The sequence below is a fragment of the Drosophila sulfurigaster genome, chromosome 3, assembly GCF_023558435.1.
Source record: "Drosophila sulfurigaster albostrigata strain 15112-1811.04 chromosome 3, ASM2355843v2, whole genome shotgun sequence".
Lineage (NCBI taxonomy): Eukaryota > Metazoa > Arthropoda > Insecta > Diptera > Drosophilidae > Drosophila > Drosophila sulfurigaster.
In genome coordinates this window covers 36,808,697-36,880,785 of record NC_084883.1, presented here as the reverse complement: position 1 = coordinate 36,880,785, position 72,089 = coordinate 36,808,697, and the positions used below count along the sequence as shown (strand labels likewise).

At 35.1% G+C, this 72,089-nt stretch overlaps 3 protein-coding genes across 3 annotated transcripts; 1 reads left to right on the top strand and 2 right to left on the bottom strand.

Moving 5' to 3' along the window:
• Window positions 1–24,423: 24,423 nt before the first annotated feature.
• LOC133842585 (muscle M-line assembly protein unc-89) lies at window positions 24,424–27,970 on the top strand. Its single transcript, XM_062275742.1, has one exon. It carries the CDS (start codon window positions 24,750–24,752, stop codon window positions 27,735–27,737), a length of 2,988 nt encoding a protein of 995 aa, XP_062131726.1. The 5' UTR covers window positions 24,424–24,749; the 3' UTR covers window positions 27,738–27,970.
• A 2,594-nt stretch (window positions 27,971–30,564) lies between these two features.
• Window positions 30,565–38,824, bottom strand: LOC133842267 (rho GTPase-activating protein gacZ). Its single transcript, XM_062275304.1, has 3 exons — window positions 38,453–38,824; window positions 38,089–38,389; window positions 30,565–31,956 (listed from the first exon to the last, which is right to left on the bottom strand). Exons 1-3 carry the CDS (start codon window positions 38,613–38,615, stop codon window positions 30,966–30,968), a joined length of 1,455 nt encoding a protein of 484 aa, XP_062131288.1. The 5' UTR covers window positions 38,616–38,824; the 3' UTR covers window positions 30,565–30,965.
• A 3,078-nt stretch (window positions 38,825–41,902) lies between these two features.
• On the bottom strand, window positions 41,903–42,672 carry LOC133844919 (accessory gland protein Acp29AB-like). The gene is made up of 2 exons (XM_062279214.1): window positions 42,541–42,672; window positions 41,903–42,479 (listed from the first exon to the last, which is right to left on the bottom strand). The coding sequence occupies exons 1-2, from the start codon at window positions 42,598–42,600 to the stop codon at window positions 41,949–41,951; spliced, it is 591 nt and encodes a 196-aa protein (XP_062135198.1). The 5' UTR covers window positions 42,601–42,672; the 3' UTR covers window positions 41,903–41,948.
• Window positions 42,673–72,089: the final 29,417 nt, after the last annotated feature.

Genomic DNA, 72,089 nt, shown 5'->3' with positions numbered 1-72,089 from the left:
GATATAGATATATATACCATATATACCATATATACCATATATACCATATATACCATATATACCATATATACCATATATACCATATATACCATATATACCATATATACCCATATATACCATATATACCATATATACCATATATACCATATATACCATATATACCATATATACCATATATACCATATATATACCGCCATACCATATATACCATATATACCATATATACCATATATACCATATATACCATATATACCATATATACCATATATACCATATATACCATATATACCATATATACCATATATACCATATATACCATATAACATATAACATATATAATCCATTTATACCATATATACCAAATATACCACATACATCATATTAATCATTCGCCCAGTTACCAATTTGTTGGTCATACTTCCTTCTGGATTTTCTTTCGTCTAGAATTTGGGCTTATACCAAACCCCATTTCCAGTCACTGTTGTTGCCTGTCCCCTGTCGCCATCGCATTATTCAACGCGTGCATAGGACATTAGGCTGGGCGTTTCTAGAATGCTGGGGGACACTCCCCAGCTTCCGGTTGTTGGCATCGGCCTCAGATGTTGCTGGTGATGCGGCTGTCAAACAGTTGGGCAATCACTCAGTCAATTTGGCTTTTTGGCTTACAATTTTACTATGTGCACTGCAGTTTTTCTTTTCATTTCATTTTTTCGTTTGTTGGTGCCTTGTTTTTGTTTTGGTTTTTGGGATTCGTTTTTCGGGGGGCTGGCTAATATGTCTGTGGTTTGATTTATGGACAGGCGGTGGTCGGAGCCACTCCACGCCATTAGCTGCCAACAAATCCAAATCCGTAGTATATTGACTGAATGTCAAACTGTGCATCAATTTGACTATCCAATTATCTGCGTTCTTTATTCTCTCTCACTCTCTCTCTCTCCTTCTCGCTCTTTCTCTGTGTCGTTCAATCTGTGTCTCTGTCATTTTATGACCTAATTTTGCATGCAAAGACCTTGCTAGATAGATTAGGCGTAAACAATTACGAATTGTGTCTGGCTTTTGCCAGTATACAAATAAACAAGATTTTTAAATGCATTTCTCTCTGTATGTAAACAACAATATTCATGAATATAATTCACGAATGCGCTTGCAAACATTCACAATAATTTTATTTGAAAAATGTAAATTCCAAAAATTGTAATTGTGCAACGCATCAAACTGTGAGCTCTGAAAGAATTTCGTGTGATTTTAGCAGATTTTACTATGAGTTATGCTTGCCACCAGGCAAAGTGTCATTCTATTTGATTTATACAGATAAATAGTGACTTTTAGTTGAATTTGCGTAAACTAGAAATTGACATTTTGCCAATTGATCGCTGCTATGTTTGGACATATAAAGTTGTTTTACACTTATTGTTAAATAGACGTGAAATATTGATTAAAAGAATAAGAGAAATTTTAAAGTAACATATGAACAAAAATAATAGTTTTATATTTCCTGGTAAATACACATCAAATATAAAATATAATATATGATAGACTAAATTCTAAAGTTAAAGTACGCCTTTTAAAATATTGTTGAACATATTAAACAAATTCCACTCTTTAAGCCCAATCATACCTTTAAGTGCAATAATAATTCAGTTGTCGGCTCCCCGCTAATCCTGATTTGTATTCACAATCAAAGCTGGACATATTTGAGCTTGAGTGGAAATCTTCTTCTTTTTTCTGGCCTCAACCCTTAAGCTATGCTTAACGAAATTTTAGATTCATAAACCTTAACAATGTGCGCCGTTACCCGCCATTAATATTTATTTATGCGCCAATCATTTACAACATGCGCGGCCAATAGGCTTGAACATGAACTTCAACTCCCACTTCAAGACAAACAACCCCCTTTTTAGGAAGGAAGGATGAGGTGAAGATGTTGGCGAGACCTTCGAATTCCACGCCATTTGTCTAATAAAGTGCATAAATTTAAATTATGCAAAAACCACAAGTTGCCCACTTCTAATGCCCGCTACAAATTGCTCTTGAGAATGTTGTATAACAAATGATCGGAACATAAATCAACAAATAACCAAATAAATGACACACAAATATCATTTTTATGGGAGACAAAAACTGAAAGCAAAACTTGCTGTTAAGTTTTCCACGACAACGACAACGACGTCGACGTCGTCGACGACGAGATAAAAACCCATTAGATTTTCTAATAAATAGCGGCATTAACTAAACATAATGAGCACTTAAGCGCGCACTTCCGGACCCCAGAAATCGCCCCGCCCACAACAACGCAAAAAATTGTGGGCAACTGGGCAGAAGGAGAGACAAAGAGAGAGAGAGACGACAGATTCGGCGACTATGCCATTAAATTCAAACTTCCTGTGTGTTGCTCTGGCTGTGTCGCAATGTGTGTTTATGTGTGTGTGTTTGTGTATTTTGTGTGTTCTGTGGCAAGACTTTGTCTCACAGCTGCTTTAAGTGTTGCCTAATTTACTACAACAAACTGAAAGCTATTTGGGAGCAAGGCCAAGGACGAATCTTAAATACACTTTTATTATAATGGTTAAACGGAAAGAGAAACTCATTTAATTGCACTTTTTAAGCGATTTGGCAATCAACACAGCAGTGTTATATTCAAAGCATATTAAACTACTTTGGTAATGTGCTTTTACAGTTTACTTATAAATAAATAGAGCTCGCAAAAGCTTTTATACAATTTACATCTTTTTTAGAATATATAGTGTCATTGCTATAATTGTATTATTATAGTAATATATTATTTTATCAATGAATCATAAATAATGAATGAAAGACTAACAACAAGAAAGCTTTAAGCATGCTAAAGATCTCAAAGCTCAAATCACATACATTAAAGCGTTTGAAACTGTTGTAAGCTTTGGATTCAATTTTAAATGTTATAGTTAAGATGAAACACTTATTGACTTAAAAAACTGCCCCATAATCTTTAATTATTTACAAGAAATCATTACAATCTTTTCAGTCCTACACATTTATTAAGCTTAAACACCCTTAAGCAAAGGGTAGAGCAGCTGGAAGGCAGATAAAGACAGAGTGCTGAGCGAATGCTAAGCAAAAAGTGTCGCTTAAGGTTGAGTTTTGGTTTCGGTTTCGGTGTCGGTTCGCCTTCTGCTTCCTTTTGTGGCTGCCTCGGATATTAAGGACATTAAATCCACATTATTCATTTCGTTGTTGCTGCTGCTCCTGCTTCGTACAACAGACAACAGACAACACAGACATGAGACAACGGACAATGGACGACGGACAGCGGACAACGGACAACAGACAATGACAATCGGCAAGCGTTGCGTTGCGTTGCGTTCTGCGCTTATTAAAGCCATTTGGGCAATTCACGTGACCGTTGCGTTGCGTTGCGTTACGTATACGCCCCGTTGGCCATTGTGCGATCATCGTAAAATGAGTAATTGCCAGCATGTTTCAACGCATTCACATTAATGAGCCCAATGTGTGTGCGTGTGTGTGTGTGAATGTGTGTGTTCACTGCCCATTTTGATATGTGCAGCATTTTTATGTTTAATCATTTTTCGGCGTCTTTTTTATTACCTTTTACATCAAGTTTTGGCTCATTTTCTCTTCGCCTGTCCGAGCATTTGGTCAAATAACAACAAGCAGAACAACAATAACTACAATAACAACCACAACAACAAAACAAAAACAACAAACAATTGCAAATTACAAAATCGTGACTAGCGTAAATTTGGCCGTTTTGCGGCCATAAATTTGCCATTTGCTGAAAGTTCTCATCCTCCTTCCTCATAACATTTGCAGGACAGTCAGACAGACTCAGACTCCGATTTCGGCTCCACCGCAGACTCCTTGGCCCAGTTGCTCAAGTAGTCGGTAAATTGTTAAGCGGTTATTAGTTTAAATAGCCCAAAAAGTTGTTGCAGCATTGTTTGGCTTAAATAGCCGCCAATTTGTTATATGTGCAATCATTTATATGATGAAGCAACTATTTGCTGTCGAACATAAAAAAGGGGGAAACTGAAGAAAATAATAGTAATAACAGTAATACAAGTCCTTGAGAAATTTATTAAGTATATTTCAAGAAAAGAAAATCAAAGCATTAAAATTTATATTTAATCAATTTAAATGTGTGAGATTGAGTCTAGTTTTTTTCTCAATTAAATTAAATTGAGAAACTGCAGCAAATTGTAAAGAGTAATAAAAATCTTTAAGATATTATTAAAATATATTTTTAGAAAATTAAAAAATATGAAGGAATTTAAATTCGAAATTTAACAAAAATTCAAATTCAAATTAAAACTAGGTGATTTAATATTGTTTTTTTCTTCAAACAGTAATAAAAATCTTTGCGAAATAGATAAAATACATTTTATTTAAATTTAAATTTGAATGAGATTCTAAAAATGAAAAATCATCATTGAATAGTTGTATGTAATTGTTGTTTTTTTCTTTATTTAAGGTAAACTATTTTTTTTAAGTATGTAATTGTTGTTCTTTTCTTAAGGTAAAATATTTTTTTGATGTAAATTTGAAAAACTGCATTTCTTTTAAGGAAATCAGCCAAAGCTGAGCTGGCAGCAATCACATCTAACTCGGCTCTCACTTTTTCACTCCACAACTGCCAAAAAGTTTTACTTTCCCACAGACAACAAGAGAGAGAAAGAGCAAAATAGAAAAGCTGAAATAGAAATCGAACTAGACAAAGGGATACAATTTGAGTTGCTAAATAAACAAAACAAATGCGCAGAAAAAAACAAAATAGAAAACGAAATAAAAAATAGACAAGCACACTAGTACATCTAAATAGATATATGTGTATATATACTTGTATATGCATGTTCTGGCAAACTTTTAAGACAACATTTGGCTAGAGCTGGGCGAAAAAAAATATAAAACAAAAAAAGAAAAACGGAAAGGTGAGAAAAGCAACGAGAAAATGAAATCGAAACCGGAAATCGACAAGGCGACAGACAGCAAAGCAGAGCAGAGACAGGCAGACAGAAGCTACACAGGTTGCAACTGATGCTGCCGATGTTGCTGATGTTGTTGCTGTGGCTGCTGATGTTGTTGCTGTCGTTGCTGTTGAGTCTGCTTCCCGCTCAGCTTGACACTCGTGGCCCTCTTTGTTTGTATGTTTTGCACACTTGAATTGCTGCTCATTCAACATTCATTCACATGGCAAAGGATACAGATCCAGGCAGTCAGCCAGCCACAGACAGAGAGACAGACATCCAGCTGGTAGTCACGTCAGCGACTTCGTCTAGGACTGCTGACTGTGGCTGCGACTGCGGCACACCTCGTGTCGATATTCAAATATTTTCCGTTGACAGATTTCACAATTTTCCACTTTCATACCTTTTTTTTTCACTGCCCTGGCTGTTGCCTGTTGTTGGCTCATGGCCATGGGTAGAAAACACACTGAAAATTCCTTTTACTTATTGTTCATTCATTCCACCGCAGCTTCTTTATGTCTCTTTCTCTCTCTTTCTCGTTCTCTCTCTGTCTGTTTGTCTTACGATTTGACTAAAAGCGCCCATTGGGCACATTTTGGGTTCTCTCTGCATTTTGGTAGCTGGCTTAGAACAATTGATGTGTAAAACTTTGATTAGGTTTGTGAAGTGTGGCCTAAAAGTAGGCAGCAAATTTTTCGACTGTTTTTTCCTCCGGAAAATGCGCACAATTGTAACCATAAGACATTGATTTTTCCTCTTTGTTCTTCTTGCATGAGATGCTTCAATGAGATGAAATTACATTATATTTTTTGTTCTAAAGAAAAGGATGTGATTCCCAAATATGAGGCTGAGTATAAAGAGTGGGAAGTTGAGGGTATTGAAATAAAGTCTTCCAAAAAATATGAAGTATTCTCTAAAAGGTTCAATTCAATGTAAATTTTTAAATTGAATTTGCATTTTAATGTGTACTCAAGCAGCATTTTAATTGAATAATGAATTACGAAGCACATCTATTATATTTAAAGCTCTCTGCCACACACTTAGTGCAAAGTCTCGCATCGCATAAAATGTCCTTTTGTGCGTTTGTTGTCGATAAAATTACTTAAATTGCTGCCATTAATTGTGCCACATGCATTCGCCACAGAACAGAGATTTACTCATTTAACTATCAATTCATTTGGTAATATTGCTAAATGCTGACCATTAATATCATTTCTCTGTGCTGCATTTTTATTTTCACAATTCTTGCGCTGTATTTTGTGTGTGTGTGTGTGTGTGTGTGTGAGGCCAATAAAGCACATCAACAAATAATTAATTATGAACACAGCATTTAAATGTATTGTACATGAGAAAACAGAAGTTGAATTCAATGTTTTTTAATGAGTAGAGCAAAAAGTTGTGAAGCAAGATAGACATTTAACATAATTATGTGCCAGGATGTCTGTCAACATTTTTCTTCATTAAGTGGCAATAAAAAAAAGGTTCAACAGAGAAAAATAAAACAATTGACAAAATGTGTGTAAATGTTGTTGAAGTGTATATTTTGAAATGATTTACATGTCAGTCAGTCTATCTGTCCATCTGTCAGTTTGTCAGTCTGTCCATTCGAAGCACTGACAGTTGCCTTTTTTCCAATAGTTGGATTTTTGCTCTGTTTTTAATTACTTGACGGAAATTCGAAATACGCAACGTGGAACTCGAGGCGAACACTCATAATTAATTTATTATTATGCAGCCCGTTAATGTGCAGCGTATTAACGTTAATTTACAACAATACACACAACACATCAATATTTATATCTATCCATGTTTTATATACACATATTTACAGCATCTGCAGCTGCATCTGCATCTGCTCACTGTGGCTTCGCTTGACAGTTTTTCAATTATCAACTCAAACTATTTAATTGTTTCCAACATTCAGCCGCATTTCTACTCGCGAATCAACCCAATTTTAATTTATTTTAAGGAATTCCCTATGGCTTCAAGTATAAATTAATAATTAATGCAGCAGTTATTACATCATTTATATTTAACGATTAATAGACAAGAAATGTTGTACATATAATATAATTTAACAAGGTTGCAACACTGTTAAATACTCACTAGATACTTTGAAGACAAGCAAATCAGTGCAGTATTATTTTTAAAATATACCGAAATATATACTAAAAACTCTTAAATATACTAAAGGCTATATTTGGTATATTGAATAGTTCTACATCACAATTTAACATAGACTACAAAATATATCAGATAGTATATTTGAAGAATGCTGTTTTTATTTTAATCATAACTGCTACCAGTTATATAGCGGATATCTTACACCCCAAAATTCTTATCCATAGCTTTCTTACTTGTTTGAAGTAAAAGCATTTCTATCTTCACTCCACATCAGCTATTAGCTAACGCTTTTATAACTAAAATAAGATATGTATCTGTCATGCTTTTTTTATAATGACTTAAAATATTCATAATTTACCTATGCTTTGAAGTGCATATACTGAGTAGTGAATAATTGGTATAGAAACCTTATTCCTATTAGATATATTGAAAATATACATATTGTATAATTTTTATACAATAAGTTAAACAAAGTTGTTTTTAATATATATTGAGCCCATTTATGTTTAAGTTTTAAGTGAAGCATTTCTATGTTCACTCCATTGTCAGATTCTGTCAGCTAATTATCTTTCAAATATTGTAATGATTAAAAATAATGATTAGTTACTTATTATTTTTATAGTTGTAGTGGATATGCAAGTCTTAATAGTCAATAGTTAGTCAATGAAACATTTGATTAAAATATGAACAGTATCTTTACTTCGTTGCAGCTTACATCTTAAATTATATACATATGTATCTTCATTATATTATGGTTTATAATGTAAGGTAATAACAAATGTATTCAATCATGAATGAATGTTAAGAATATATATACGATAACTATATACTACTTATCTTCAACCCAACTACATTCAATCCCCAAGTCAGCATTTGCATCATCACTCTACTGAACTGTCATGCATTGCGGTTATCAAGTAACTCTTTTACACCTTAAATGACACATCTGACTGCTACAGTTGCTGCTGCTGCTGCATTGCTCAACTCGGATGGCATCTTTTAGCCTGGCATAACATATCCATAGCCTGTTTGTCCAATTTCCCGCACCTTTGCAATATTTTCTAATTTGCTGCATCGCTCACCGGGTGAAACTCCTCCCCATGTCTCTTCTTCCCTCCCGTTTCGAACGACTGCTTTACATATTTGCCGCACATTCTGAAAATATTTTTGTTTTTACTCGCTTCTAAAACCAACAAAATAAAAAAAAACAAAATATACAGAGAAAAAAAGTGGAAAAAATACAGCAACATGAGGAATGTTTGAAATTCCACGCAAAAGTATGCAACGAGAAACATTTTTTTGGCTAGACATTTGCGTAGCACGAGGAAGATGAAGTTTGGTGAAGTAGTCGAGAAGGGGCGGTTACGGAGAGGGGGAGAGGATTGGTTGCGGGGCATTTGGCAAAGTCAACGTCAACATGCGGCGAATGGCAGACGGAAGTTGTACGCAAAGACAATGACTAAGCACACGAGACAGACGGAAAGCCAGAGCGACAGACAGACAGACGCATGGGTAACCACACACACACAGAAAGAGACAGAGAAGAAGACCCAAAGAATAAGAGAAAGAGAGAGAGATAGAGAGAGGAGGCAAAGAGTGAGAACTGAATGCCAACAATATGCATACAATGCAAAGCCACAGATAAAGTTTCGTTTTTCACTTTATTTTTTGTTTTTTCTTTTCCCTTTCTTTTTTTTTTGTCGTATTTTCTATTTCTCAATTTTTTTGTTGCTCCTAAAATAAAAGTTTCCTTGACAAACCGTTGTGCAAATGCAACTACAATGTAAGCACACACACTTACACACACACACTCACACACATGCTCTGTCAGTGCAAATAAAAACATTCTTTACGTATTTTGATGAACATTTAAATTACAAAGGCAGTGAAGATGTAATTTGCCTCAATTCTTGACTTGCACATTTAATTACAAAATCAAATTTTTGTTTAATTTTCTTTGAATCATTAAAAGTCAAAAATATATTCCGCAGTGAGTGAAATTAATATTATTAAAAGCTGACCCATCTAATTAATTTTATTCTATATATTAAATAAGTTTACATACATTCAACAGCTGGAAATATGAATATTCAAAGTATTTTCACCAATGAATGATCATTAATTACAACACATATTTAATTCTTAATTTATGGAGACCTCCTTTATATAAATTTAAGTGCCATAACAATTTTAGTGGAGAATAAAAGAGACCTTATCAAATATTTCTTAACTTAAAGATATTTGAAAGTTTATATATAATCAATAATATAAAAAGACTAAATATTTGCAGCAATAAAAAATGCAATCATAGCTTACATTTAACTACATAAGTATAAAATTAAACAAGCTGCAATCTTGTAGTTGCAGTTGAATAAAGGTTTAGATTCAAATAATTTTTAGTAAAATTGATAAACATATTTTTAGCAACAAATGGAATGGAATAAATGGAATCCTGGTTAGTGCTTCAAATTAATTCCTAATTTATAGACATATACGATTGCTAAAAGTTTATATAAATTTAAATAACTTGGCTTTTCTTTAGCTAATCGTATTTGCTTACTGATAATGCCAACCAGGCAACACAATAAGCCCGTCAATCTCAACAGGAGCCACCCAGGCAGTATTCCCCATTCCCAGATGTCTTTATGCATAGGAAGGAGTAGATAAATTTTGTGGGCGTGTACAGTTCAATTAACTTTTGGCCCAATACCACACATACACATAAACTACACACTCATACACACACAGAGAATAACAACAATAGAAAGGCAAAACAAGAAGTAAAAATAAAATTTAAGTTTGTAAAACAGTTTAAACTTTTGGCTTGCCAGCGAAATTTTTAGACAATGCTCCCACACACAAAGGCGAACGATAGAAAGAGAAGGCAAATCGAATGGAAAAAAAGAGACAGAGCAAGAGTAGTTTTCCTTATTTTGTTGTTGTTGTTGTTGTTGTTGTTGTGCCGAATACTCGGCATTGACATGCAATGTGGGCAGATACCAAAAAGCTGAAGCAGAGAAGTTGGAGTAAATGCAGCCCTGGCCAAAAAACACAAATTGTGAAAGCCATGCACTATAATTTGTGTACGCCGTGTAGACGTGTACTTACTGCACTCACTGTATGATCTAGTTGTACTTGCAGTTGTTGTTCTAGTTGTTGTTGTTCTTGTTTTCGGTATTGATAAAAGGCGCGTTTAAATAAATTGCAGGTTGAGAAAAACATGCTTAGAATAAAAGCTGAAATAGATGCTTGTAATTCATTTTATATTCAAACAAAGTGCTCATTTTTTATATGTTGATAATTTTAACTATTTATTGACTCTTTATTTAAAATTGAGCAAAAGTACTTTCAATAAAAATTGAAACTTTTAAGATTTACTTAACCATAAAGTGCGTTGAAATTTAAATAGATAAATTGCCTTATTTTGAAACATTAGTTCAAATAAAATTCTTACTTAAAAAGTATCTAAAGTGAGTATATACATACAAGTAATAACATTATTATTATTAAAATATAATTTACATGTTGAAAAACTTAACAATTTTTTTGCTCATTAGTTAAACATAACCCGAACACGTTAAAATAAAATTTTTTTATGTTTTTAAAATTTATTGAAATTTACTTTTTATTGAACGAAACATTTACTTACTTATTAATTATTTTCTCAAAATCTAAGTATAAAAAAATTTCTTTAATATATCATACATACAACAAAATATTTATTTATGTATATATTAAAAAATATTACTATTTGTTTACTCTATTTAAACTTTAAAAGATTAACTTCGCTATGCCTTATATTGAACTAATTATTTATTCATAGTATGTTGAAAAATTTAAATGTTTATTTGCTAATTATTTTAATACATATTAGAAAAGCGGCATAAATTAAATTGCAGCTTAAAAAAATTATTCAACTATAGCTTATATGCAACTATACATTTACCTTTTATGAAGCTTGTATATTTAACTTTTTTATATGTTATTCAATTATAAGTAAAGCGTTTAAATAAAATTAAAGCGAAATAATTTATTTAATTTAACTAATTTTATTTGATATATATTTATGCTCATTATATTGCCTTTAAGATCGAGTCGAAGGCCACAGCAGCCAGTTCTTCATACAGTATAAACCAATTTAGCATTTAATACTAGTTTATATATGTATATTAAAAATATATATTAAATGGAAATTGTCTTTAAGTAATTTCATGAAAAATAACTCTTTATATGTGCGTTGCCTTTTTCTATTCTATTTTATTTTATTTTATACCCCTTTGTATTTGTCATGTAACTAGATGACATAACACTGATTGACCTGTAACCCCTTGAACCTGGCACCTGGAGTCAATCAATTAACCCGACTCAAAAGTGGGCGTGTCTTGTCCGTTGTTTGCGCAAAGTGCGATTTTGATTGATATTTGACATTTATGCGGCACGATTGCGTTTGCTCTGCTCTGCTCCTTCTCCTTCTCCATCTTTTGTTATTGTTGTTTATTTGCGCACATTCGAAAGACTAACAACCGACATGGATACTCACACAAACAAACACACACACACACCTTTGAGTGTGTGTGTGCGATACTCGTATATAGAAAAGTTCTTCTATGAGCGTGCTCTCGACGTCAACAAACAATTTTCGACATTTCAACATTCATTAATCAAAACGGAAATTATGGGGAGGTACTTTCCACACTCACTCACTCACTCACATATGCCAAGGCATGCCAAGGATGTGCATATGCGAGTGTGTGTGTGTGTGTGTGTGAGTGTGCGAAAAACACAAAACAACTGAGCACAACACCAGAAACAATAACAACAATAATGGCAATAGCAACACGATAGCAACAAATAACAAGCAGCAGTAGCAGCAGCAAATTAAAGGACTTCTCTCTCGTTTGGCGATTGCGATTGTGTGCGCTGAAGTGTGCAGCTGAGCAAATTTCGTAGCATACTTTTCGGGGATGCCATTTAATTTTAAGCAGCACACAAAATTTGCAGCAAATTAAAGCAAATAATGAAGAAGAAAGCATACGGGATATATACATGATTAAATCAACCGTTTATTTACATAATACAAAGAATATATTTAAGAGCAACTTTTGCGAAATGTATAATATTTTGTATTTATTTATTTAAATGTTGGCTAAATTAAGTTAAATATTAAGTTGTTCAATATTTAAGAAATGCATTTAAATGTATAATTTACTTAACTTTAAAGAAAAATTTAATTAATCTTAGAATTTATTACTCTATTTCATAGGCAGTCAGCACATTTGGAGATCATACAGCATAAGAATGGAAATCCTTTACTTATTTCTTGAATTACTTTATACTTTATTGTACTTTAGTTATAAACAATGTTATATTATTGTCATTATTTTGGTTTTTTTTATAACATATTATCAATATTTAAAATTTTTCTGAATATATCAGAATTTACATCTAAGGCATAAAGAATTACTTTTATCTTTAAAGCATTCCATGAAATGTGATACTTTTCTACACGCTATAATAACTTCAATATTTATGATTTATTTTAGAAATACTTTTGAATGGCAAACGTCTACAGCAAGAGGGTCTTATTTGCTTTGTCTGTCAATATGCTATTTTTTGCACGATATGATATATTTTGAATGTACTATTTGAGTATACCAAATAAAGAACAATACGATAAAGTAAGAAAGATTTTATTAGGAAATACTTCAGTTGGAATAATTGAAATTATCGTAATGTAATACGCTCACCAAACTAAATTTATTCAATGCTCTATTCAATTTTGATCAATTCGCAAACTCTAACTGAAAACAGTCGAAGAGTTTTCACTTCTATTTCGACAGTTGCTAAAGTGCATTTCAGCGTCCACCTAATTGAAGCTATTAACTAACTTCAGCAACGACCAAAAGCGAGTTGCTGTCTTTCGCAGAATATTTGATGGAAATGTGCGCAGACAAATTCAAACCATTTTCGACGGCATGCGGCGGAAATAAATTGTTATTGTATTTACCAAGAATTTATTAATTAAACACACTTTTCGTCCAAATATTTTGTGCGTGGCGTATCAAGCGAAAAACGCACATCAGAGAAAAGCAAAAAAAACAGAAACAAATGAAAACGCAAAAGAGCGTGAGTGGAAGGCATTGACAGACTAAAATTAAATTTGCAGCCTGAAAATATGCAGCAGCAGTTGAAACAGGAGCAGCAGAAACAGCGAGCAATATTTGAGTATTTTCGTTTTTATTAAAAACTGTGTGCGGAACAAACTGATAGATAGATGGACAGAGGCCTATGCCAGCGAGTTGGCCACACTCTGGCCAGCTGTTCAACTGGGCCATAATGTTGGCCAAATCGGCACAGCAGTAAATATGAACTGGCCAGTCGACAGTCGACGGCGCGAGGCACGAACCATGAGCCACGAACCGACGGGTTTTATGCCGCACAATTGAAATCGTCGACAGACGCACTTTTCCACCTCACTCACCCTCTACTCTCTCTCTCTTCTACTCAACTCTCTGCTATGCCATTAATAATACGCTTACGCGCTTTTGTGCGGAACACCGCAACCCGTGCCACTCGCTAAGCCCCCCTCCAGGCACTCTCCCCGCTCCGCTCCGCCTCGCTCCGATCTGCCAGCGGACCATATAAATGCGCCAAAGTGAGTGCAGCTCTCAAAGCGAAGCCTACTGCAAGCTGCAAGCTGCCCAAAGGCCGCTGCCATTTTTTGCTGCTTGTCACACATTTGCCACCAACACACACACACGTCTGTGTGCTGCTATATACTATATATGCATGTGCATGGGAAATATTGACACACGATATGTCGCAATATGCGCTTTTTTTCTACTTCTTTTTTTCTGGCCGCCGTAAGATGCATGCAAAGTGCGTTCATAAGAACAATTCGATAAAGGCAACGAGTGCGCACTCTTATGTGCTAAAGACCTTGATAGATGGCAAAAGTAAAGCAGCTTTTAGCCCCCCCGGCAGCATTAAAATCATGGACACTGTGAGCTGCTTAGTACTTATAGAGTTTTGGCATTGAACTCGATGTTAAAGTTGCTTAAACTCAAACTGAAAAAATGAGTGAAAGAGTAGTGAACAAAAGTAGTGAAACAGTAGTGAACATTATGACGCAAACAAGAGGTATTTTTTATACCCGCTACCCATAGGGTAGAAGGGTATTATAACTTTGTGCCGGCAGGAAATGTATGTAACAGGTAGAAGGAGGCATCTCCGACCCTATAAAGTATATATATTCTTGATCAGCGTCAACAGCCGAGACGATATAGCCATGTCCGTCTGTCCGTCTGTCCGTCTGTGTGTCTGTCCGTCCGTCCGTATGAACACCTAGATCTCAGAGACTCTCAGAGATAAGAGATAGAGCTATAATTTTTTTTCGACAGCATTTGTTATGTTTGCACGCAGATCAAGTTTGTTTCAAATTTTTGCCACGCCCACTTCCGCCCCCGCAAATCAAAAAAATCGAATAACAAGCATAATTTTAAAGCTAGAGCTACGAATTTTGGTATATACAATAAGTACTGTAGTAGTTATGATTCCTGAAAATTTGGTTGCGATCAGATAAAAATTGTGGAAGTTATTAAAGAAATACTTTTGTATGGGCAAAAACGCCTACTTACTAGGGGTCTGAGTTGCTTTGTCCGACAATCTGGCACATTGTGCCGTTTATAGTATATTTTGAATGGTGTACTATATCGATATACCAAACATACCATTTGGTATATTTTTAGTATTTTTTTTAGTATTTTCGGTATATTTTGAAAATGATACCGCAATATTTTGCCTTTATTAAAAATGGGTAGCGGGTATCTCACAGTCGAGCACACTCGACTGTAACTTTCTTACTTGTTTTAGTCTACAAATATTAACCCTCTAATAGTTGTGATTTAGTAATTCTCAAATATCAAATATTATATGTCTATTGCAAACTGATAAATATAATTCAAGTGACTTAAAAGCCACTTGCTATCCTATAAAAAGGTAAAGAAATTTCAACTAAATAAATTTAATTCGCAAATGTTATTGATTATTTTATTTGATTTCATATTTGATGAATTATGCATAATTCAATAAATATGTCAGCTTCTTACTTATGACAGAAGTAAATGAAGAATGAAAAGACGCGTGTCTCAGAACACAGTCATTAAAAAAAGCAATTCATTCATAAGTAGAACTTTAATATAGTTACTTTTAACGTTTCATATATGGAAATTCATCTAACATAAGGTTTTAAAGTTTGGTTTCTAATATAAGCCTTGCAAAATCTTAGTTTTCTTAAGTTGTCATACTGGTTGTATTACTAATTTACTACTACTAAATTAACTTTAAATATACAAAGTCTTAAACAAAAGGAAAATAAATAAATAAAACTAAAATAATGAAATTGTCACCTAAGGAATAATTGACAATTGCATAACTTTATTTATTATTTTATTATTATTATTTTAATTAACTGCAATATTAAACATATTCAATAAAATCTTTTATCAAAATTCCAAAAAATAAACTTATTAATATTTATGAACATGACTCAGCTTGCTTAAAAATAAATATTCGAAATATGACCTTTTTGTCCTTATACAATCTAACTTACAAATTATGTATTTTAAACTAATTGCTTTTATTATACTTTTTATTATTTAAATTTTCCAATATGATTAACAGTTTTTTATGCTTTCAGTCAAGTTTTAAAGCTGATCTTATTATATAATCTAAGGAATATAATACTATTTATTTTTTCATGTTATTATTCCCTTCAATTAACAAGCTAAAAGTCCCCAATTTGTTCAACTTTATTTTTGTAAGCTCTCCCACCAAATTTTTATAATCCGTCGATTGAATAAAGTTGAATTCAGCTAAATTTAGCTGGCACTTTAAGCATTTTAGATAAATGTTTAGCGAGCAGCTCGCCAGCCCCATGAGGCTCATTCATAATATTGAACATGTTTGAAGCACCCTTCAAAATGCTGGCACAATCCAACCAATTTAGCTTGGATGCTTCTATTTGTGAAAGTTTGCGTGCCAAACGCCACAAATCGATTTAAGCGAAAAAAAAACAGAAAACAGAAAACAACACACAAAAACAAAACTTTGGAAAATGTGAAAAATTACTAGGCATAAAAAAAAAACAGGAGAAAAATTGACAACAAGAAAAACGAAAACAACAAATTGGAACATTTTTGAGGCGATGTATTTCGATTTGTAACAATTATTGGTCGTTACGAGGCGCAAAACAAGCTGCCCAATTTCCTTACCCAAACACACAGTTCAGTTGAGTTTCCCCTTCACTCTCCTCCCTCCTCATTTCACAACAATTATTGCACATTTTTGTGGCATACTTTGCGGCGGCTTGCAAGCACGAAGCTCCCAAACCAAACCAAACCAAACCACACGCTAATGCTTTTGAAATAATAACAATAAATATTATTGACATGCAAAAATGCCACAAAATGTCAGGAAATATTTATTATACCCCCAACCACGTAACGTTGCTGCCAAGAACGTTCACTGTATCGAAATTTTAGTTAATATTTGTACTCGATTATTTTTATTTCTCTATACACATTTATTTCATTCTTTGGTGACGGTCGTAATTACCGTTAATTGATTTGCAGCTGCTGCAATTATGTGAATATTTCAAATGACATTTTGTGGGCGTGGTTGGCGTGTGGTGACCCAAAAAAAGCACAAAACACCAAAAAGAAAAACCAACCAGCAAATGGCAAAACTACAGTTTGTCAACACTTAAAAGTTCGTTTGAATATTTCGCCTTTTTCGTGTATGTTAATACCCCTTAAATACTGGAAATGAGATTGAATGCAACGTATAGTTAAGCACTATAAAGGTGAATAACAATTTATATTGTTCTATTTACATTTTAAAAGGATTAATTGTGGTGGACTAAATGGAATAGGTGACAACAACTGGGAATAAAGTATAACTTTAATCGCATAACGAAACACAATTCATTACTTCACTTTATGCCATAAGCTATTAAATATAATTGGTCTATTATATATGTATTAAATATATATAAATCTAAAGAATACAAGTAGAATATTAGAAGGATAATATAGTGTCATAAATTATATAAATCTTATTTTATTCCCCACAAGAATCAAGAAAGAAAAAATCACTTTCTGCGATCTATTTAAAATCAACAGTATGAAATTCATACTCAAAGAACTTTTCTAAACAGCAAACTTTGTACTTCTAGAATACTTTCAGTATTTATAAAATTTGTTTATATATATTACCCTACAGGGTATCTCCCATTCGATCACTCACATCCCTCGTCGCCTGTTCAGCATGTTAATTGATATTCTCGCTGACATTTTTATGGCTTTTCGTTTTTAGTTTTCGCTCGCAACATTTTTGGCCTAAATTGTTGCAGTTTATTTATTTAAATTTATTAGCATCGGTTATTTGGGCTGTCGGCTTAAGCGGACGCCATTTAAAATTCAATAAAATGCAAAGCGTAAGCAATGAAAATATTCGCCAAACAGTCCGAAAATGTCCTCTCAATGGGCCACCAGCCAGGTCAATTGGCTGGCTGCTTTACTTTCTGTGTTAATGTTGCAGCCAGATGTTGTCACTGGCTTTTAATAATATGCAATGAGTTTGTTTTAATGCATTTTAACTGCGACGTAACCAGGCGAATTTTATGTATAGAAATTTAAATTTTGTAATTAAATCGAGTGCGGAGTAATTTAAAATTTATGTATTACAAATTTAAAATATATTTTTTTATTAATAGATAAAGATTTTTATTTTAAAAATGAATTTGTTGCGTAGTAATTTATTCATTTTTTATAATACATCAATTTATAATATATAATACATTAACATTTTAAAATGAATTTTTTGAGGAGTAGCTTTTTGCATTTAAAGAATATATTTAGTACTCATACATATTTCAAAATATTCATCTAATCAAAAGCAACTTTTTATAAAAAAAGAAGAGAACTTAAAATATTACCACAGTACTCAAATTAATTGTAGTTAAGTTATCTTTTTTTAAATATAAATATTAACTTTCATTTAAAAAAAGTTCCAGACTTCTTTACTTATTAAATAGCTATCATTATTTATTGACAATATAACATACCTAGAAGAGAACTTGATAATACTTTTCCTTGTAATCAAATTATAATTGTGTTTTGAGTTTCTAAAAATAAAATGTTATTCTAGCAAATATCGTTAATAATTTTTCTACAAGAACTTAAAATATACAAACGATTTTAAATATTATCATTGTCGTCAAATTAATAGTAATTGTTTTTCAGTTTTTAAATAAAAACTTATTAATAAATTTTTATTATTTAGAGTAGATAATATTTGTAGAGGAGAACCTGACAATAATTATAATTGTATTCAAAATGCAATTAAGTTTAGATTTTCTGAAATAAGAATGTTAACTCTAATTAAAAAATAGTATACACTTCTTAACCTAGCTAATATATTTTATTATTTTTAGATAAAATAGTTACTCCTTAAACTTTTTTACCTAAGGTCAGCAGCTGCTTCTGAACAAATTACAAAGTTCTTAAATTCTTCAAACTTTAAGATGTTGCAAGTAAAAGTATGCATATCAATAGCTTTGGCTTGTCGTGCATCTATTTACATTTCTTTTGTTCCATTTTGCAGCAGCACACCCACTTCGCATAATGCCGGCAAATTCCCAGAAGCAATTTCTCATCTTATTCTAGTTTTTTTTTTTTTGCTTCCCCCTTTTTTTCAATTTTTAACCCACAAGACAGACAAAAGCAGCTGCAGTTTTGTAGTTGTAATTGTTGTTGTTATTGTTGTTGTTGCTTATTGTGTTGGTCGGTTGCATCTTGTTCCATCATTTTTGTTTTCCATCTTGTGCCACACTTCAAGCGCTTTTCCACTTGAGCAGCGAGCTTTTCTTTGGTTGCACTTAAGCGGCGCTTCAATTCACACTTCACCTGAAGAGGACGCCCAGGTGGCCCAGCTGCAGGTGTAACTGCAGCCAACCCATTCTCAGAATCTCTTCTCTGCCATAAATGACAATCGAAGGCTACGCACACACACTAACACACAAACAAAACAAAACGGAAACAATTCGCAGCGGATTTTGCTAGCGCTAAACCGCAATTAAAAAATGCACCCAAAAGTAGGCAACAGTTTTTTTTGCACTCTCATTTTTTCTCTGCATTTCCTCTTTGTGTTTCAGTTTTGCAGTTTCTCTTTCTGTGTGTTGCTGTGTGTTTTGTTGTTGTTTTTTTTTTTTAATTTTTGTTTTTTATTTCATCTGCTTTTGGCCGTTGGCATTTTTAAGTGTATTTGTGTTTAATTAAAATACTTTTCGCACTTTGGCTTTGTTGATTGCATATTTTGCCAGAATTTTTCCCTTGCTTTCTATTTGTCTGATTGACTGACTGACTAACTGACTCACTGACTCACTGACTTACTGACTGAGTGACTCCCTGACTGGCACTGTTGAAAGTTTTCCTCTGGCGTTTTGCCTTTTTATTTGCCATGTTCTATGCGAAACTCTGTTGAAAATGATTTGCATTCTTTTGCTGTTTACTGAAAGTATTTTAATATAGTTTATGGTATCTCTCTCGTTTAACTGTTGAGCGCTGCCTTTTCCTCTTCCTCAGGTATTTTCATTATTAGACGATTTTCCATTCCCCCTGCTTTTTTTTTTGTTTGTTTGGTTGCAGTTGCACTTTCTATTGAGATATGCAAGTAATCGACGCAGCAACTTTCTGTGGCAAGTTTAATTCATTTCGAATTTCAATTCAACTTTTCATAGTACAGTTTCATATTTATACATTTAACTTTGTATTGCGAAATAGAACGGTAAATTAAATAATTTACACTACGATAAGCACATTGAAAAGTTTCTTGTAGTATTTTTAAATACCAAATTAAATGAAACAGTTTTTAACTAATGCAGCTCTCAATTGTTGTTGGCATTGTTTCTATAGTTTTCACTGTAGGGGATTCTACAATGCAAATTTTTCTTTTTCGAAATTAAAAACTTTTTTCTAAAAAACTTTTTCATCCAACTAATGAAAGTATTTTATTATTATGTTTCACGTGCTTAGAAAATAATATAATTTTAATGGACTACTTTCCAAAGCTTATAATAGCGCAGCTCAAAGTCTTGTTTTTATAATTTATACAATTCCTTATATTTTTTAATTTAAAAAAATATAAAATACATTGTTGTTTACAATGATTTAATCTTAAGTTTTGCATTGCCATTAAATTCTACTTTCCCAAAACTTTCCTCTGTCACTGACAAAGTTGTAAACAAAACTACTTTGGGCAATGAAACACCACAAAAATTCCCGCGAATTAAAATGAGAATACTCCAAACTCCAAACATTACTGAATGACTTTTTAATGTTATTTCTTGGGTATGGTAAATAACTCCTTTGCATAGTTTAAAAATAACAAAAAAGTATAGCATACTTTTCGACGCTTATTTGATTTATAAGTAACTTCTTTAATTCAACTATAACAACTCTTATGCTTACGATATTTGTGTTTTAGTTGTGTTTAATAAAAACTGTATACTTAATTATAGCATAAATCTGCACTTACCCAGAATGTCCATTTCGTTTTAGGTTGCTACAAACATTTCGCAGCTAGTCGCATTAAATATTTATATATTTGCATTTTTTATATATTCCGCACTTGTTTGAATATTAATTTATGACGTTTTTATTTGAAGCTGTCACACACACAAACACACACGTATTTTAATCATTTTTTCGATCATTTTATATTTATTTATTTATGTGTATATTGTTGTTGATTTTTATATTGTGACATCGCTTAGACTATTGATTTATTAATTTGAATTTTAGGGGATTGGAAATGTCATATTTTTGCTATAGAACCTCTCGACTATAAATTCGCTTTATAGATAACATTTAAATGCAGAAATTTGCATGTTTAATAAAAGGAAAATAAAGTTTGACCCAACTGGAAAGTTTGCGAATTGCTCTACAAAGAATTTCTGCAAACACTTTAATAAATTTCCATTTTGATAGCACGCTTCAACTGAACTAAAGTGCTTCAACAAAATGTGCTCTACAAAATGCATAAAAAAATGCATATGCTTGTCATAAGCAGAAACAGGAAAGAGAGGACGAAGGCAAAGCAAAGCACAGCTGATGACAAAGAGGAAGGTGCCAACAACAGTTAATTGCTCTACGAAACAGAGACAGAGGAAAACAGCCAAAAAAAAAAGAAAATGAAAACAACAACTTACCCGCCCAACAAGCACAACATCGAAAAAAACCATTAACGAGACATTTTCGCACACGTTGTTTAATTGTTGTGAATCGCATTAGATCAAAACACACTTAATAGTAGATTTACTCTTTGAATGCTTTGCGCTTACGGGCAGCTGCAAATAATATTCAAGTGACGTTGTCGTAGGTTCGCGCACCGAGAAAACGATGTTCGAACTTTGCGCTTAAATCGTTCGTTTGCAACTGAAGCGACAACTGCACACTGCTCGACAAATTCGCTGCACTCGTCGGGGCAGCAGCGACAGCCGCAGCAGCAGCAGCAGCAGCCAAAGCAGCAGCAGCAGCAGCAGGAGCCAAAGGCTTCCAATGCGAAGGCGAACGAAGACTTCAGCGAGTGGGCAGCCCCAAAAGCAAACAAAACAGAGATACGGCGACGATGACGACGATGGCAATGGCAATGGCGTGCGTTATCGTCGCCGGCAAACGTTTCTGCCGTTTCATTCGTGTGATTTCAGTTGTCCCATTCCCAAATTGTTTCACACACACGAGCTGCGAATGCTCATGATGAAGTTCCAAACAGCAGCTGAAGATGTTGTCATTAGCACGAAATGGTAAAAAATGAAAAGAATATTTATTTTAAATTTATAATATTCCCATCTAATATGCTATTTCACTTATTGTATATTTCAAATATATAATTAATAGTTTGTTATGTTCTTGCACAGCGAGAGAGTGAGAGAGCTGAAATGAGAGCTCGCAAAGTGCATTCTCTCACTCTCTCTCTCGTATTTTTATGGCGCTCTGCATGCTGTTGCACACTGGAATGCCTGGAATGTTTGGAATACCATTCGTGCAACTTGCGGCAGCTGCAAAAACACAGAGTTAACATAAAGTTTACAGCACGTGAAAAGATAAAACTAAAGCTCGAATATGTATAGCTATTAATGACACTAAAAAACTTTATTTAAAATTCATATTATATACAACATTTTAAATAGTTTGTTACTTAATAATATTACCAACTTTATTTACATTTTTACAAATAACAACAATATGTTAAAGCCGCTTCCAGTTGTTGCTCTTAAGTAAACAAATGTGCGCTCTTAAATGAAGCTGCCATAAAAGACATTCCAGTGTTTCAACATGCCAAAACGTTTCCGCCGAAGCTGCCATAAAACTTTCCACAGCACCTACTACACATGTCTGTCTCTCTCTCTCTCTCTCAGTCTCTCACTCTCTCTCTGTAGCAATCTCTCGGGTGCTGTTTGGTGCTCTCATTTAAGTGCTATGCTCCACATTTCAAAGCCACAAACTGTTGACAGCTGACATTTTGAAGATGTCTCCACACGAGGCGATTTACGACCACGACGAAGTGCGAAAGCCAAAAGACGACGACGAATAACAATAACAACAACAACATGCGAATGCCTTATAAAGATGAACCTGCCCCAAGAAAAATATAGGGAGAGAGAGAGAGCAAACGGCAAAGTCAGACCGGCCGGCATGGCCATAAATTATGAAGCTGCCGCTGGAAGGAAACTCGTTTGCTGGCATTTTGAAAGTGTAACGTGCTTTTGCAGTGCGCGCCTAAAAGTATGCAACATAAAACCGCACAACAGCTGCTGTCGCTGCTTGCAAACTGAAACTGCTGCTGTTAACGTTAATCAGCTTTCCATTTTGAAATCCTCAACCTGCAACTAGACACGCAACAGCATACCAATCCTCTTCCCCCCTTTCTCCCTTCCTCATATAGTTTTCATGTTCATCCGCTTACAAAGCACGGCTTTTGTTCCATTCCATTTCATGGCATTTCGCGGCCTACAAGCTTCCCTCTCTCTCACTCTCCGCCAAATCAATTGCTTGCAACATGACTAAATCTTTTGGATACACGAAATTTGTTTAGTGTGTTCTGCTTTGGCGCCCTGCGGCTCGCGTGAAGCGCGTTCGCTGCCAGTTTTTAGGGGCAGCAGAGGGAAGAGGAGGGACAGGAGGCGAGTTATACCCGATGGACCGCGCATTGATTACAACTACTACCAGTTTTTCAGCTTGTTGCACATTTTGGCGTGTTCCGTTGCATGCTGCATGTGGCTGCCGTTGCATCCGTGGCGCATCCATAGAGCAGCAAAAGATGCAGCGTGAAAACACACAACACACTTTATGCTAAAGACGAACTTATTAAATATGCATTTGAACATTAAAGTAAATAATATGAATAATTCAAAATTAATGCAAAAGCATATTAATTCACATCTACTAATGGCAATGAATAATATGAATTATTCAAATTGCATTCATAAAGTGCACTCAGCATATTTTATGAATATGAAATAAACCTACTCTGGTAAGCTTCATCGGCCTGTTATAAGATTGTATTAACACAAGGTCAATCAACATACACATAAAAAACATATGCTAATCTTAATAAGAAATTCTTGAATTATTTTGAAATGTCATGTTGAACTCCGAAGATGAATTCCTAAATCATAATCAATAATCAAACTTCCAAATTCTTTTTCTATACTTTATAGTAATGAATTGACCCCAGTCGAAAAATGTTAGAATCCTGTTCATTGCCTTGATATTTTAAAATAAATCTAAGGAAATTATTTTCAAGTTTATTTTAATATTTGGTTGTTCTAATTTTTAAGCCAAGGCCTTTTTTCAATATACAGAATAATTCATGTCAAAGTAGTGTGCCAAAGCTTAGGTCAAATCATAAAAGAAACACAATTACAAAACTCGCTTTACTTAGATTGATGATTCCTATTTTCTAATTAATTAATTAATAGAATTAATTTAATTAATTAAATTTTAATTAATTTTTAGAATAGTAAACAAAAACAAAATTTTTTAATATAGGAAGCTTTTGATCTTACAATTTTAATCTCAAAATCATGATTAAAGAATAAGGTTTCAATTTAAGAAATATTTTCGGTTGATATGTTATTAATTTAAATTAATTTTTTTAAGATCCAAAAGTTTTTATTCTCAATAACTTTTAACTTAAATAAACTTTTAACAAAAATAAATTTTACCTTGACATTAGAATCATTTTTATAAAAAAAATTACAAAAAAAATTGCGTTCAAAAATTTGGTAACAAGAGGAATGAATTCACTCATTCACTTTATCACATTTTTGGCTGGACTTTATTTACTGTGTCTTGTCCAGATGATCTACGAATTAATAAGCCGTTGGTGCAGTTAACAAAAAAAAAAGAAAAAAATCAACAAAGTTTCTCCTTTTGTTCAAGGCTTGCTAGAATGAATTTCAAGCTCCACTCACATTTTTTTTCGGAAACAATCAAAATTTTGTTGCTAAATGGGAAAATTTGAAACACAAATCGAGACCAGACAAAAAAACGGCAACAACAACTGAAGCTCCCGTCAAATAAAAAACAAGGAATAATTATAATGAATGGGGATAAGAGGTGCACTTGCTCGGTCCGGAGTATTTTGGCGGACAGCGAAGAGGAGAATAACATCGAAGGAAACGGCGATGGCAATCAACATGAACAACGACAACAGGAAGAGGATGATGCATACCAGAAATGCTACAAGGAGCGACGCTACACGTGGCTGGAGCAAGGACGTGTGCTCAGTCGCCGGCTCACCGACTACGAATGCCAGCTCGAGGACGATGTGCAGCGTCTGCAGGATGCGCTCTTCAGCATCTCCTCGCACTATGCCAAGATACAGTTTCGCCTGAGGCAAATCGCCTGTGCCTCGGGGGATGAGCGCATGTGTTTGCTGCGCGAGCTGCAAAGGATAACGTGCCAAGGACTCGATGCGAGCAAGGATAACGATGAGCTGCCCACGCTGATGAGCGATGTGAGCAGCTTGGGAAATGTGCGAGTACGTCAACGACAAATCATCAAGGTGCTGCGCAGTCGCCTCACAGATCTCACAGAATTCACCGATACGCGCTTTGCCATCGAGTCCGAGAGCAGCTACAATCTGCGCAAGTATGAACCGTACTCTGAGGAAGACTCGGAAGAGGAGACTTCATCAACGGAGGAAGAAGAAGAAGACTCGGAGGATGAAGTGTTGCATGGCAAATACTGCGGTTGCATTGTGTGTCGGGAACAACGTGCAACCTGCGGTCGCCCATGCTGCGCACAACGCGGCTATTTAGCTGAGACTTGGCCCGATGAGGAGACGAGTAGCGACGAAGACGAAGAATGGAACTGCGATTGCGTCAAATCAAAGTCTAGTAGCAAAAAACGGAAGGCAAAGAAGAGCAAAAAATCAAAGACGAAGAAGAAACAACGCAAAAGTCCCAGTCAATATTATAGTTTAAAGAGTTTCCCGGAGAACTCCACTACAGCAAAATCCCGCAGTCAAATACCCCAGCGAAATGGTTACTCGAATTCAACTAAAAGTGTTAAACAAAAGGGTTTGATCATGGGTTCTATGCTGGTCAGCAAATCGCCGCGTTTCTCTTTAAAACCGGGAAGTTCCTTGCATGCCGGCTTAGCAATGTCCCTTGAGCAAATGGGCAGCAGATTGACAATGGAAAGCGGTCGGAAATCGCCTCCACAGATGCTTAGCGAGAGCACCAGGCAATCTTTAGTAGGACAACTCGTCAACAAGTTCGGACGTCGCAGCAGTCGAAAACCAGAAGACACAGGAAAACGCGGCAGCTATGGCGAGGAATTAACCAACATCATGGAAGTGGATCAACCATTGCCGCAGCAACGTATGCCCGATCCCTATCAACAAAAGCGCCGGAAAAGTCGCATATTTATGCTACACAAGCATCAAAAAGAAGATTTGCCACGTAAATCGGAGAGTAGGCCAAGTCGCAGATCTGCCACAATTGAAGAGTTTAAAGCTTTGTATGACAAACAACGCGCAAATGGATCGCCAGGTCGGAATCAAGAGGAATCCACGAGAGCGAAAAGAATGAGCAGCGCAAGTTCTGGCAAACAAACGCCACGTAAATCGATCGTAAATGTGGAAAGAAGAGAAGATCAACAAGAGGAAAGAAGAGCGAGTAGATTCAGTGGTAGAAGTCAAGATTCAAATCAAGTGATGGTACAACCCATTGAAACCGAAAAGTCAACGGATATCAAGGAGAAAAAGTGGCAAAAACATGACAAAGAGGAAGATTACTTTGATGATGACTGTGCAGAGATTCGACACTTTCTACGCTGCTCTAGAAAGAGGCCACCTTTCGAGTCAGACACTTCTTCGGAGAAAGCAAAGAAAATTCAAGAATATCGCCCCATCAAGATAAAGCATCTCAAATGCAGCCCGAACTGTATGGGAAGTTGTGCCAAGCGCGGCGAGTGCGTCAAAGTTCTCGAGTGCGAAAGGAAACCTCTAAATACTTTCGCGAAAGTCAAGGAAAACATTAGGGAATGGGGTGCTTTGGGTTACTCCAAGCTACAGCAACCTCAGAGAATAGTTAAAGAGCCAAAAGCGTCGAAACTGCAATGCAAAGACTTGAAGAAACAGAAAGTTCAAATTGAATGTGAATTCGCAGGCAATAAAGAAGCGAGTTCAGCTGGTTCTCTCTTTGGATACCATAAAGATGGGACTAAAAGACTTCTGGAATGCGAAACTCCTGCTCAATCACCTTGTTCCAAACTTTCGTTGGTTGAAAACCCCAAAGATATAAAAGAAGACAACAAGAATTACTCTTTAAATCCACTGGGAATTCAATATTCTCAATATCCCTATAAGAAAGAATTCAAAACACTTAAAAAGCTTCCCCCCAAAACATCTCCGAAACCGCAAAGAAGTTCCTCTGAGCAAACTCTTAGAACTTTCCCTCAGCAACCTCCCAGAAGCTCCTCTCAGCAGCCTCCAAGAAGCTCCTCTCAGCAATCTCCCAGAAGCTTCTCTCAGCAATCTCCCAGAAGCTCCTTTCAGCAGCCTCCAAGAAGCTCCACTCAACAACCTCCCGTAAGTTCCTCTCAACATCCTCAAGGAAGTACATCAAGGCGACCTTCACCAACCCCAAAAAGTGCAAATTGCTACATTTTTCAACCTTGTAAAAATCTTTTAACACCACCTGAAGCAACTCCTTCTCGTAAATCCAGTTCCAATTGCTTGAAGAAAACCTATCCAGTCACTTCTTTCAAAGCTCAAAAAAACAACTCTTCCAAGCAGAAGCCAAACTGCAATTGCTCTGGAACTTCAGCTTGTTATTGCTTTAAATCGCAAACGGATCTTTTTAGATTAATGGGTCCCACTTCTCATCATTCGATGACCGAACCATCTCTCGTCTATCCTCATGCCATTGGTAAACCAAGAAAATTAACGAAATGCGAAAAAGGTCGGAATTGTTCAAAGAAATCAAACCAGCCAAAAACTTTCATCATTGAGTCCCCCCAAACAACGAGTTTTAATCAGTCGGAGAACGACAATCAGTCTAAATACTCTACTGCAAATTGAAGAAGTCGTCAATTCGTAATCCCAACTTAATCTAGTATACTTTATAAAAAGAAACAGTGACATCGCCAGTGATTTTATAGAGTGTCTTAGTTTAGTTTGCGATTCGAAATTTCGATGAATTAGCTTCAAATGTATTTAAGCAGTGATTTATATATTTATAATTCTTTGTGTCTTAAATGTTTAGATTACTATATATTAATAATAAAGTTGGAATTTGGTCGATAAGAAAAGTTATTGATTTAATTATTCCATTGAAAGACATTCCCTAATAGGATATGTGTACTTTATCTCTTCGTGAAATTTTTAAGTAAATACTCTAATTGTGGAATATTGAACTGTAAGTTTATTGGTTAAAGTTAACAGATAAACTAAAACAAATCAAAAACTAAATCACCTTCATATTTTAATATTTATACTCCAAATCATTAAATAAAGATTTTAATAAATCTTACAAATTAAATTCTGAATTAAATTCGTTTTAAGGAATTTCAAGTCGTTGTGCTAATTTTATGGAAATAACTCGTTTGTACTGTTATATAGATTAGTATCTATTTATTTTAAGTATAATACGAACTGCCAACATATGTTTAGTTTTCAAACAAATCTATAATATAGATTTAGAAGAGATTGACTTGAATGGAACCCCTTATGTTCTGAAAGTAATATTTATATTAGACTTATTAAATTTCATAACATTTGTAGTTAATCTCGCATTGTATTTTTTAAGCCCACTCAGTTGCCTACTTATGTTTATAGAGAGGATTAAAATGAATGCTAGAGCAGTCATAACAACCTTACCTGTGATATTTCCCGCATTCAGAAGTGTTTCCTGCGTTTTAAAACCAAAATATTAAATTGTTTGTACAGAACATCAACCAAATCAAAGTCTTTCCCATGGCAACCAAATATAATATAGTTTTTTGCTCTCTCTGCTTTTATTAGCGCTCTGCGCATACAAAAGGAAACGACGCTTCCTTTGGCAGGGAATTCATCATAAAAACCAACAGAAAAAATGTGCTATCGAATATTGACTCAAAAAGCAAACCGAATTCTCTACCCTCAGTAGATGGCCATGGTCATTGAACCCAGAGTTCACAGCATCCCTTAACCGGATCGGATCGGATCGCTGCCAACAAAGTCTACCAAGGCTAACAGACAATAAGAGCCGTGAGCTGTAAATAAGGGAACCAGTTTGAGTCGTGACCGTGGCAATGCTTTTTGGCAATTTTCCGCGCATGTGCGACGCATTTTTGCAGCGCCCTCTCTCTCTCTCTCTCGCTTTAGGTAGAGGCATAAACCAGACCAGCAGACTGTGTGCCATACCGTGTTTAGGGCTCAGATCGTATGGACCGCATTTTGAGGGTTGTTTTTGTATATCTTGGCAGCAGTCTCTTTGTTGTTCTCTGCGCCTTTCAATTCATTCATGGTTCACGATGATGATGATGATGTTTGAGTGCAGGCTCCTAAGTTGGTCTATATCATTTTTGGCATGCCCACATCTGGTCGTCTCCCTCTCTCACTCTCTCTTCGCCTATCCTTCTCTCTCTCTTGTCCCATGGCGCATGCGCTGCTTGGGCTTATCTATTGTCTCATTGTCGACTGGTTTTTATGACGCCTTCTGTATCTGCGTCTTCAGCTTCGGGGTTTTTACTCTGCCTCACATCTGGCCAAATGTGTGTGAGTTTGTCATGGTCCAAGCGGGATGACTATGAGGAGGAGAAGGAGGAGGAGGGGTACAAGCAGCCTCTACATGTGTGTGCGGCATGCTAATGGTCTGTTGCCATGTTCTTTGAGTGATATATATTGTGTGTGTGGAGGAACCTTTTCAAATATCGCATTCAGATAAATGCTGTTTGTAGTGTGAAAGATGGTAAACAAGATAATGCCAATTGCTGCTATGCAGGCAAAACAGATTTTGGTAATGGGAAAAGATAAGCTACGACAGATTAATGATCTTTCGAATGTCAATCAAATGATCTATAAAAATGAATATATAAAATAGATTAACATGAAGGTTGAATTCAAAATACAAATTCAACTACATAAAAGATAAGTAAATTACCGATTAATAAGATAGCAATAAAAGTAAAAGTAAAAAAAATGTAATATGAAAATCTAGGGACCAAGAAGATTTTATCTGAACGTGTTATAAGAAATGATTAATAAGCGATCCATAGAGATAGATATAATTTACATAAAAATAAATGATCATTTAACTCCCAATAGGATGGATTACTTAAGAAGATTACCAGAAGAAAAAGAAGAATCATCGAAATTTTCAGAAATGGAAAACAAATATTGGGATGACAAAATTGCTATTTCTTGCAAGTACAAAAAAATATATATAGTAATATTTAAAAACATTTTTAAAATAACCCGCCAACTCTTAAATTATAATCTCCGTTCATGTAAAATAAATGTATTTTTTATTTAACGCTTCTTTCGTAAATATATTTACAACGCTTTGCAAACGATGATAAAAGTGTAAAAGTAAAACGTTAGAGGATTAAAGAATATGATTATGTGTGTGATAATGATAATGATAATGGTATTCCAGCTATAAATATTGACGTAAATGAAGTTTGTAATGTGTAATATTAATATATTTAATATGTATTTGCCACATTTAAATTAAACTTAGACGATAACAATGCGATTCGCTCTGGCATTGGCAAGAATTCAAATGGTTGCGACTTTGTACCGAATAAAAGTAAGAGTATCTTCAAGAAGAATATTAAAACAAATAATAAAAATAAAAAATAATAAATGTTTTTTTTTTGCATTCGTTTGTTGTGATGAGAGAGTAAGGTAAGTATTACTTGAATAGTTTTTGTTTTTGTTTGCGACTTAGAACTAAATTAACGTTTATAATAAACTAAATCTCATACTTTGCTAACTTTCTTTGTCTTTTCTTTGTTTTGTGTGTCTTTCTTTCTTTGTGTGTGTTGCTCTCTTTGCTTGGTTTTTGTTTCGTATTCCTTTTTTTTGGGTATAGCTATATAGATTGATCCATAGGGGAACTAGTTATAGAACTTTCTTTGTTAAATCATTTATTTTTTGGCATGGCACAAATTTGGCATTGAAAATTTGAAATGGCAAATAGAATAATTCGTGAAAAATTGATGGCAAGAAAAATGTTGTGTTTTGTGCTTTGAGCAGAAGCTGCATTAATCCATAATGCACAATGCTTGGCTATATTTAAGACTAAGATTCCCCAAACCCTGACAACTATTTGGTTGCCTCACATTGCTGCATTTGCACCACCAGCAACATGATGCGGTTCATCAGATTGTCTGCCTCCGAGTCTTCCATGCTGTTCAGCTTCGCCGAGATGAAGCCACAGAACTTCGAGTTAAGAACCTCGCGCACCGTCTGCGGCGGTGGCAACTCGAGTCCGCCCACAGCGGCAGCAGCTGCAGCGGCCGCTGCGGCATTCTGTTGCTGCCGCAGATGACGATGCTGCTGCAGCATTTGATCTTCGTAATCATCGGCATCGAGGTCGCCATCCTCCTGGTCATCCGTTTCGCCAAGGCGACGACGCTTACGCAACGTTGTCGCTCCTCCGTTCTCGACGATGCTGCGCGGCGAATTCGAGCCGAGGATGATGGGATACGGAAAGTCAGCGTCGATCACCTCCAGCTCTTCGACCTCATCGGACACGGATACGTTGCCATTGTCGTCGTCGCCGCTGCGCAATGAGCTGGCATCCATGTCATCGTAGCTCTGCTGATGTGAAGCCAGCCCAGCTCCGCTATCGTTGCGTGTCGAGCTCACTCGACTGTCGTTCTGCGCCTGCGCTTGCGCCTGCTGATGGGCGGGCAACGGTTGTGCTGCCACGCCCACTCCGCTGCCACTGCCACTGCCATTGCTGCTGGCGCTGCTGCTGCTGCCAGCATTGTTGCCTCCTCCTCCTCCTCCTCCGCCAGTGGACAAGTCCAGCTCCGGCTTTACATAGTAATCGCAGTAGAAATCATCGTTGCTCATATTCATCCCTGAGCACTTGGAAAGATTCAGCACCGTGCTGGAGGAATCGTTGAACGAGGAGTTCAGCTTCAGAGCTGTGGCTGCAGCGACTTTGCTCGCACTCAGCAAACTGTGTGTGTTGTTGTTGTTGTTATTATTGTTGTTGTTATTGTTGTTGTTGTTATTGTTGTTGTTGTTGTTGTGCAAGTGCTGGGCGAAGGCGCTCAGACTGAGATCACTGGCATGGGAAGCGCCCCTGGAAAGCAAAAGAAAGCAAAGTTTATTATTTATTTACTTCAAGAAATTTTTTATTGCTAAAATATTAAATACTTGTACTTAATGGGACTGCAATTAAATAATTGGTTGTCAATTGGAATACCAAATTAATAGAACAGCAAAAGAGAATGTTAGAAGTGAACGTTAAATTACTAAAATAAGAAATACACTCTAAATTTGGATAATCTTTTCAATAAAATTTAAAGAAAAATAATAAAATAATCACTATATAATTTAGATATTGTAAATATTGTAAATACTAGATTTAAATATAGCATAAGGTAACATTAAGAATTAATCGATTAAACATCTATCGATAGTTAGAAGCCCGATCGATAGGTGTATCGGTCGAGCACGAGACGAAAGTGCGATCACTATGTAGAGAACGATGAAAAAAAGAACAAGTTGTGAAATAAAACCGAAATTAAAAAATATAAAAATCTAATAATTACAATATAAAATTTTTAGTTAGTTGATTATTATGAAACGAGCCTTCACAATTCATTGAAAACCAAGGAACGTAATAATAATTTTTAAAATGAAGAATATGAAATCTAACTTAGTTTTTCTTTTATACTTTAATTTGGAATCTGCACTACCTAAATGTTTAAAGGCAAATACACAAATCACATTTCAGCATATTATCATAGGTTGTAAGTTGTTGCGAGTAATTGAAGAACATATATTACACATATAACGGTGGCTACTCAAATCTATATAAAACCCTAAAGTATGGATATACTATATAATATTATTTGAATGACGTAAAATATCTTCCGTAATTAAGCTAAATTCAACGAAAACATACGTACAGTAGAGTAGGTACCAACCAAGATAAGATAGATTAAATATTATATTATAGTATGAAAGTATTTACATTTGTGTATGTATATAATAATTTGAGAAATGCATAAATTGTTTCATCAGTATATGAATCTCTAGTTAAAAAACTTAATAAATTCCAGAACTAATATGATAAACTCATTCCAATATATAAGGTGGTTTAGGTCAACACAAGAAAAACTAAAAATAATTTATGCCTTGAGGGAAACTAATTTCCAGAACTGGAAAGTTCTGTGTTTAAAATTGAATAAAGCTTGAATAGAATTTTAAACTAAGTACTAAACATGTAAAAACTAAAGCCTAGATCAATTTGAATGACAATATCATGTACTTTGTTTCCCCTCTTTACCAGACTTCTAAAAATAGCCAGCGAAACGAAAATGGAGTCAAAGCAACCCCCAAAACGTGCTCAGAGAATGAAAAACCCCAAATACAGCGAAATGCGTTACAAACTACCAAAAATCCGAAAATTGTTCTCGGTTTTCGGTTTTCCTACGAGACTGAGCTCGATTTCCTGCAGCTCTTGGTTGCTACAAAAATGCAGCTACTCAAATTTCAAGCGCATTTTCCACAGCTGCTGCATGGCCTCAAACTGAAGACGTGGCTATATTTAGATGGGAGTCTCGATCAGAAGAAGAAGAAGATGTGTATATATTTTCCCCCAGCAGCAGGTAGTTGACAATTGGAACTGTAAAACGATATGCGAAGCGAAACGTTTTTCACATTTTCCATTCTTACAAACCAACAACAGAATAATCACGGCCAAATGCGTTTTCACATGTTCCAGAAAACCAAATCGCTTTATTTGCTTGCGGTCGTTTTCGTTTTGGGTTTTTTGGTTTTTTTCTATGCCACTTTTTTCGCCCCGACATGGGACTCGTTATCAGTGTTTGCTTCCGCCTTGGGACCAAGTCAGGCCAGAGCTAATAACGGACAGTTTGCATTTCTATTTAATTGCGTGCTGCTTCTTCGTTCCTAGGAATTATTCAGTTCTTTGCGTTTATCAGCTCAAACATTTGCGGCTGCCGTTTGGTCAAGTTTCCGCTCTTGGCTGACTTCGCTTGATAAGCCACATTATGGCAGACACAGTCAGCCATCGATTGGCCTTTTAAACTCGGAGAGTCTACAGATGATTCCACATATCAGTAGGAATAATCTTGATAAAGTCAAGTATTCCAGCTGATAAGTAAAAGAATCGCAACTGGGACAAAGTCAAAAGGAAGCAACTAGAGATTTGAAAATAGAGAAAATAATTTTAGGAATACTCTAGAAACTAGGAACAACAGATATTATATATTAATTTTCTCCAACTAGAAGTAGAACTAATTTTAATGAATTCTCAAAATATTTGTTCTATTTTAAAGTTCTATGATAATAACCAACTCGTATACCAAGCATCTTTTTAGCAATGATCTATCTTCATAATTTGAGGAATATCCCATAAAGTCCCAATAAATGTTTTTTAAGATGTGTGTAACTCTTTAGATAGTTACAAAATCAAGAATATTATAAATTGAGATTATCATCAGTTTCTCTATCCACTTCAATATTTGGAACTTCAAACATTTCCCTAATAAACATTATTTCCGCATACTACCTCTATAAGAAATCTTTTCACCAACCCCAAAATAAGAAAAGAATTAATAACAATATAGCGAAAGTTCCGCTTTAATTAAGAACTTAAATCAATTTGCAACATCAGAAGCAATCAATCAATGAGTCAATCAAATAATCAGCCACTCAATCTCCACATCAGCAAACACCTTCAGAGCTGTAAAAAATTTCTCAGGGGTCACCCTTACTTTATAATATGCGTGTAAATGAGAATAAATAAAATCGTCAATTGCTTAATCGTGGCAAATATGAGATATTTTTTAATAACATATTACGATATTACGCAAATTGGGTATACGCCCAGTAATTTCTGGGGCCGCAAGTGACGCATCCATATGCATATATGTATGTACATATTTTCGTATATAGAAGTCACAATCTCTCCAAGACGATCCCGCTTCCAACAGCTGAGATTTTGTGGGGCGCGGTTGGTCAAGCAGTCTATCAAAGTGGGGTGTGCTGGGGGACAGTGGACAGCGGGAGAGGGGTAGGAAGTGCCCCGCAAAACAACAATTTCATAAATTTTTCAGCTCATTTGCTTATTAAATCATAAGCGTGACACAGAACGCAGAAAGCAGTAAGAGAGTGAAAACATTGTGGTGAACGTGGGGACGCACGGGGCAGAGGCAATGGTCACCAGAGAGCCAGAGAGAGAGAGAGAGCAACCCCGTTGGCTGTTTGCGCATATTTTTAACCCTGATCCGTCGTTCCGTTGGCAGCGTCGTTTTCAATTGCTCACTCATACGCATACGCAAACGCACACTCACACACACGCGCAGAGCATCATCACACACACATACATGCGCACATTTTTAATCTACGCTTCTTTTCTAAACTTGGTCCACTCGCTGCCGCCGCCGCAATCTCATCGCGAGTTCATTTTGTCCCGCTGATTGTCATTTTCATATTTCGCTTCATCGCTGTCGCTCTCTCTCCCTCTCTCTCTCTCATTCTCCCTTTCTCTCTCTCGCCTCGTTCGCTGCCATCGTTCAGTTCGTTTCGTTAATTCTCGCTCTGCCAGCTGCGCAGTTGGCAGCGCAGTCAGGCTAAAGCATTTTTGTTTTTTTGCTGTTGTTGGTCTTTGCAGCTTCCCTCTCGTTTCTGCTTTTGGTTCAAGTGGCGAGCAACAGCAGCATCAACAACAACAACAACAATCGCGTTGTATAATTTTCGCTCTGGACGAGATCTGTTTTTATGGCTCAAGCCGCGTTCCCGGGCCGGGCCCGTTCAGTTGTGTCTGTTATCAGCTCAAAATAATAAAAATTTAAATATGTGTGTGTGTATGTGTGTGTGTGAGTGCGGGCATGTGTGTGGACTCTGCTGAGACTCAGCAGCACTGTGTGTTGTTGCCTCAGCTCTTGTTGCCGATGTTGTCGATGTGGGTACAGTCAATTGAAAGGAAATGGCCTTATTTCATATATAAATATATGTACATAAAGTACAGACATTGTAGGGGCAGCAGAAGGGGGGCGAAGTAAGGGGTGCTTGAGGGGGGAGCCCGCAACATCGCAGCATCCACACAAAAAAACTGACGCGGCCCATTAGCCCCATGAGCCTGGTCATTTCTTTGTTCGAATTGGTTTTTTCCGTCCAACGGTTTCGAGACTCGAACTCGAGTGTACTCATAGCGAATACACTCACATTCATATGTATTCACATTCGGACATGTGTGTGCATGCATGTGCATGTCGGTGCCTGCGTATTGGGCAGATGTTTTTACAGGGGCTTAGCTGAGATTTGTCTGGTTCTCAATTCCCATTTCTCAGTTCGGGGTTCTTTCGTCATGCAAATTGCAGAGCGATGCAACAACAACGATAAGGTGCACAGAGGAGCACAATACCGTAGACACAAATGTCAAAACAGCTCAACAACAATTTAACTTTTTGCTTTTCTTATAAAATATATCGAAAACCCTAACTTAAAGATTTAAAAATCGAGTTAATTGTGTTCTCAGAAATCACAATTTAAGATTTTCAAAATATAATTGCAGAAATTTAAAGTATTTGTTAACTAACAATCGAATTCCTCATCTTTATTAAGTAATATAATTTAAATCTTATCTTTATAAAAACCATTGAAGTGAACTGTTAGAATACACTTTATTGAATTCCTGAAAACGAATCACTTCAAGATGATCAGCGTTGTGACTCACATCCATCATATTCTATGCAAATGGCGGGGAATACACAATAGACAGTCTGCTTGATAAGGTTTTCAACAGCATTATTGAGTCTAGTCTTATCGGATAGAAGACAGATGCGTACTCAGTAACCCTAAGTATCGACTAACTCGACTCAGTTCATAATTACCACAATTTATGACTCAGTTAACGTCTTATCTAGTGATTCACAGTCAGTCCTTTTTACTTTCGCTGCAGTCTTCGAAAACCCACAAAATGAATCGACTTTTCATTTGACTGAACAAACAATGCGGTAACCTAAACCAATACCATATACGAGTACTTGTTGAATATATAGCTACAATAAGAATAATTTTAATTTCAAAACATAATCGATTGAGTCATCATCACACAACATGGCAAAGGAAACGTTCTTCTAGCACAGTTTAGAAATTCTAAAAAAAATATACAAGAATTGCTCTTTGCACTCGATTCTCTTTCTTTGCCAACGGAAATAAACTCGAGTTCAACTCGTGGATCGGGCGTGACAATGCGTAAAGCTTAGGCTGATATTGGATGAAAACCCAAGCAACAAAAATAATACCTTAACCAAAAAAAAAAAAAAACAAACAAAACGAATAGCAAAAAACCAACAAGTCAAAGCAAAGAAGCGTTATTCACGCTTTAAGTCCGATCTTTTGCCCCCGCATTCACCCCATACGCTTCTGTTTCTGTAGCTGATTCCAATTCCGTTTGCTTTTGTTATTGTCGCTCTTATCGCACTTACTCCACTTGTAATATTAGTCAAGAGCCTTCCGAACATGCTAAAGACAATAAAATCGCCGATGATTCGATCGGTTGGTCGGTCAATAATAACCAAATTCAGGTGGGTGTAAGCTGAGCTCCTGATAAGACCCATGTATGTACATACAGAACATGAATATGTTTTATACAATGTATTGCGAGCAAGGTTTTCATATGATTTCTAGGTTATTCCAAAGAAGCTCAAGTTTTTGCGGTACACAACTCAGACATTAAAATTAGACTGAGCCTCAAAATTAAAGAGAATTACAATATGACGCATTAAAATAATATATACATATGTCTAATAATAAAATATGTATCATCAAAAGTAATTGAGTATGTACTGCAGAAAATTATAAACCCCAATTTCTAGAATTATTCAAATTCAATGTAACCCTACAGTTTTAAGTTACTTCTTGCTATATTAAAAAAAATCTTTACCAAAAGAAAATTGGAAATAAGTTAAAAAAAATTACAGAAAAAGTGATCAATAAGAAAAGTTAAGCCTGTATAAAAAATGTGTACAATTTTTAAAATAAAGTCGAAAATACTTATTATAATATGTGTGACTAATCAACAATCAAAACAAGATGATAAGAAATCTTTGGTTTTTCAATTCTTGAAAATAAAACTGAAAATATGCTTAACTGAAAAACAAGTTAAGATTAGCCTACAAATAATTGTATTTTTAGCGAGCAACCTAATGGGGTGGAGATATTTGGTGGTACTCACTTTCTCTCCCTGATGACATCGCGTAGAAAATCCATGGCCTCGTAGAGACTCCATTTGGGCTTAAATCCATTGCCCATCAATTTAACGTGGGCCAATTCGCGGCGATAAGATTCTCGCAGAGATTTAAAAGCGCGCGCCACACGACGACCGGGCGCATTGAACTCCCTGCCAATGTGCTCCCAAGCGCGATTCTTCTCCTCTTCGGCGCCCTTAAAATTCGGCAGGCGCGAGTCCCACAGAATGGGATTATCATGAACCATTTGTATGAGCTTCAGTTTGTCGGAGGCATTACGACGAACCACTAGAAGAAAAAGGAGGTGATGATAAAGAAGAAGAGGTTGTTTTTGTCGCAATGTTTACACACATTTCTTGATCTTTTGGGTGGGCAGCACACTGAGTTCGCCTTTGGGCTTCATGTCCAGCGCAATCGCTGCTGCGGCTGCGCTCATGTCCTGTAACGAATTCGTTGTGATGATGGGTGAGGAGCCCGAGGCGGCAGCAGCAGCGGCAACGGCGGCGGGCGCCATCAAAATTTGTTGTAGTATTTGCAGATTAATTTTGTTGATGTTGTTGTTATTGTTATTGAGCAGCTTCACTGTTTTTTCACTTGACACTAAAGTTCACTTTATCACAAATGTATTTGTTGAGTGTGTTTTTTGAGCCAAAGCAGCGCGCGATCGACGACGGGGGCTGAGCTACCCTCTCACGACCAAGTTTAAACAGCAACTAAAAACCAAAACCAAAAAAAACAATCAACAACCACCGCGAGCTGTGACAGACGACGACGACGTTGGCAGAGCCGTTAGCAGCGAGCCCGCATTTTCGAGGCGAAGCCAAAACCAACAAGAATGAAGAGTATCGAATGCATAGAAAGTCGCATCGAAAATACACTAACACTAGTGGTGTAAGATTATCGATGCTTGAAATCTTTATCGATGTTTTGTCGGCTATATATGCCACTAACTATAACACGATGCACAAAATATGTTTACTTCACGTTTGTAATAGTTTTATTTTTTTTTTTAATTAATTTTTGAATAATATTTAGTTGTTGTTTATTTCACCACAAAACGTAAGTACTCTCATTGTGTGTTAGCGCATCAAAACACAAGCACGACTCACACAAACGCACACACAAGCGCACACAGACATGGGCCAAACAAAGAGCCAAAGGCGCAGGCGACACAGCCACAAAAAATCACGCGCGCTCAACATGCGCTATCCTCTCTCGCTCTCGCTCAAACTTACTCACTGACGCTCTCTTCGCGCTGTGGCTCTGCGCCTGGCTTGGTCGCGCTGCCTGGGCCAATTCACAACGTGTGTGCGCGTCAGCTTTACCGTTATCGACGCGACGTCTGCGTCGGCGCTGCAGTCGCTGTCACTGTTGATGTTGTTGTTGCTGTCGACGATAGCGCGTCGCGCGCATTGAGCTCAAAGAGCAGTCCAGGCCGTTGGCTCTACGCTCGGACTTGGTTTCATTCTCATGCTCGTGTATGTGCTCGGAGTCGGTTCGGTTCGGCTCGTTTCGTCTCGGCTCTCTCGACTGCCGATCAGACGGAAAAACGCCGTTTAATTGCAACAACAGAAAGTAAAAGCGAGCAAAAGAATGAGCGCAAAAAAGCAGAGCGACAACTTAGACGAGTCGTCTGAGACGACTCGTCTCAGACAAAACACACACACACATACACTTACTGGCAGCAACAAATCAAGCACTGAAATTGTGTGTAACACAAAAATCCGTTGACGCGTTTGCGCCGCCGACGTTTTTTCCAGTAGACGTCGTCATTGCTGTTTCGCTGCTTCGCAGTTTTATTGCTAGAGATGGGCAAATGAGCGCGTTCCTTGTGATATGCGCTTCGCTATTTTCGTAGAGCATTTAAATAAAGGGGGTGTTAAGTAAACAGAGTCTCAAATGTCTTGAAACAAATTTAAATTTGAATTGCATTGTTGAACAAAAAGCTTATATATTGAAATGCATGTCAATATGATTGAAAAATATATATTAAAAAATAATTATTAAAGTCTCATGTTGAAAACTTTAATTGACATCAAATATTTGTGAATAGAACCAAGACTTATACGATTTAAGTTTAGTTAGGAAATAAAGAAATGAACAATTTACTTGCACTGAAAATAAATACATAAATTATAAATAATAGTGATTGAGAGAAATGTTCGATTTATTGTTAAAGATTGAATAATAATTAATTTTGTTACTTTTTTATTTTACATTGTTTAATTTTTTTATTAAAGAATAAACATACATATCTTTTCAAATTTAAGCTGCACTACTATGCCCATTATTTTCTACGTTTCTGTTTTTAAATTTTTGAGGCCTGAAACTTAATCATTTGATTTTAATTGCAAATTCTTCACTGTAGAGCATTTTGATAATCGGCTTTATTTGGCCTTTCGCTTGCATTCATTAATCGTCTACGTCTACTTTGTAGCTCAGCCCGATCTCTCATTCTGTGTTCTGTGCTCTGTTCCACTCTCCCCCATTTCCTAGTCGACAATTGTTGCATTTATTTCATTTTCCATTTCGTTGCTGCAAATGCATTTGGCTGTCTGCAATTTCAAAACAGGGGAACGAATAGTGAGAGTGTATGTGTGTGATTGAGAGAGGGGCTGGGTTGGGGAGCGCAGCAGATTTGAGCCCGCTTAACTTACGAAGGTTCTCTTCAGTTTGGTGGTGGCGATGACGGCGTTGGCGGCCGCAGTCGCTGTCGCTTTCGACGCTGAGGTCGCGTTCAATTGCGTTTTAGTTGAATTTATTAATATGCCCATTTTGTGAGCTCGCTTGTTTTTGTTGTTGCTTTGTTTTTGTGCTTTACATTTCGCTTGTGCGCTTTGTTGGCTTGTTTCTCGTTCTCGTTGCTGCTGCTGCTGCTGCACAGTGGTTCGGCCTCTTGTGAAAATTTATAACAACAGCTCAACATTTGGATCACACATGTTGTAGAGTGCCCAGCAAAGTGTGTGTGTATGAGAGAGAGAGAGAGATTGTGATTGTGTGCGTGACATCGCGTCGCTTGTTGCGTCTTGTTAATGCCCAACATTTGTGTCTTGCAACGTTCGAAACGTTCAGCAGATAACAAACGAAATGCCTCTGCCAGGCATCCAGCCATTTAAGCCGCTCAAATCTAGTAAATATAATCGACAACTCAACGATGGCAAAAAAAAAACAGAAATGAAATGAAAACGAAACGAAGGCGGGCATGCAAAGCGTGCGAGGGAGAGAGCAAGAGAGTGAGTGCTTTTGTCTGTATGTAATTTATGCCTAATGAACTATTTCCGGCCAAGTGTCAATTAATGTATTCTGTGTGTATATTCAGGCCCTCCGCGTGCTCCATACAGGCCACAAGGGGGCAACAACAACAACAACTACTACTGCTATAACAACAACGTGCCCGCACAAATGTTGTCATGATCATTTCTGGCAAAAAAAAAAAAATTGTTCTGATTCTCTCTCCCGTTTACTCTCGTTGCTTGGAGCTGTCGTTTCCGTTGCAGCCTTTGCGACCCTCTTCTTCTTTTGCTGTGCTTCTTCTTGAGCATTTTCCATTTCTTCTCTTCGCTCTTTTCAAGCCAAATTAAAAGTCATGCAAGCGGAATTTGCTCTCTACTGCTGATTAAGTTTTCGTTTGCGCGAGATTAAATATGTACATGCATACATACATACATATGTATAAACAAATTTTGTTTTTGCTTAAAGTTCAAATCTGTGATGGAAATCAATCTAAAATTTTCTGGATGGAACAAATCGCTTAAATGGGGTGTTAACATGTTACAAAATGATTTTCAAAACATTTTTAATTTGTTCATTGTGATTTTTACTTTCTTTGTTTATTAAAAATAAATTTTTAGTTTTCATTTAATTCGCAAATAAACCAATTTAATTTATTACAGTCATCAATAGCAGTTGTAATTTGAGTTTGCCCTGTTCGCGCCTTTGAATAGCAGGAAGTTGGCACGGCAGGGAGCTCTGTTAGAATTACCCAATAATAATCATACACTTTTGTGTCAATTAAATAAAAACAATTTTTGTTTATCAAATGTCCGTCAAGTTCACGGCACCTTTGGACCGCTGAAAACCAATTCATCTTTTTATCCTTTTCAATATAGAAGTATTTCGATCCAATTTTCTCATAGAACCTCCGAAATTCCGATTCTCTTCTCTGTAAGGATTTCTTCTTGACTTCCGTTAAGTCCTCCTGCAATGTTCTCAACTGCTGTTCTATATTTTCAAACTTCTCAAGCAATGCCTTATTTAACTCAGACTCCTGGACATTAACTTGCTTCTCCAATGACTTTGTGTGGTCTAGAAGCTGTTTAACAATTGTGTAACAATATCTGCCGCAAGTTTCATCCATCTCATTCGATTTCTGGCATGTCTGTTCGGATTGGGTTTTATTATGAAATTTGATTATAAAATCACAAGATATTTCAACAAACCTGAGAGGTTCCTATTTCAAGAAGCGCAGAAATTATCAGTCCTATTAAAATTGACTTCATGGCAATTTCTAAATATTCACCCGATTAGTCTCGGGTTCAACACAAAACTGAAACTTGTATGTTACATGCATTAATATTTTCCAAGCATTGCAGCGACTTGCACATCTTATCAGTCAAACGCAATGAAAGTTTACTAGAAATTATATCTAAGTATGTCGGAGTCTGTTCTACCGAAGTCTGTTTATTTATTATCGCGAAGCGAGTTTCGATGCTCTCACAGGCGATTGCACGAGCACACTGACCGCTCGATCCTTTTACTGCCTAGTAGGCAGTGCCTACGCCATAGCCATCGAACCACACTCAGCGACAGCGTCTCGACGCTGTCGCCCCGCAATAACTGTACTTGGCAAAGCGACAAAATGCGGACAACCAACAAAGCGCAAATAAAGAATGATGCAATCTAACATGCACACTCTTAATTACGCAGTGCCAATGTGCCGAAACGCACAAGCAACTACGCAGTGCCAAAATGCCAAAGTGCACCTACAACTACGCAGCGTCAATGTGCCGAGACGCACGCACTGCTGCGCAGTGACAATGTGTCGAATCTGCATTATTTACTCTCCGAAGAGTATGTATATTCAGAAAAAAAAATATAAAAATTTATTTTTGTTTACAATTTTTTACTTTTCAAACAATTCGCAAACAAATAAATTCAACGCTGTACAATCCTGATCATTCATTTGTACTGTTGGTTGGCCTCTTTCCTCCAAGGCAACACAGCGTTCGTCTCCGTTATTATTCGGTTCTCCATTATACCAATTAAAAAAAGGGAGTTGCTTGACCAGTTGTATGCGAACGATATACTCCTTTATGGCCCAGATCATTGATATCTATCCAATAATGGTCTCCCATTAGTTTCGGTCCCAATGCGTTAAATTCTTGCTGGTTCTGTATACTGGCCAAGTGACTGCCATGCTCATGGCATTTGTGAACAGCGGCAAACCAATTGATCTTGTGTTGTCTTTCAATATAATAGTATTTCGATCCAATTTTCTCATAGAGTTTCTGAAACTCTTTTACCGTTTCTTCATTTAAATTCTGCTTAGGCTTTTCTATATCCTCCTTTAATGACCTCAACTGTTGCTCCAGATTTGCAAATCTCTCAAGTGTTTCCATTTTTAGTTCGGACTCTTGGCCATTGACTTGCTTCTGCAATGAGTTTGTGTGTTCTAGAAGCTGTTTTACAACTTTAAAACAATAACTGCCGCAAGTTTCATCCAATTTTTTCGACTCCAGGCATGTCTATAAAGACTGTAATTTCTTAGAAAATACAATTTTCAATTATTGTATACTTCGACAGACCTGAGTGTTTCCGATTTGAAGTAGTAAATAGATTAGAAGCACTTTTAATACGATCTTCATTGCAATTTTTCGAATATTCACCGTCTAGAATCGGATTTAAAACAAAACTAAGTTGTTTACTTTGAAAAATTCAACTTGAAACAATTTTGAGCCTCTTATCAGTACCAAACGTTATCAAATACTCTGCTAAATTGTATTATAATTGCGTTTCAAGTGCTAGACGTAGTGTCTATCAAAGGTTGAAAAAATAATAAATCACCTTGTTCGTTTTTTTAAATCTTTAAATCTAATAAGATAGAAATAGAAAAAATAGAAAATAGAATATTGCTGATTATTAGAAATTTTGCAACCCTTTTTTTCTAAAATAAAACAAGTCGAACACACTCGACTGTGAGATATCTGCTATCCATTTTGAGTAAAAGCAAAATATTTCGGTATTATTATCAAAATATTCCAAAATAATATGCCATAAATACTAAAAATATACCAAATACTATATTTGATATATCGATATAGTACCGCATTCAAAATATACCATAGAGTGCGAAATATACTAGATTGTCAACCAAAACAACTAAGACCCCTAGTAAGCAGGCGTTTTGGACAATACAAAAGTATTTCTTTAATAACTTCGATCGCAACAAAATTGTATAGATATATGTAGATAATAGTTATTATTGTATATACCAAAATTTGCGATTCTAGCTTTACAACTACGCCTGTTTTCGAAGTTTTGTCAAATTCTGGGGCGGTTGTGGGCGTGTCAGAAATTTGAGACAAACTTGAACTGCGTTCAAAGATAACAAATGCTGTTGAAAAATTAAAGCTCTAACATATCTCTTATAGTCTCTGAAATCCAGTGTTTCATACGGACAGACGGACAGACAGACAGACGAACATGTTGATGCTGATCAAGAATATATATACTGTTACATACAGTAACTCCTGCTGGCGCAAAGATATAATACCCTTCTACCCTCTTGGTAGCGGGTATAAATATGTAAGAAATTGTTCACTGAGTAAATATAATAATATAAGATGATACTCAACCTAAGCTTAAGATTGTGCATCTTGCTTTTGAACTATCTGAGTAAAAATAAATAAATTATATTGTATTATATCTTATATGCAATATAGTTTGGATTGTTATTTATATTTGCGAATTATCGAAATCTATTTAAAATATGGAAAATTACTCAGAACTGAAATAAGAAGAAGCCAGAGCAATAGAGACGATTCAGTTTTAGTTGAAATGATCGGAAATGCCTGCGTTGGCTTGCTGTCACATAACAATTTGATTTGTTTGGGCTTATCGGGGCAAATTAATCACAAATTCAATGCAAATACCGAAAAGTGGGCTCTGGCTGTAAATAAAGCCAATAAATATTGACACAGGTCAGAAGCGAGTCGCATAGATGGCAGGATGAAGAAACCAATGTGTGAAGGGGACAAAGTAAGCAAAAAGGGGGTCGACTTCTACGAGTATGTAGTGATCGGTAACTGTTGCCGTTTCTGTTGTCGCATTTGTCGGTTTGTTACCCGTTTTCTATGGATGCGATAAGCCCGAAAAAGCGAACCCTAATTGAAGCCAGCAGAAGACACAAGCCAAGCCAAGTCGAGTCGAACAAGACCCAACCCAACCCAAAACCAACCCAACTCAACTCGAACTCAATTCAATCAGGCAATAAAAATTTATACACTTAAATGGGGAATGTTGTGTGTGTGTGTGTGTGTCAACAGAGATAGAGAGAGGAAGAGGGAGAGGGGATGGGGAATGGGCGATGGGCGACCCATGAAGACCAAGTTCAAAATAATTTCCAACCAATATTTTTGTATTTGCCCAAAGCAGAAGATTCAAGTAAAACGATAGAGCAAAGCGATCGAGCAATCAAGCAAAACGAGCCCGAAACGCGAAAAATCAGTTGACGTTGTCGCTGTTGTTATCGTTGCTGTTGTTGTTGTTGTTGTTGCTGTTGTTGGCGCTGAAATATTTAAATTTTGACCCAACCCCAATCCAAATAAATTTCATGGCGTAATGTCTGCAGCTGTGTGCGAGTTTCACTCTCTATCGCCGTCTCTCTCTTTTTCTCTCTCTATCTTTCCCTCTTTTGCTGTATTTTGGTCGCTTGGGGTCAAAAATTGTCGCATATCGTTAAGAACCTAAAGACGACTGCGACGTGTCCATAAACCTCGAACAACAAGAACAGCGACAGCGACAACAAATGTCGTCGCAGTTTCACAAAAGTTGGCCATGTGCTTGACGATTCGTAACGAGACATTTTGAGGCATTCGTAATACCCATTGAACACTTCCAGAGCGTGTGTGAGTACACTCATAAGTAACCAGAACCAAGAGCACTGAGAAAGAGAGCGACAAATGAAAATGTTAATGAATGCGTGCTGTTCTTCTGTTCTGTTCGAGAACTGGGCTCGACTTGTCACCTTCCTTCATTTTCATTTCCATTGTCCGTTTTTTCAATTTAAATATATGATTCTCAGTTGTTGGTCATTTGCATGGCGCAATCTTTGTTAACAGATCTTAACAACGATCATTCTCATGTATCACTTGGCAGTAGATCTATTCTGTTTCTATTTTGGTCTTTGATCATAAATATATTTATAATGTAAAGATAATAATAGAACATATATGAAATTACTTTATCATTAAATCCTAACTAGTTATTTTTTTAATGTCTTCTGTTCAACTCCCGTCTAAATGAATGAATATAATAGTATGGACAAAAAATAAATTCTATATATGGGATATGATAGTAATAATAGTCCTTTATAAAATAATAGTACGGAAATGTTATATACATATATAATTAACCGAAGACTGACCAAACTGTATTGGAAATTCTTTTCAATATCAAACGGTTTAAAAGTAAAGACAAACTTCTGCACATAACTATAAATTATACTTACTAGCATGATAATAAATATAACAAATGACAACTGATTATTTTATTATTATTATTTTACTAAACTGTAAATTTTGTAATTTTATAAAACTTAGAACAAAATTGCTTGAAAATTATTTTTAGAATGAAACAGCTTAAGAAGAAAATAAATTTTATGATTTTTGTAAGTAGTAGAATTCTAATATTAATAAATTTCTTATGCTTGGTGTTGTTCGCTGCATATTAAATAAGAACTTCTTTACATTTCTTCTGTATTTTTAAATATTAATATAAAAATCTTGAAGATTGCTTGACTATTTTCAATAAATATAATAAAATAAAATATACAATTAAAAGTACTTGAATTTAAATGCAAAAAAGAAAAAATAATGTTTATTTAATGTGATATTTTTTAATTCTCTATGTACATACATATGCTAAAATATATAATAAATGAAAATTTAGTAAGTAGACTCAAAAAAGAATACTTGAAACTTCGGTTTGTCGCTAAGCTTCGATTAGTTAGATTGCTTAGCCAAGACAACAACCATTTGCACACGCTCATTATGTGAGCGCACTCTTACATGACTTATGTTTGTATGGGTGTGTGTGTGTGTATTGCGGACACGCAGCCCGCATATTTGTAGAATTCTTAACTTTGATCAGATGTTGCTAAGAATCCGCTATAGTTGTTGTTGTTGTCGCTGTTGTTGTAGCTGCCACATTTGCTGCTGTTGCTGTTGCTGTTGATGTTGCTGCTGTCGCTTGATTGCATGTGTTGCCAAATGCTTTTCGCTGGCGGTTGCATTTTTAAATTAATAAACAAGAAAATGTGAGTCAGTTGGCAGTCGGCAGTCGGCACTTAAGCCACACAAACACGCATGCACTGTGTGTGTGTGTGTGTGTGAAGTGTATCTATGAGATACTTGTATTCATTAGTTTACCCTAACGACAGCCACCAATCAAAAACGTTTTGTTGCTCCGCTCTCTCTCTCTCAGCTCAGTTTATTGCCCATTGCGGTCGTTGAAGCAATTGTTGTTGTTTGAGTTGTTGTTGTTAGCCGAGCACTTGGTGTTGTGTTGTGTTGGGCTGTGTTTGTAATCGCGGTTTAGTGTAGGCCAGCACTTGGGCTTGCCTTCAGCTCGATTGCTATTGCAGCTATATCGCTTATCGTGCCGCAATGTTGATTGTTGTAATTGCTACAAGTTGTTGTTGCTGTTGCTGTTGTTGCTGACTTTGCTGGCCATTGGCTGTGGACTGGACTGATAATATGAGGCTTCGACCGAGAGTGCCACGCGGTTTTTAGGGCCTGCCACACATGCATACGCGGGTTTTGTAAATGAAGTCTTTCCACATGTGTTGCTTATCTCACCACTGAGTTCGCCCTCTCTCTCTCTCTCTCTCTCTCTCTCTTTCTGCTTCTATTAATCTCCCTTTCTCTTTGTCTGCCATGAAAAAGTTCCATTTGTTGTTAATTACTCAGCTTGGCTTACCTAAAAACAAACACTAACACAAAAAAAAGGAACAGCAGCAGCTTCAACTTTGACCCCATGGCCAGGGCATTGTTGGTATTCCTCTTTTTTTTTTGGCGCACAGTTTCCCACACGTCCGTTGCAGAATGAGAACAGAAAAATTTAATTAACAATTTACAGCAACATTTGGGCCAGCTCACGAAACAAACAAAAAACACACTCTAACAACAAGTTGGGATGCATTTCTTTAAAATTGCACGACTGCAACATACCCAGCAAATAAATTAAGTAAACTAATTTTAACATGAAATGATTTGAATTACATAGAAAAGATCTACAATTACTTTAAATAAATGGATGTTATTTTATTTCAACTATAGTAAATTTATCTAAGAATATTATATATCCAAAAAACTGTATTTTGTATTGTATGAATTATCTAAATACAAGTTGCATTTAAATCTTGTGGTCTGAAGATAAGGCATTTAATAATATTTTAAATTAATAAAAATACAAAATTCACATATTTTTATAGTATTATATAAATTTTTTTATTTTCTCTTTTGTTGCATACGAATTTTTTAATTTAATTATATTAAATATACAATTTGTGGCTTAATACATTTTATTTGGTTCACGATTATATGTGTTTATATAAAAAACTTTCAGTTTCTTTGTCTTTAAAGTTGTGTTTTTGATTTTTAGATATTTATTTTGCTTTAAGAGAATGTCTTCTCATTTGTTTTGTATTCATTTTATGACGCATACAGTGGTATTTGTGTTCGATTTTTTGCCACTGCGTCCAAGTTGGCATAAAATAATTAAATGAAGTTAGTATTAATAACACGAAAAATCGAGCAACGCGATAAATACTATATAACTGATCCGCAATCATGACTGTGGTCGACGAACTCTGTTAATTCTATGAAATTATTTAAAGAGAAACGATACATTTTTATGTGCTTTTATGAATCATTTTATATTTGAGCTTTTTGATATCAGTTTATCGCATTTGTATTTTGGTATTGTGTCGTTTTTGTTAAGTATTAGCTTTTGATGTTCTAGTTTTATTCATTTCTTTTTTCTTTTCTACAATTTTATTCTTATCATCACTCATAAAGAAAATTCCGGTTACCCATGTCTCATTATAATTGATAAAGCAAAACTTTAATATTCTAAATAGTCCAATAATGCGATTAACAACCATATTTATTGCAGTTTTATAAACTGTATCCCATCAAGTTTAATTAACTACTGTTTAATACTTAGAAAACTAATCCTTAACTACTCTTGGAGTTGAGGTGTTGTCGATTCATCACAATTAAAACCGCAAAAGTATTTAAAGTTTCGATATTTAATGTTATAAAATATTTATTATTTACCTCATTAACTCTGACAAGCAGTTTTTCTATTGAAATGATTTTGTTCACTTATCCAATACATTGTTTTAATAGTTTATTTTTTTTTTTCATATCAGCTGATAATTAATTTACTAATACATGTAAGAATGAAAAAAAATTTAAAAATAACCTAAAGTTAAGGGCAAACTTAGCAAATTTTAAGGTATGTCCAAATTGAAATAAAATTTGTATACTGAGTGTCACAAATATATTATATATTATATTATTTCAATAAAAAATTAACATGCTGAAATTTTTGCATTGAGAAAACTTTAATAACAAATTTGACAAATTTAAGAGTATCCAAAGTACTAAATATAAAATAATCAAGTAAGAAAGTGTGCTCGATTTTGAGATACCCATTTTAAATAAAAACACAATATTGAGGTATTAATTTTAAAATGTACCAAATTTGTATACCACAAAAATACTTAGAATATACCGACGGATATTAAGGGTTCATATAAAATATACCATAGAGTGTAAAATGTACCAGATTGTCAGCCAAAGCAACTAAGACACCACTTCAGTAGACCTTTTCCTCATAAAAAAGTTTTTCTTTAATATTTACGACGTTTTTTATATGATCGCAATCAAACCAGTTTAAAAGTAGTACTGTTTCAATATACCAAAAATAGTCTTTTGTATATTTTCAGTATTTTTAGTATATTCATTCGGTATATTTTAAGAATAATGCTGCGCTGTTTTGTTATTATTCAAAACGGGTGGCGGGTATCTCACAGTCGAGCACACTCGACTGTAGATTTCTTACTTGTTTAATATTCTTGCTATGCAATTCACATTTATTTAACTTATTTAACTGAAACTCCCCCACAAGATAATAGTATACAGGGTATTTCAACTAGACAACGCTAGCGAACCTTGGACGCGAGTTAGTTAGCCAGCGCGTGCAGCCATGTTGCAAGTGCCACAAGCCGCCAACGCTCACTCCTCACTCCTCCTCCACCCCTCCCGCTGGACAACTGACAGCTGCAATTGCAACGGCAGGCAGCACTTATCACTCAACAATCGGGACCAGTTTTGGGAGGCAGAGAGCAGAGCCAACGTGGTCGACCTCGACCCCTCGCAGCCCGGAACTGGACAAGTAATTACACGAGAACATGCCAAGAAGTGGATGTAGGGCCAAGGGGAAGGGGGAGGGAAGGTTTGGGGTCTATTCACATTTAAATGGCAAACCAAATGGTTAGTTTAAACAAACAGCAATCAGGCAAGAACTGAGCTGAGCTGCGCTCTTTGCGATATCTTGCGAAATCCCCAAGAAATGTCCTTGTTAAAGTCGAAAGACATGTGGCAAATTATAACATTGACCAAGTCAAACACACACCAACACATCCACACACACAAACATACACACGCACACCAACACACACACACAAGCTATCAGTTTGCCAGCCGTTACAATGGGTTAGTTTTCAAACATTCTTGTTGCAGTTGTACGTTGGTTTTTCTTGTTACTCTTGTTGTTGTTGTTGTTGTCAGATGTAAACCAACTGTCATAATCAAGGCAAGTTGCCCGCGGGGACAGAGCAACAAGAACATGGAGAGAACAGCGGCAACATGTGCTATCATCACTGCCTTTCCTCGAGAGCATCAGCAGCACCGAAAACTAGCAAAAGAATTTCGACTTGATTTTGCGTCAACTACGAGAAATAGTTAAATGGATTGCTTAACTTTTACACCAACTTTGTGCAAATGATCAAAGAATGAGAAAAATAATAGAAAGTTAAAAGTAAAATGGAAAATGGAAATGTTAATAAAAAAATTGTAAAAGAAATTTTGTACAGTTAAAATTATTTATGAAACAGATAATAATACATTTAAGTATAACACCAGACAAGCAAAATACATAATTAAACACTTTGAGACTTTAATTTGATAAGTTTATCTATATTTCACTCCACTCGCTGTCACATCATAGCATTAACTTCAGTTCAGATAAATCATTAATCGATATTTATATATTGAATACATATGAATTTGCCAATTTCTAACACTTCCAACTATTACTTTATATTTTAATAAATTAACTAGGGCTACTTATAATATGGAGTTTCCATGTTCATTTAAATTATACTAAAAATGGCAAAGTATAATATTATTTAACCATCATTTACTAGAAAATTTAATCTTAAAAAACCTTATGAAATTCAATAAATGTGTGCAAGAAACTGAACTCATTTATCTAAACCTAAAGAACTTTTTTTAAGATACAGCAAAACTACTAAATTGTATTAATTAACAGCCTCTCGAAGAGTCCTTCTTTTATATATTGGATGGACTTGAAAATTAGGATTGATGACAATAAAAATTGCTTCTAGTAATTAATAGTATTAATAGTAGGTATCGAAATGAGATGCAAAACTGTATTCTTAAGATAGTTCTTTTAAACAGTTCAATATCAATAAGATTTATCAGCACCTAAAAACAAAGCAATTATATTACAGTAATGAAAAATAGAATTGAAAAATGATGAATTTAATTACTTGAATGATACTAAGTATTAATATATTGATGTGCATGCCAAATTTAAATTTAATTTAAACGTATTAAGGTAAGTGACATAAAAAAAAATAAGTCAAAAAGTTAAAATTAAATGGTAACTGTATGATAATTGATATCTCAAATTAAAATACAATCAATATTTATTATTATGAATAGCATATTCTTCATTTATTAGATATGAATAGATCTTTAGACATTCAAATCTTCTTTAGGTTAGAGTATAGAAAATTCCCGATTTGATTCGATGCAAAAAATCTGGTTACTTCAGCAGCCGCAAAACTGCAGAAGGAAACTGACTTTGGGGAAATAATAACGCCTTTGTTATTATTGTGTTATTAGAGGCGTTCCAGTTGCAAGCAAGTACGAATGCTTGCACTGCATTTGGTGGCAAAGTTGCCTGCCTGGCTGTGGCATCTGGGGAGACTCGAACTACTTTTTAAATGTGCCACATTTCTCGTTGTGTGTGTCTTCACTTTCGCTGGCGAAATGTGTTTTATTAGTGCGAGAATCTTGTTCGCTCTCTTTATAAAAATATACTTGTATATATCATTTTTTTTATGCTCTTCGAGTGCATGCATCTTGGTTGTTCGCTCATTTGTGTCGACGCTAGTTCGTCTTGTTGTTGCAAGAGTAAACATGCACCCAAAGCGCAATCTAATTAAGTGAAGTGTGGATGTTAAGGAGCGTACGAAGAGGGGGGGCTGAAGAGGGGAACTACTGATGGACTTGCCTGCAGTCGTATATGTATGTATGTATGTGTGGTCCTTTGCCGTGCTGTTGCATGCAATTTGCTGCTTTAGTTTTTCTTTTCTCCGCATCGCAAGTTTATCTACTAGTAACTGCTCTATCTCTCTCCCTCTCTCTCCCTTCTTTCTCTGTTGCCATTTCTTGTTGATTTTTCGGTTTGTCTATTACACTTTTTCTCTTGTCGTTGTCGCTGTTGTTGTTGTCGTCTTCTTTCTTAAGCTTGTTCGAACAACATTTAAATTGGCTAAATGGTTTTCCATTTCCAAACCCCTGCACTGAACTTGCAACGTTTTTATTTTTATTTTTTTTGGCTTTCCTTTTGCTTGTGGCCAGTTTATTGCTCAGTAGTTTCCCTCAGATTAGTTTTTACTAACACTTTGTACATTTTTAAAAGGATTGGGATTCAAAATTATTATCATATTCATTGGTGAAACGTGTTAAGAATTACACCATAAAAAGAAGTACATTAAATATTTATATTATTTTCGTATTAAGCATTTTATTTTTAATTATTTAAAGCTGCCAATTTGCTGTTCTCTCTTTACAGTCAATTGGGTAAATGTTTCCATTATACCGAGCCACATAAGTATCGTTAAAGTCGTCGCTCAGCCAATCGACGGCTTGAACTTTGCTCCCAGTCGCCACTTCTCGGTTTCCCGATAGCTGCTTGTCCCGTTTCCCGAATCCTTTTGTTCGAGTCCTTTGTGAAATATTGTCATTATCGTATTAAAAGCGCCTACGGTTAAATGGCCATGTTAAGTTTTACGAGTTTTACGAGTATTTACAAGGCATAAGAAAAACACAACAGGCAACACTTTGACTCCTTGCCCCACATGCCCCCGATTCATCGCTCAACCCGCTGAACTCTCAACCCGCAACGCGTTCATTTGTTTTATTTTTTTGCAATCGCTTTGTATGCATAATTTATGCATTAATTATATGGAAGCATGACACACAATAACAACAACAACTGCAAGCTAAGGAGGGGATACATTAAATTGCTTGGTTTGAAAATACCCTGTACAAAAAATACTGTTATTTATAGTTGATTAATGAAATGAATTAAACGTAAACCACTTCAGAATAATAATGTAATAATTAGTTAAATAATAAAAAAAATTAGGCAAAAAAGATAGAAACAAAATACATGAAATACTTATTATAATTGCTATATAATAAGAAACTTTTGGTTTCACATAAGTTTATATTGAACTGAATGAAAATATGAAAATAAATTTAATCAGTAAAAAATAATTTCATAGAGTGAATGGATAAAAAAAAGTTGAACGAATTAAAATATATTTATTATATGATATATTTTGATTTAAAAAAAATTTATGTGAAACTGAGTAAAAATATGACTTTTATCATAATTTTTAAGAACTAACAATGAATTTAAAACATTAAAATAAGTTTTTTATGATTGTTATATAAAATTATTATTATAAATCTTTCTAATTTGAAATAAATATAGGTCGAACTGAATAATTGTTCTATACAAAAGAATTCTAAGGGAGTGAAAAAATCAAACAAAATAAATAAGAACATTTAATTAAAGAACGGATTAACTGATATTTGTGCTTTAAATACAAATCTTTCGCAATTATTATTTATTTGTCTTGGAAACTGAGCGATTTATTTATCTGGTTTCAAGATTTTCTTTTCTCTCTTCTACAAAAAATCGAGTATGCTTTTTAGTAATATAAATACATAGGGTATATAGATTATATAGAGTGGTAATGAATCTTCAGTGTAAAGCATAACAACAACAATAGTCGAACTATAATGCAGTTTAAACGCAACGATTGTGCAAATTACATGCAAAGATATTTGCTGATGACACGTGGCCAACTCTCAAAAATATGCAGCAATTTATAGTACAACGTGAGTTTATTTACCGCAAATTGTTATAAATCGAATTTTAAGTAGAAACACAAAATAAAACAAGTAAGAAAGTTACAGTCGAGTGTGCTCGACTGTGAGATACCCGCTACCCATTTTTAATAAAGGCAAAATATTGCGGTATCATTTTCAAAATATACCGAAAATACTAAAAAAATACTAAAAATATACCAAATGGTATATTTGGTATATCGATATAGTACACCATTCAAAGTATACCATAGACGGCACAATGTGCCAGATTGTCGGCCAAAGCAACTCAGACCCCTAGTAAGTAGGCGTTTTTCCCATACAAAAGTATTTCCTTAATAACTTCCACAATTTTTATCTGATCGCAACCAAATTTTCAGGAATCATAACTATTACAGTAGTTATTGTATATACCAAAATTCGTAGCTCTAGCTTTAAAATTACACTTGTTATTCGATTTTTTGATTTGCGGGGCGGAAGTGGGCGTGGCAAAAATTTGAAACAAACTTGATCTGCGTGCAAACATAACAAATGCTGTCGAAAAAAAATTATAGCTCTATCTCTTATAGTCTCTGAGATCTAGGTGTTCATACGGACGGACGGACGGACGGACAGACGGACAGACGGACAGACGGACAGACGGACATGGCTATATCGTCTCGGCTGTTGACGCTGATCAAGAATATATATACTTTATAGGGTCGGAGATGCCTCCTTCTACCTGTTACATACATTTCCTGCCGGCACAAAGTTATAATACCCTTCTACCCTATGGGTAGCGGGTATAAAAAAAGAGAGAAGTATAAACGATAAACTGAACACACACAAAACGGGGGAAAACCGGGGGCTATGAAGACAAATAAACTGCATGCGGAAAATCGAAATAAAAGTACGCGTAAAAATATGATAAATTACGCATACGCCCAGTGTATCTATCTGCCGCTGTACTGTATGCAGTTAATTGCCATTTTTAACAACATTTCTTTTTTTTTGCATTTTCCTTTTGGTCTTTTATGTCGCAGCCATATCATCATCATCATCATCATCGTCAATACAATGCCATAATTATGTAGAGAAAATAACTTTAATGATTTGCATTGGCTTTGAATCGAAATGCAGTGGGCTGGAAGATGTGGATGGGAATGAGCTCAGCAAAATGAGAAATACACGGTTACTGCATTACGTATCAATTGAATCCTTTAAGCCATGATATATTCATATCGCCGCTGATGTATTGCAATTGTTTTACAAATGCAATTTCTTGATTGAATTTCTTTTTCTTTTTTTGTGGCTGGAATTATGACCTACTTGTTGCCAGTGGTTGGGGACTAAATGTTTTGCAATATTTTGTATATTCTTTTTTAATATATTCTACAAAGTCTTATACTTATTTTGTTAATTTAGTTTATGAGTAATTTTTAAAGAGAGCATTTTAATTAAATGCTACTTAAAATCTATTTTTATAAGCACTACACATAGCGTCAAAGGTCCATGTGTCTGTCTGTCTGACAGTCTGTCGGTATGAAACACTGGAACTCAGATAGGCAGAGCAATAATTATTTTTATTTCTTGCAAGCGATTTTTGGTACAGACGTTATGATTTTATTATTTTTCCGGCATATTAACTATATGTGTATTTTTTAATTTTAGTATTTGTTGGCTTATTAATAACATATAATTTTGAATTTCAGTAGTTGGGTATTTTTGAGTTTTAATATTTTTGTTATTAATTAGTTATTAATTTGATATAATTTTCAAACTTTAGTATTTTTTTCGGTCTATTGATGTGATTTATTTTATTTTTTTTTTGTAAATCAATTCGATATATTTTTAAGTTTTAACAATTTTTGGATATATTAATTTGATTAATCGTAATAATTTTTTAATTTTATTACTCTTGGTATGTTTTACAAAAAAAAAATATAATTTTTAAGCTTTAGTATTTTTGGTAATTCTTCGGTATATTAATTTTATATTTTTGATTAAATATAGTTCATCTCACATACTCGATTGTAGCTTTCTTACATGTTTATTTTCCCATTAATATTTACTTCACTAAGATTGCATAAATTATAGTTACTTAAATATTTATGATAAGTTATGTATTTAGTTTAGCAAATCTTTCACGCTTTCGCCATAAGCCTGATGCGATAAGAATTCGTTCTCTACACACACATTTTCCGCCAAATATGGGCTATAAATACATATAAAACTTGCCTTCGATTGTCAGCCATAAATTGTAAATTTAATGTGCCCAAAAGGCTCCTCACACACACTGGCACACACACACTGGCACACTCAACAGCCTGGCAGTCAGTGAGTTGTCAAACAGTTTTATTGACTTTCTATACAAGTTGATTTCAGAGACCCCGCCCATTGTATCCGATAAATAAACAAACCTTAAGGCCAGTGCTGCCTATCCCAGAGCACTGGGAAAATAAACACTTGGCGGCACAGCAACAACAACATGAACAAATAACAGATCAATGTCCAGGGCCGTTTAAAAATCAGCAAAAGGAAATTCGAACCTAAAAAGTGTTTGGGAGAGAGAGAGAGAGAGCGATGGGGAGAGGGAGAGAAAGCGTGTTCATATCGAAGCTCGTACAAGAAACAGATTAGAAAACTTCAACGGCTGACCGAAGTCAAGCCAAGTTGTTAAAAACTTTTTCTACTTTTTGTTACCCTCAATTGTTGTTGTTGTCCCCTCTCCACGCTCCTTGCTCCCCGCTTGAAATCAGTGTGGCGTCTCTCAAATTGAGTGGGGAAATGTGAAATGTGGAAAGTCCCTTGCTGCTGCTGCTGGCCAAGGTCTTAAGTGTGTCGAATATCATCCTACTGAACGAGTTGTTACACCAAATTGACATATGGCGTTGAAGTTTCTTAGTTCTTCTTTTTTGGGGCTAAGCAAAACTTCACTAAACTTGCCGCTTGCCAGCGCGTTGTCAATGCCGATTTTTTCCGCTTGTCTATTTTGCTTATTGCCGTTGCCGACAAAAGTTTCCACCAACTTTTCATGACCCACACACACACACACACACACACATGGCATGGAGTGTAGCTTTATTGACGTTTTAAAGTTGCTGCGCAGCTTAAATCTCAACTCCCAACATGTCGGGCTGTAAAAATGCTAAAGGAAAGAAATCTTTTGCACTTACACATTGCTGCGCAGCTGCCTTTAAAACCGCTGTCCAAATTAAATTACACATTTTAACACGTTTGCCAAGGATCACTTAACACTTTGGAGTAGCGCACAACTCGCAATAAACTTGAGAGTCCATAATGCGTTGTCAAGTCCATGGCACTGCGGATGCTCTAATCGAAATGGATATTCGTAAAGCCTAAAAGTAGGCAATGGAAATTTATAATTGGAATCAGTTTTAGGAATAAGGGAAACATGATATTCCGTTTACTGATTGTACTAATGCAACTTCTTATTAAGTGAAAAGAAAACGAACTTCAATAATAGCTTTTAGAAACTTTAAGTAAATGACATTTAAAACAATTTTTTGTCAGCTGTGTAGAGTATGCAAAACCTACTGCCCTTAAAGTATGCAATATAGAGTTCTTATATTAAGCTAGTATACAATTAAAGTATGATAATAATAATTTAATAGTCATAGTTTCTCTCTAATGAAATTATTATATAAATTCTAGTTGTTTTTTTTTTGTCAAAAAAATAAATTCTATATAATTTGTGTTCTTGCAGCTTTCCATTTAATTTGATCATTTCTAAAATAGTTAATTTATGGTATATTTAATTAATACGTACATTTTTCTTGAATGTTTAGTATTGATATCGGTTAAGAATAATAAATAAGAATTGAATGAAATATTAAATGTTAGAATGAGATCACAACTGAGTATTGATAAGTAGCATACTTCTTTGTTTATTAGATCGACCCAAGAAATAGTTAGGTAAAGTCATTTGATGACTGACAGCGCATCGCACCGGAAAAGGAGTAAAAGCTAAAATACCTTCTTCTACACATTCGAGCTGCGCCTTTACGAGTTTACCTCTCCTATTGACGACTGTTGCTATTGCTGATGCCGATGCTGTTGCCGATGCTGTTGCTGTTGGCGTTGCTGTTGCCTTTTAATGCCCCAGACACATTGGAATTTTGTGCACATTACAAAGAAGAAGTAGCAAAAGACGGAAGTAGGAAATGTTGTGTTGCCGACTCTGACTCCGACTCCGACTCCGACTCTGAGTCGATGTGGCAGCTGCTTTGAAGTGGTTTATACTGATTAGTCGGGTAAATTGGCTTAAAAACGCGCGGTTAACACACACACTCACACACACACACACACACACACACAGAGCAAGGCTACCCGAAAAAGCAAGACAGCAACAAAAAAATGTAGTTGAAATTACAGCTGAGTTTTCTAGCCTTTTCTTTGGCGAAGGGAATGTTTAGCTGACGATGGAGGTGGGAATAGGGAGACAGACAGAAACGTTGTTTAGTTTATTGCCAACGCGTTGCTAATTGGCGGTTTTATAGTTTTAGCTGGTAATAGCTTTGAAATTTTGCCAATGACTTCCAACAACGTGCATCGGCACAGAGGCAGCCAGGCGGCAGTCGACAACAGCAACACCAGCAACAGCACCACCGCCAATAACACCGCCACCACATCAACACCATCGCCATCGTCACCACCAGACGCTAATGATGATTGGCAGCTGTTAAAATGATTAGAGGGTCGCGCTACTGCCAAGCGTTCAATGTTGGCCACGAACGAATTTGTCGAGCGAGCGAGCAGCAGCAACGAGCAACGAGTCCTTTTACCTGGCCGTGTCAACATTTAAAAGTTTCGGTTAAAAATAGCGCCCGGGTATTGAATTAGCATTAGTTCAATTAAAGGCACTCGTCATTGACAGAGCCAACACTCCGCTTAGCTTATTTCAGCTCGACTCGGCTCGGTTTGGGTTGCAATTGACACAAATTAAAGCCAATAAAAGTGGCTTCTATAGCGTTTATTCACAAGCAAATTACACACAACTTAGATGACTAAGAAATACTCTATAGAAAAGAATATTGCAATTAAATATTCATGGTAAACATAATCTAGGCTGTTTCCAAAAAAAATAAATGAAGTACTTAAAATAATAGTTTAATGCTTAGAAAAAATTTTTGAACAGACAATAAGTATAGTTTTTATGATTTCTGAAAATTTGATTGCAATTGGATACAAATTTTCCTTTTTGTACTACGAGTCTTAGTTGCTTTGGCTGATACGAGGGTGGGCTGATAAATATTCGGCCTTACAAAGAAAATACGTTTTTTTTAAATTTTGCTTTTTTATTTCTCAACATAATCTCCTTTTAGACGTATGCACTTGGACCACCGATCCTCCAGTTTCCCAATACCTTCCATAAAATAGGATTTGTCCAGGTCCTCAAAATAGGCGTTTGTTTCACAGATTACCTGTTCATTTGAATGAAATCTCTTACCCCCAAGCCATTTTTTTAAGTTTGGAAATAAATAATAGTCACAGGGTGCTAAATCTGGAGAATAGGGTGGATGGGGTAGAATTTCGTAGTGCAATTCACACAATTTCGACATGGCGACAACGCTCTTGTGAGCGGGAGCATTGTCCTGGTGAAACAAAACTTTTTTCTTCGCCATGTGCGGCCTTTTTTTCTTCAGCTCCGAATCAAATCGTCCCAAGAGATTGGAATAGTATTCTCCCGTAATTGTTCTGCCTTTTCCAGATAATCCACATGAATTACACCTCGGGCATCCCAGAAAACCGTTGCCATCACCTTGTTGGCCGACAAACCGATCTTTGCCTTTTTCGGTGCCGTTTCTCCAGTGGAAATCCATTGCTTTGACTGTTCCTTACTCTCTGGTGTATGGTGATGAATCCAGGTTTCGTCAACAGTCACAAAACGACGAAAAATTCGTGTTTGTTTGCGTTAAGCAATGCCAAACTCTCCTTCGCAATGTGCAAGCGGTTGCGCTTATTTTCCATTGTGAGCAATCGCGGCACCCATCTTGACGAAAGCTTACTCATGTGTAAAAATTCGCGTAAGATGTTTCCAACGCGTTCCCGAGAAATGTTTAGAGCATTTGCAATCTCTCGCAGCTTGATTCGGCGATCATCCAATATCATTCCATGGACTTTATCCACAATTTCTGGTGTTGTCACCTCTCTGGGACGACCCGGGCGATCATCGTCAAAAATGCTTGTCCGCCCGCGTTTAAATTCAGCAGTCCAATATTTTATAGTTGACAACGATGGAGCTAAATTCTTATAAACTTTGTCTAACTCATTTTTAATATCGTCGTTGGATTTCTCTTTTAAAAACAGAAATCTTATGACAGCACGATATTCGATTTTATTCATGTTGACGACAATGCAAAAGTGAATGCGCTAAAAGTCCCGCCAAAATTACCAGTGTTGATAAAACCGCATGAAACTTTCACAGTTATCGGCTGATAGAAAACACTAATCGAATAAAATACTTACGAATTTTTAAAAATTTTTTTCTTTGTTAGGCCGACTATTTATCAGCCCACCCTCGTAATCTGGTATATTTTGCTCTATATGGTATATTATGAATGTGGCAATATTACAATATTCCAAATGGTATATATTTATATATATATATATATGGTATATTTGTAGTATTTTTGTGGTTTTGTTTTTATTCAAAATAGGTAGCGGGTGTTTCACAGTCGAGTGTGCTCGAGCTTTCTAACTTGTTATATTAAATTTTTGTACACAATTTAAAAATAATTCTAAACCTTTTCTAAACTGACTTTAAAAAATTTAAAAATGTATTTTAATTAAAAATCAATATTATACACAATTTTTTCTAATGCAATGCTTACTAATGTTTTTCATTTTTGCATTTTGTAATAATTATGCTAAAATCTGATTTCCATAAAAAAGTTCTATAGTTTTAAATGAATTTTAAATCAGTATAAAACATTGTCATCCTTTAATGCATTTTTCTTTTTGATAAATACAATGCTAATGCGTTTTTATATTTTCTATTTTTGTATACTTCTTTAATATTAATGTTAAACCCATTCTAAAGTGATTTTAATAGTATGAATAAATACTATAATTTTAAACGAATTACAAATTAGCATAAACATTATAATCCTTAAATGCATTTTTGTTGAATGCGATGTTGACTCATTTTTTTGATACTAACAGCAATTAAAATTATAAACAAATTAACTAAACACTAGTTTTCGAGCGCAATTACATAAATATATATTTTATTTGATTACTAAATGGCTAATAAAAGTGCACTAATTGCCAATTGTATTTTTTTTTTTTTGCTAGCAAATATTTAAATGACATTAATGTGCTCATAGTTTAATGCATCAATTTGTGATGCGATGCATGATTGATTTGGGAGTTGAATTTGTGGCCAACATAAAATCACATAGAATTTGCCGCAAATACAAGTCTTTTGCAATTTTAATTAGAATAATTATAAAGCAAATTGTAATGATTGCAATTAAGTCATAATTAAATAAATGATTAATTGCTTTTTTATTTATCTTTTCGTTTTGTTTTTTTTTTTTGGCTATCATTTTAATTGCATAAAATATTTCATTTACAATTTTTGTGGTCAAAATAAATTGTATGCAGTATAGCAATTTGCCTGAAAAATTGTTTTAGACTACAAAATACTCTGACTCTGCTAATAATTTTTCAAATTCATATAAATAATATTTGTGCACAATTCAGAGAGACAATTTTGTATAAAATTTGTTGCGAAATATATTTTGTTGGCAATTGTCAAATGTTGTGAACTTACAGCACTCTTTTTTTTGGAGCACTCTTTGCATAAATCGATCAACAATTGCATTTTTTTGATTAGCATTTCCCATTTGTTGGCCAGAGTAATAACGATTTTGGCAGTACTCTCTAGTAGAATTGTTATCCAGCAGTTTCTGGGACACATTCAGAGTTCAGTTCGAAACGAACAATTGCTGTGTGGATTCATTTTGCGTGAGAAATTTTCAATTAATATGCGCAATTGCAATCGAGTGCGAGAGTTTTTAGCATATTTCGTATAGGATTTTTAGGGGGTTTTCATTTATCGCCCTTTCTCCTTTCGCAGAGTTAGGTTTATGTTTTTGGCATTGCTTTGCAGTCTTTCAGTAGTTTTCTTTTTGTATTTTTGCTTACTCGATTTTGTATTCAAGTGTAAATTGCATTGCAGCTGCGACTGCGACTGGGTCGGCGATATTTTTCTCTTTTTTTTGGGGGGGTTGTAGATTTTGCATTTTGAGTGGCATAGAATTTGGATGTGTGTGGAGAAGGGGGGATACAAAACAGTTTTGTCTAGGGGTTTGGGCCATGTTGTCGCAGGTGGCGCCGCACAATGTGCCATATGTGATGACGCCAAGTAGTTTTGCCGGCACTTGACAGACACTCATCCATCCATCCATCTATCCAGCCCACCATCCATCCATCCATCCATCTATCCATGCAGTCAGCTCTTCAGTCAGCCATTTCTTTGGTAGCTGAATGTGAAGAATTTACAATTCAAAATGCCACAAAATTGTCTTCGGTTCGCGTGCAACATCTATTTGACAGCTGTCACTGGCGGACAACTTTTCTTACCGCTTTCACCACGAGGTGTGATAGAAAGAGACGGATGGAGAGAGAGAGAGAGATAGCAAAAGAGACAAACTGCTATTCTTCTGGTGGCAACTTTGTCTTGGCGCTTTTGTAAATGCAAATTTTCAATCAAACTCGAGTCGCGCCTGTGTTGTCACTTGTATCAGGGCTTTCAGCTACATCTTTTAGCTTCTGTTCAGCAATGCCGCGCACTCTTCCTGCTCTCTCTCTCTCTCTATCTGTCTATCTGTCTCTCTTTTACTCTGTTTATTTGCATGCGTGTCCTCGGCACTGCGGCTTTTGCATATTCAACGCATTTCATTCACTTGCAGCCTGCCAGCGACTTGGCCGCGAGGCGCGCGAGTGCGAATATTCAAAACAACAGTTAGCAAACAGTTCTGAGAGCATAGTTTATGCCACAATCTGCAAATCGAATATAATTTAATATCGAAAGGCAGTCACTAAATTCATTGAAGCAAAGAGACATCACCAACTCTGAAACAGTGTTGAAAAACGATTAAATATGATTTTGCTATGAGATATGCGAATGCTGGAAAAGTCTGGATAAGGTGGAGTTCAAAATAATACGAAAATAAATATAATAATAATAAGTTATACTTTTGGACACTTAGTCAATATGAAAGTGCAAACAAAAAGTGGATGTCACCGCTTGAAAACAAATGGAAAGAAATAAGCAAACGATATCGTGCACTTAAGAATTATAAACTTATATATATTTATTTCAACTAATCTTATGTGATAATGTGAAATAATCTAAACTTATTTTATGTAATATTAGGTAAACTTTAGCTAAGCTTAGAGATGTTTCTTTTCACTAATATTATAATAATATAATGTATTTTTGTTAGAATGTTTAGAATTATAATAAAGTTTAGAACTTTTTTTTAATACTATCATTCAATAAATTACTATCGAGAAGTATATAACTAACTCATTTTAAAAATTAAACTATTTAAATTACAAAAATTTTGAAATATGCCTATTATTTTAAATTATAAATAAGCTATATATTTTTGGTGCATAATAATGAAATACATAAAATTATTAAATAAAAATTACTATTATTCAAAAAGTTAGCATTATAAAATAATTTATTTCACTGAAATTTAAAAAAGCAAATGTTGAAATATATGTCTTTAAATAGTGTGCGCTAAGAAATGATTTATTATTATTGAATTTGGATATATTATTCAAATTTAATTGTAAAATATATTTGTAGTAAAAATTTGTAATTATAATTTAGTACAACAAATCTATATTTAATATTAATCAGAATTCTTTCTTGTCCCATTGTAAATCAGCGTCGAAGTTTACATTTCTTTCTTTTTTTTTGCATTGATGTCAGCGGATGTTATTTTGCATGTTCGATGGCTGCATTTTTCGAGTTGCGAATTGACAATTGACGAAAAAATGGCTGTCTATTTAGCAACTTAAAGTTGTTAGGGTCCTTTTTTATATGCTTAGTATATATGTATGGACATTTTTTTTAGCACTGGTTGCGAGCCAAAGGACACCTGAGGCATTTGCCGAGACTTTTATTGATGTTAGTTTTATGTGGCATCAAAGGCAAAGGGAAATCTCTAAAGGCGCTCAAAGTAGTTTTACGCAAAGTGCCAAAGAAATGTCAATAAATACGGATATACAGCGGAGGAGCAAAGGGCGGAGAAGCGAGGGTAGAGAGGAGAGAGAGGGGAAGTAGACAGTGGGAAAGCCAATTGGCCACATTAAAAGCAGAGCTTGTAAAAATATTATGCTCCCAAGTAATGGCCCCAATCTTTGCTTTATTTTCATTTGGTTTTTTTCTATCTGCTTCTTTCTTTTTTGTGCTGCCCCCGCTGGTGTCTTGTGCTGTTGCTTGCCACAAAAATATCCTTTTATGATTTATCCCAGCGGTGCCAGTTAAAAGTTGCACAAACATGCGGCCAACTATAGACTTGTGTTGGGACTTCAGCTCAAGCTCTGCCCCTCGGTCTCTATACATATTATCGGGGGACATTTTTAATAAGATTGTGTGGGCGTGTGGATTCGAGAGTTGCACCATGCCACGCCCCCACCCAGCACGAATACTCTTCGCCTCTCGGCTGGTAGTAAGTAAGTTATTTAAAATTATTTATGTGTCAATTATTGGGGCTTTTGTATTGTGGCCGAACGAGCAGGGACCAAATCGAAAGGCTACATTCTCTGGCGATTTATGGTTCGAGATGAGCGCACCAAAAAATATATAAAAGATATGGCCAAACGTCGTAGTATTAAATAGCTGGGGCATAAACTTGTACGAATTATAGGCGGTCAGTTTACTCTAGTTTTGTTCTACAATTGCCGTTATTTATTGGAGAACGGTCACTGGGTCACTCAGAGGACGAACCAAAAGTTAAGCACTACTTTAAAAACAATGTGGAAGTCAAGGGAAATTGACTTCTAAATTGGGTTTGTGTTTGCATTTTTAACTTAAAGTATTTAAATTGTAATTTAAATATATTTTGCAACTATTTGACCTTATTGAAAGTGTTTAATGCAGTCAAGCATACTGAATTATTGATTGTAACTCTCAACACTGTATTCGGATATAAGCAAAGTCAGTTTTTACAAGTGAACGTATTTTAAATTAAAAAAAGTCGAGTACAGACCAAATTATCCTGCAGACTAGTTTAAAGATAAATTTTTAAGAAATCCGCGGTCAATTTGACTGTAACAGACCCTTTAGCTTTAAGTCTTGTATGATTTAGTATTAAAACCATAAGCAAAATTTTAATTTGCGGTAATAAAGAAAAAAGAGGCGCCTGTTACGTATGGTTTTTGTCAAACTTACTTTTTTGAAAGGGTCTGAAAATGCAACATTTGAGCTGTAATAGATACATTCCTTTTAAATCCTTTATTATTAAATTTTGACATCATAAATAAAATTGTCTATTAATCATAAAGAAAATAAGAGTGGTACCTGTTATGCAAAAATTGATTTATACAAACATAAAGAACTCTTTTCACCTCGTGGTAAATAGGTAAATAATATACTATAAGCATTTGAACATACTCAATTGTTGTCTAGTATCTTTTTGCTTGTAAAAACATTTACAAGCCAGTAAATGTACATACCCGTTGTTTAACTTTGATGACCCTATGAGACTTTTGTTTATACTTTTGTAAGTGAAAAAAAACGTAGTTTCTTTGGCTGACAATCTGGTATATTTTACACTGAATGGTATATTTTAAATGTAGAAATATATCGATATACCAAACATAACATTTAATATTTCATATAAATTATTTTTTAAAATTAATACCGCACAAATGGTTAGCATTTGATATATTTTTCTGGAATATTAATTTGGTATATTTTAAAATTAATACCACACATATAAGTAGCCGGTATCTCACAGTCGAGCATACATGTTTCCTTTTATTTTACTATAAAAGAATTAAAGTCTTCTCAATATGTATAGTATTATCTGTTTTACCCATCAAACTTTGCCATTTATTGATAACCTATCGATGGCTTTAAAACTTCAACCCAATTTCAGCGAAGAAGAATGCTAAACAAAAGCCGCACTGAACGTAAGTCAAAGCCAAAAAATCGCGCATCATTTACCGCTGCTGGGAGTTGCCACAAGCCGAGTTGCGGAGTTCCGATGTTGCCCGGTTGCTGGTTGCTAGTTGCTGGTTGCCAGTTGCAGGCGCCATGGCCCAGTTATTGTCAACAGGATGCGGCAAATATGCCACTTTTATGGCACGCTTCCGCATCCGGCCCATGCGGCCCGCCCAGCGAGACACAGAGCGAGGTAACAAGGCGGATATAGTTGGTAAATTACGGTGCAACCTGCGCCGAGCCACTCTGCAGGGAATGACACTGAAACAGACAGTCACAAAAAGAGAGCGAGAGCGACACAGAGACAGAGAGGGAAGTGCAAAAGAGTGAGAGACAAAAGGGAAGCTGTGTTAAAAATGCAAAGTGCCAACGCACTGGCAAAAGTATCTAAAAGTATGCTGCGAAAATAAGACACGAGCAAATTGCTCAAATCAAATTGCAACGAATTCTGAGTGCTCTACAAATAAGCGTTAAATAAATGCGTAAAATGTGTATTATTAATTAAATATACAGATCAAATCAATTATTAAATAAATAAGAACAATAAATATATAGGTAGATCTAAAAGTATAAAACATAATGAAAATTGTGCCCCAAAATTATAACAACATATTTATGGTAAATAAATATTTTGCTTAAACAACTTATATTGAAATATTTGCTAATCAAATAGTAGTTGGTTGAACTGATTGAATCACTTATTAAATAAGATATATAAGATAAGATATAAACAAGTAAAAATAAATCGTTAAAATTACGCCCCAAAATTAAAACCAACTTTATGGTATTTATTAAATGTGAAATTTTGCAATTTCAATAAGAACAGTATATCGGTTATATGAATGTATAATGATCTTTAAATTTAAATAATAAATGAAAATAAAATAAATAATAAATAATATACTATATACATAGCGATGAAAATAAGGTTGGGCAATTAGTTGAAATAATTTTAATCTCTTATTGAATATCATTAATGTTTTAAAATCTTCGAAATTGACAGTCACAATTTTTAGAAGGTATTGCCAGTTTTCAGTTTAAATTATAAATAAAATGATTTATCATAAATAAAAGTATTTTTATTTATAATTACTAATTCAATGACTAATTCTGGCGACTTAAAACTAACGTATGCTAAAATAATATTAGTAAAAACATCTTATTGTATGTATATATAATCATCCTCATAGAAATAAATGTTGGTTTGAAAAGAAGTATCTAAATCAATTCTCAAGCCAAAAATAAAATAATGAAATATACAAAAAATAAAGCCTTTTTTTATTCCAATTCAAATACTTTGTGATCCTCTTTCAATTACCCTAAAAAACTTTCAAGCTATGCCCAAACATTTTGGGGTAATCTGCAGCCGCACAACTTTGGATGCAATAGGAAAGTGCGTGAGGGTTTTAGCCAACTTTTATTGTTTGCAATTTGCGATCACGAATCCAGGCGTTCAGGCTGGGACTCATAACATAATCATAATACCCTGTGCAAACATATAAAAATGGCATATTAAATGTGCCATAAAGAGAGTGGGGGGAAGTGGACTGAATGGAGGGACGGAGTCGGAGTCGGCAACTGGTATCGATAGCAACAGTTACACACAGGGTTTGCAGTTTACAGTTCGCAGCTCGCAGTTCGCTGTTTGGGAGCAGCCGGAAGCAGCTGGTGGCAGCTGTTGGTGGCGCATTTTTAAGTTTTACGTGTGGCACGTGCGGCAAACATTGCCCAGCCAAGGATGAGCATGCAGATGCAAATACTCTTAGATGCAAATGCTCTGCTGTAGATTCTAGATTGTTGGCACACGTGCACACCTCTTTCCCCTCTCTCTCTCTCTCTGTTGTTTTTTCTTCACTTGTTTCACGACTTTCAGCCGCGCGTAAAAGTAAAGAAAAACTGTCAGCTTTGCTGTGGGCGTTTGGCACAACGTGGCTTTGTTAGGGGGCGTGCCACTTTAAGCCATGGCCCATGCCGTGCGACAAGTTTGAGTTACGGCCAGCATTGTCAACGCTCTCTTCTTCTCTTTCTATCTCTGTCTTCGTCTCTGCCTCTCTGCAATCTCCACTTCACAGCTGCGTAAGTGCATCCACCGCTGGGAGTCCTGACAACAGCAGCTGAAACAGAAGCAGCCGCATCAGTATCAGCATCCCTGATTGGCTCTACATCTCAATGTGGAGCATTGCAGTTGCCTTTGCTAGTTAAAGAAAAAGATTTCTTTCCATTTCAAGTAGGGTAATATTCACCTGCTCTTCAAGCTCATTTATATTTTATCTGCACACTAATGAAGTGTTGATCCATCGATAATAGCAACAAGTATTTGATCTCATCTAAGTACTAAAATTTATTTATATACATATTCTCTGTTGTGACTACAATTGTAATCCGTAAATATATTTTGAGTGAATAACTTACTAAATAAATAATATTTATATCGATTTATTATGTTCTTCGGAAAATTATTAGAGCAAATCATTTAAATATATATTTTGCATTTTGCATCTCATTCAAGTAAGTAACTCTGGACTTGAGTCCCTTTTCTGTATATTAAATTTAGTATTAAATTAAAATTAACATAATATGTAAATATATGAAATAGACTTAAATGATATTGCTTATAATCTTATTTTATTTGTAGCAGTTTATTTTTTATAGTTTTTAAGACAATACTACATATATTCATTAATGTCTATTTCTTCTAGTAGTTCCTAATAAAAATACTATTTCAGCCAGTTACATTTTCCTTTTTTCCCATTTTAATTTCGAGTATATCAATAAAACGAAATATTTTTTAATATTATAAATTGATATTTTTCGTAAGAATTTTAGACTTTATTTTTTTTCCAAATTAAATCTACAAGCAACTTTTTAAATAATTATTTATTAGTTACGAAAAAACAATATAATTTATATAATACTTGGTATTATTATTAATGAAATTAACTAGATTTAAAGCAATTATTTTTAAAAAATTCTCAACTGCTCTGCATGCTGTTAAATTGTACAAACTTTGCTGCAATATGAAACTAACTAGCATCCAGTTTCTTTCGAGCTCTGCACAAATTTGATAATTTTATCAGCTATCAAGAATATTCCTTAATAGTTGACTAGGGCAAATTATTTCTGTGTGAGCCACAAGAAGTAAGCTCAAGTTGGCCAGAAAACAAAGCACAAAACTGTCGTAAAATAAAATCAAGCTGTAAGCGCAGAAAAAAATGGAGTAAGAGGGAAAAGAAAAGGCAAGTTTGAACTTTAAATAAATTTTTTTGACTTTAGTCGAATGTGGGCAAAAAAGAGTAAACTGTGGCAACAAACTTCTTAAATAAAATAAAATATATGTATAAGGAGAAGCGAAACAGGAACAACAAGAAGAAGAAGTCAACTACTCATGTACAACAAAATGGGAAGAAAACGCGCTGAAATAATGGGCCCAAAAGCCTTGGTATTAAGTTGAGTTTAACCAGGGAAAAGAGGTTCGAGATGGAGCTGAAGTTGGAGCTGGAGTTGGAAACTGGAAACTGGAGCCAGTCGCCATTTAGCAGTCGCTAGCAGGATGTGTGTTGGGCTCAAGGATATGAGCGGGCATAAAATTTAATGCCCAATGCTTGTGGCTGAGTTTGGCAGAGTTTCGCCTAAGGATATGTCAAATGGGACGACGCCAGAGGCAAGCTTCTGCTGCTGCTCCTCTTCGACTCTGTTGCATTATGAATGTGGCATAATTTAAGCGCATCGTCATCCTGTGACCACCACCAGAAGTTGCCTCAAACTTTGCACGCTTTAAGGCCTCACGCCTCACTATTTTATTTTCTTTTAATTTTTTCATGTGTATATGTGTGTGTGTGCTTGTGCTTTGTGGCTTACTTAGTTGTGGCCTTTAAGTGTTTACTTAACGCTTTAAATCAGAGCCAAAGAACTTGTCTCGTGTCCTGTGCATGTGCCACACTTCACTTTTTGTTTTGGTCAAGTGTCCTGCGTGCGTGTCGTGTCGTGTGTCCGTCTTCTATCCAACCACTGCTCAATCGCTTCTAAATGTGGCCCAGAACTTGGGCTTAGAACTTCCCAACTTTGGCATTTTGCAAGTGCTTTGGAATTGACTTGCACACTGCAGCTGAGACGTGCCCAACGACAGGATATTACGTGCATAAGTGACTGCCCCCAAAGGCCATGCAGAAAGGATTGCATTTGCTTGCTTCCTCACACACACACACACTTGCCACTTATGTTGCATTAAATGAGCACAACTCGAGAATTAGTGACACATAACGACTGCGCTTTTCGGCTAAACAAATTAATATCATTTTGAACTTGTTTCCTTCACAAGAAAACTAGCCAAGTTTTTGAAGAGCTTCTCTGAAAATGATGCAAAGTTTTAAGCAATTCTATTTGAAGAGTATCAAAGTGGAGAACTTCATGTTCTTTTAACTCTTAACATTAACATTATTAAATTTCCAAATACGATTTGATTAAAATGTAAGCAATGCATATTTTTGTTATTTATTTTCAGAAATTTGTTGATTTATTAGACTTTATTTTATAGAGATGTATTCAAAGTATATTTTTGTTATTTTTTAGAAATTTATTATTAGTTTTTATTTAGATACGCAAAAATTATTATAGTAAATCTTCAAGATATTTATTAGTTGTATTAAAGTCGAAATTGTTTCAAAATTAAATTAAAAGCCTCTCAAGCTTTTCTTTCAAATATTTGGTTTTAGAATAAGCCATTAAATGATGGCATTATCTACTTTTCAATTTAATGTTCTTTCAATTTCTGAAACAACAAACTTTGTAAAAATGAAGATAAGCATTTTAGATTTTCAGAAATTCTGCTCATTAATATTTTTTTAATAAAATAAATAACACTTTCAATCCATCTTTCAGTCATTAAATTGTATTCACAATAATCAATTAACTAATGTCATTGGCTACTCTACAATTGAAAGTTTTTTCACTTCATTCAACGATTTTTTAAAGTGTAATTAGTGACACTTCAAATTCATCTCTCAGTCTTCAAAATGCTTTTATAATTATCAATTAAGAGCTGACATAACTACTCTAAAGTTTGAATTCCATTTGAGAAAAA

Excerpts from the sequence above, each read along its gene's own strand:
- LOC133844919 (XM_062279214.1), bottom strand. The coding sequence starts at position 42,600 with ATGAAGTCAATTTTAATAGGACTGATAATTTCTGCGCTTCTTGAAATA. Across the intron at positions 42,480-42,540 it reads TTGAAATAGGAACCTCTCAG|ACATGCCAGAAATCGAATGA; the intron begins GTTTGTTGAAAT and ends CAATCCGAACAG.
- LOC133842267 (XM_062275304.1), bottom strand. The coding sequence starts at position 38,615 with ATGGCGCCCGCCGCCGTTGCCGCTGCTGCTGCCGCCTCGGGCTCCTCA. Across the intron at positions 38,390-38,452 it reads CACCCAAAAGATCAAGAAAT|TGGTTCGTCGTAATGCCTCC; the intron begins GTGTGTAAACAT and ends TTTTTCTTCTAG. Across the intron at positions 31,957-38,088 it reads GATGTCATCAGGGAGAGAAA|GGGCGCTTCCCATGCCAGTG; the intron begins GTGAGTACCACC and ends TTTGCTTTCCAG.
- LOC133842585 (XM_062275742.1), top strand. The coding sequence starts at position 24,750 with ATGAATGGGGATAAGAGGTGCACTTGCTCGGTCCGGAGTATTTTGGCG.